Genomic DNA, 72,089 nt, shown 5'->3' with positions numbered 1-72,089 from the left:
TAAGATCAGTAGAAAATAACCCAGCATATCAATCTTGTCCCTGGAACCTAGAACTTCTTCTAGTTGGCTTGGATCTGTTTGCAGTCATTTTCTTCCTTTTTGGCTTGACAGGCTCATCACTTAGGGTTTGTAGAATTTCAGTAGCCATGGCAGCAATTGGTGTTAAAGGAACAAGAGCACTAGAAGCCAATCCAGTTGCTATTGGAACATTAGAAGGTGTTGCAGTATGCTGTTTACCAGATTTGGCCTTTATGCCAGATGGTTTACTAGTTTCTGCTTTATGTTTACTTTTTTGTTCCTTTCTAACTAATTTCTGTTTCTCTTTAATAGGTGTAGCAGGAGCAGAAGTGTGTGGTTCCTGTGCAACATTAGAATCAGATTCACTTATTGCATCTCCACTCCCTTCTTGGCTGCCACTTTAAGAACCATCATCATCATTGTCATTACCAGTCTTTTCTTCATTTGATTCTTCTTCTTTTTCAGTTTTAACTTTTTCCTTTTCTTCCTCATTCTCTTCCTCTTCTTCCTCTTTTTCTTTTTCTTCCTCTTCTTCTTTTTCTTCCTTTTCTTCTTTGTTTTCAGCCTTTTCTGTTTATTGTGTAGAACCAGTAATACCTGCCTTACTGGTTTCTCCAGCTTCCTTTATTGTAATGCCCAAATGAACTTTGATTTTTGTTAAATCATACACAATGTTATACATCATCAACAACAAACCATCAATTTTAGGGTTAAGAGAATTCATGAGAACGCCTTGGAATGAGCAAAATTGCTTTAACTTATCAAACTCTAATTCAAAAAATTGCCTTAAATTATTGATCTCCTTTTTCAAACCTCATTTTCCTGCCATCATCATCTTTTCTGCAGGCTTGTAATTGGGATCACATTAGTTTTGAGTTTTTCATTTTCTAGAGGAATCCCAAAGTCCTTAAATGAACCATTTAGGAAATGTGCATAGGGAAGTTTGTAAGGAGGTTTCCACTTTATGATTTGCTTCAACATGAAATAGGCAAGATTAAATTCAATCTCATTCACAATATGCCAAATTATGCAAAGGTTAAGAGTGCTCAAATAGTTGGGGCTACTAGTTCTAGGATTAAGCACATAGATGACAAAACTATGTAGGATTTTGATATGTTGGTGAGCATGGGTAACACTAGTTTTGTCCTTAACCTCTCCCTTGAACACCACTTCTTCAAAATCTCTTTTATTAAATCCTCCTACAAAAAATACTTCTTTTTGAGAACTAACTCTATTGCCACTATTTGGAATGCCTAAAGCATGGGCTAACCTTTCCACAGTTACTTCATGAACTTTCCCTTTCATTTTCACTTTAAAAAAATCATCATTTTTTGCATCTCCTACTTTCAAATTTCTAAAGAATTCTTAAACCAAATCAACATAAATTCCTTTAGTACTAGAGCACAACTTATCCCATTTTTGGTATTGAAACAGAGACTATAATGAAATTGAAGCTTCACTAAAAGTAGGCCAGTGTATATACCTTGGTTCTTGAAAAGCCCTTTCCATAAGTACAACAGGTGCTTTGGAGATTTTTCCCTTTTAGTACTCTTCTCTTTGACAGGTTCACTTGCCCTTTTCTTTAACTATGCTTTAGCTTTTCCTATAACTAGAGGTTTCTCTTTCTATGTTGGTGGAGGAGATGGAGGAACATAGTTACTGTCAGAATCTGAAGATAATGAATACTGGGTAACCTTTCCTTTCCTTTCCCTTTTGATTGAGCCATGACCAAACTAGGTACTCTTGGCAACAGGGAAGGATACTGCTAGGGTAAAAAAAAATCACACAATATAAGCACCCAACAAAGAAATGAATAAAATTTATATATAATATAGGTTAAAATCACATACCCATTTGAAAATAAAAAATATAACATGTATTCGTCAAATTGTCCAATGAATAAAGAAGATAATCAATGAAAATTTGGGTTTTTGAAAATCACCAACATATGTTTTTTAATATTTTGACATACAGCACAAGTAATCTTCATAAGATAAAATCCAAATAAAGAAACCCATAGAACATTACTTAGAAAGAATCGAAAAAAAAAATTATGCAAGTCAAGGGATTTATAAAATTTGCAACAATCACAAAAAAATTACTTGAAACTTTTGAACTAATATAAATAGGGAAGATGCGATGACGAACTTGAGAAATTTCACTTGGCAAAGAGAAATATCAAGACAGGTGAGAAATATTTAGGGATTTTTCGTTTGGTGAGATGCAAAAGAAAGAATTGTTGCAAAATGAGTGTTCTTTGGCACTTTTTAAGAAACCTGAAAAGTTGTGATGGTTAAGAGAGTCGTGAATGAAGAGTTATAGAAGAGAGAGAAAAATAAGGAACAAACTAGGGTTTGGATTTAGTACCTTTAAACAGTTTTCAGAAGAAGAAATGTCATTTTTTTTGAAAAATAATTTTGAAATTTAAACTTAAGAGACTAAAATGGAAGATTTGCAGAGAAACAGAATTTCGTGAGTCAATGGAGAAGGTAAAAAGATGATGGGTTTAAAAAAATTTTGAGTCCCATGCTAGAAATCTTGTCAAATCAAGTGAAAAATTATGATTATGCCCTTTAAAAAGAAATAAAGTATAGTTTTAAAAGGAAGAGCCATTTTTGTAATATGGTTCATAAAAACACAGTAGAGGCGCTTAAAAGGAAAAAAAAATTGAATTTTATATACAATCAGACCTGAGTACCAATTTGCTATCTAAAAAATTAAAAGCAATGGCAAAATACTTAGAAAACAGATTAGTATGCCACTATGATTAAATTCTGTAAAATACTATTCACAGCAGATCAAGTCTAGAATTTTTCAAAACACACCAGAAACTTCAGTACTCATCATTAATAACACAAATCAACATATATCACTCAATTTTGACACAAATACATGAAAATACATCAAATATCATGTAGGGACATCTATCATGCCAATTTCTCTTCTTATTCTACAAAAAAAACTTCCTCATTGAGTGGCTTTGTAAAAATATTAGCAAGCTAATTTTCTAAAGGAATAAATTCAATTTGAATGTCACCATTTTGGACATGATCCCTTATAAAGTGATGTCTCATCTCAATATGCTTGCTTCTAGACTGTTGGACAATATTTTTTTGTCAAATTTAGAGCCCTTGTGTTATCACATGTTATGGGAATGTGATCAAATTTAATTTCAAAATCTTCAAATTGTTGTTTCATCCACAAAATCTGTGCTACACAACTTTCAACTATGATATATTCAGCTTTTGCTATAGAAAGTGCAACAGAAGTTTATTTTTTACTATGCCATGAGACTAATGCATGACCAAGAAATTGACAAGTTCTAGAAGTGTTTTTTCTGTCCAATCTACTACCAACAAAATCAGAATTACTATAACCAACAAAATCAAATGATTCACGTTTTGGATACCATAAGCCAATGTTATGCGTGCCAATGAGGTATTTGAAAATTCTTTTAACAGTAATAAGATGAGATTCTTTTGCACATGATTGAAATCTTGCACATAAATACACACTAAAATGAATATCTGGTCTAGATGCAGTCAAGTAGAGTAGAGAACTAATCATACCTCTATAAAGCATTTGATCTACCTTTTTACCTTTTTCATCTTTTTCCAATATGATTGTTGAGCTCATGGGAGTTCCATTGCTTTCCATATCTTCCATTTTGAACTTCTTTAACATGTCTTTGATATATTTGGATTGATTTATAAAGATTCCATCTTTCATTTGCTTAATTTGCAATCCAAGGAAGAATGTGAGTTCACCCATCATGCTCATTTCAAATTCACTTCTCATCATGTTTTAAAATTTCTTGCAAAGAGAATGGTTAGTTGCACCAAAAATAATATCATCTACATAAATTTACACAATAAGCATGTCTTTTCCTTATTTCTTAATAAAAAGAGTGGTATCCACTTTTCCTCTTTTAAAATCATTTTCAAGCAAAAATTTGTTAAGTCTCTCATACCATGCTCTAAAAGCTTGCTTTAAACCATAGAGAGCTTTAGCAAGTTTATAAATATGATTTGGAAAATGTGGATCTTCAAAGCCGGGGGGTTGTATAACATAAACTTCTTCATTAATATATCTATGCACGAAGGCACTTTTAACATCCATTTGATAAAGCATAAAATTTTTAAAGCATGCAAATGCACATAACATTCTAATAGCTTCAATTCTAATAATCAGACCAAAGGTTTCATCAAAATCAATACCTTCCTCTTGGTTGTATCCTTGAGCTACTAGTCTAGCTTTGTTTCTAATTATATACCCTTTTTCATCCATTTTATTCCTAAATACCCATTTTGTTCCAATGATAGATTGCTTTTTAGGTTTAGGAACAAGTGTTTTTCATACTTTGTTTCTCTCAAATTGATTGAATTCTTTTTGTATAGCAAGAAGCCAACTCTCATCATTTTGAGCATCATCATATGTTTTGAGTTCAAATTGAGAGAGAAAAGCAACATTACTAAAATATCTTCTAAGTTGAGCTCTTGTTATCATCTTTTGTGATGGACTATCAAGGATGTCATCTTTGGAATGATTTCTATGGTATCTCCATTCTTGTGGAATATCTTGATGTTAAGGTTCCTCAATTTGTAGTTCTTCCACATTTGGTAGAAACTCTTCCTAAGTTTCATCATTTGTAGATAGTGGAAATTCTTCTCCTTTGTCATTTTGATCAACCTCTACTAATTATTTTAGATCATGCTCTTGTGGAATATCTTGATGTTAAGGTTTCTCAATTTGTAGTTCTTCCACATTTGGTAGAGACTCTTCCTAAATTTCAACATTTGTAGATAGTGGAAACTCTTCTCCTTTATCATTTTGATCAACCTCTACTAATTGTTTTGGATCATGCTCATCTTCATTTGAATTTTTGGCATAAAAAAGCTGCTCATTTTCATCATCACAAGAATATTTCCTTTGCAAATAAGGGTTAGTCTCATCAAAAAGTACATGCATTGACTCTTCCATGGTTAAGGTTTTTTATTAAAAATTTTATATGCTTTGCTATTTGTAGAATAACCAAGAAATATTCATTCACTGAATTTAGCATCAAATTTCTTGAGATTGCTATCTTTGTTATTCAAAATGTAACATTTGCAACCAAAAATATGAAATTATGCAATATTAGGTTTTCTTCCTTTCCAAAGCTCATAAAGAGTTTTCTTTAAAATTGCTCTTATGGAAACTCTGTTCAGAATATAGCAAGTTGTATTTACAGCTTTTGTCAAAAAAATATTTTGACAACTATTTTCATTTAGCATTGTTCTTGCCATTTCTTATAAAGATTAGTTTTTTCCTCTCTACAACTCCATTTTATTATCGAGTTCTAGGAGCTGAAAAAGTATGATAAACACCATTTTGAGAATAAAAATTTTCAAACAAATTATTTTCAAATTCCTTTCCATGACCACTTCTCAAAAAAGTAATACAATAACCTTTTTCATTTTGAATTCTTTTACAAAAAGATTCAAATACACTAAAATTTTCATCTTTATGAGCAAGAAAGAAAGTCCATGTAAATCTTGAAAAATCATAAACAATCACAAATGTATATGCTTTATCTCCTAAACTACTAGGTGTGATTGGACCAAAAAGATCAAGATGCATTAACTCCAATGGTCTAGTAGTGGTAACAACATTCTTAGATTTAAAAGATGATTTTGTATGCTTACTAAGTGCACATGCTTTGCATTGAATTTTTTTTCAAAATTTAACTTTGGAAGTCTTATAACAAGTTCTCTTCTATAAAGTTTAGCAAGTGTACTCATGCTAGTATGTCCTAACTTTCTATGCCATAACTATGCACTATTATCAAGAGTCATAAAACATTTTTACAATTTTCTTCAAGACTCTTTAAATCAAGTAGGTAAATATTGTATACTCTAGCACCAATAAACATAATATTATTTCTATGAATCTCACAATGTGTTAAAACCATTATCACAAAGTTGACTAACACTCAAAAGATTATATTTTAAACCTTGTACTAATGCAACTTTTTCAAAGCAAGGATTCTTACCAATAATTCCACATCCAATGATTTTAGCTTTATTTTTGTTACCAAATTTGATATATCCTTCGTCTTTCAAGGTGAGGGAGGAGAATTTGCTTTTGTTTCTAGTTATATGCCTAGAGTAGTAGCTATTTATGTACCAATGTTTTATTTTCAGCATACTCCTTAGGCAGACTTTAAATTAGCTAACTGATTTTAGGTACCCACGCAACTTTGGGTCCTTAGGTGTTAGTAGTATTAGGTATGCTTTCTTTAGGCACCCAAACTTTCTTTACCTTAGAGGTTCTTTTACTAATAGGACAAGCATTAACCATATAAACTTTATGGTTACAATAAAAACACGTAATGCTTGGTTGTGAAGAAGATGAAGCTTTAACAAAATAATTTTTGTATTTTCCATATTTCATAAAACCGTCATAACCAATTCCAAATTTTTCACTTGAAAGTCTTTGGTTTCCAAGAAGTACATCAAGTGTTTCTTTTCCTTTTGTAAATTTAGCTAACTCTTTTGTTAAAGATTCAACTTTTGCTTTAAGAGCTTTATTTTTCTCAAGAAGTTGCTCACAAAATTCTTTTGACCTTTTAAGCTCATCATTTACTTCGTTAAACAATTTCATTTGTAAAATTCATTTTCCTTTAAAACCACACGCAAAGAAATATTTTCCAATCTCAATTCACAATTTTCTTATCTTAAAATTTTGCATTTCTTTTTAAAAGATCTATATTTATCATATGTTTTCACAAATGCAAGTTCTAACTCATCAACATTAGAAGGTTCAAGATTTACCTCATTACCACTATCTTCAATGTGTGAGCTTTCGGCTTTTTCTTCAATTGCCACCATGCAAGTGTTTGCAATATCTTTGTCACTTATGTCATTGTCTGATGAAGAATCACTATCACTCCAGGTTGTTGCCATTGCCTTTTTGCTTTTATCTTTTCTAAACTTATTCTTCTTCAGAGTAAGACACTTTGGCTTGATGTGACCTGGTTTGTTATACTCATAACAAACAATTTCACTTGAATCCTTTGGATTTGGAGTCTTAGAGTGTACTTCTTCATGAACTTCTTGTACTTGCTTCCACTTTCTTACATGCTCTTTTGAATCTCTTCACTATCATAGCCATATCCTCATCATCATCACTTGAAGCACTATAGTCATCACTTGAACTAGCTTTAAAAGCAACACCTTTCTTTTTCTCTTCCACCTTTTTGGATTTGAAAGCTATGCCTTTCTTTTTTTTTTTATCACCTTCATTTTCATCATTCTTATAAATCATCTCATGTGCAATGAGAGAACCAATTAGCTCATTGTAGGTGTATCTTTGAAAATCCTTAGTGTTTTGAATCATTATAGTCTTTGCTTCCCATGATTTTGGCAATGATCTCAAGATTTTCTTCATGAGTTCTGGTTCTTCAAATTTCTTTCCAAGAGCTTTAAAAAGATTGACAAGATCCATAAATCTTGTACTCATTTCTGTTATAGTTTTACTAGATTTCATGTCAAAGAGCTCATAGTCACAGATGAGGAGGTTTGCCTTTGATTCTTTCACCACATTGATTCCTTCATATGTCACTTCTAGTTTTTCCCATATCTCTTTTGCAGTTTGACCACCTGAAATATGATTATATTCATTAATATCAAGAGCACAATGAAGAATATTAATAGCTTTGGCATTGATTGAAATTTTCTTCTAATCATTATCATCATACTCCACTTCAGCTTTAGGTAATTGCACATTTCCTTCACCACTTTTATGAGGAATGTAAGGACTATCTTTAATTATCCTCCAAGCATTAATATCAACAGATTGTATAAAATTTTTCGTTTTGATTTTCCAAAAAAAGTAGTTTGTGCCATTGAAAAGTGGTGGTCTATTAATAGAATACCCTTCCGCTGAGGGAGCAGGTATGCTAGTAGAATTATTGGATGAACCAGCAATGTGTGTGGATCACTCTTAGTGTTTAAACCTTAAGTAAGAGTGACAAGCTCTGATATCAAATTAATGTCCCAAATATGTCCAAGAGGGAGGGAGGGGGGGGGGGGGGTGGGGGTGTGTGAATTGGACTAATATAATTTTTTGGTTTTTGCTCAATACTTTCTAAAAATTGTGGCTTGGTTCAATAAAGTATTCTAATGTAGAGTGTGTGTGTGTGTGTGTGTGTGAAATAGCTCAAACAAATAGTTTATACAAATTTAACTTAAAGCATGCTCAGTATACTGTAGGGCTGAGCAGAATTCGGTTCAAACCGAAAAATCAAACCGAACCGAGTCAATTCGATTCAATCGGTTGGATTTTAAAATTCAATCGGTTCGGTTTAGTTTTACATTATAAAAATTTCGGTTATTTCAGTTTGGTTCAGTTTTGAAGAGAAAAAATCAGTTAAACCGAACCGAACCGAACCGAATAGTAATTTATATAGTCAAATCGAACTAAATCAAACCAAATCAATTTTTAAATTGATTTATTTTTATGAAAAATTTATGAATTATATTTAATTATATATATATATTAATTGTTTAATTTCATTAATTAATGGTTATTAGGTTCACACCAAAGTTAAAATTAGATTAAATAACTTGAAAATCAAGTTTAAATTAAAAAATCAATCAAAAATCAAACTGATCGGTTTAAACCGAATCGAACTGAAATAGAGCGGTTCGGTTCGATTCTATTTTTCATCCATTTCGGTTCTATTTGGTTTCTAAAATTTACGGTTCAGTTTTTATAATTTAATTCGGTTCTGTTCGATTCGGTTCGGTTGGAACCGAATGCTCACCCCTGGTATACTGTTCAATCAGAATATATCAGTACTCAGCAAATGAAGCAGTAAACTGATTCAAATCACAACTGAGCAAATAGAGCAGTAAACAGAATATATCAGTCCTTAGCAAATAGAGCAGTAAATTGATTCAATTCTCAGCACAGCAAAATTAACTTAACTAGAAAATAAAATGTAAAAAATTAAAGAATAAGGGTTAAGAAAATTGAATACGAAATTTTCATAGTGATTTGGCCTAACTAGCCTACATCCTCTCTCTCAAAGATACCACTTTAAGTCTTCACTCCATTATTCTTTTCGTTTAAAGGTAAGAGACAAAAGCCTTTTACAAATCTTTACACCAAAACTTTACAAAGTAGCTTCATACTTCTTACAAGTGTTATCCCAAATACTTTACACCATCAAGCTTTAATAGGTGCTTGAAAGACCTCTCATAAATGCTAATAAGATATTTAAAACTCACTCTCACTCATTACAATAGAATCTAGAAAGAAGAGATGAGTAGATATGCCAATGATGAACAATGAAAACAAGTGGAGCACTTTAAATGAAAGCTTTAAATGATTTCAAACAGTTAGGAACACTATAGCTACTTTTATTAAGTGCAAAATGGCCAAGAGTAAGTATATTTATTGTCCCAAACTATTTTTGACCATTTGAAAACTCATTTGAGCTTTATAAATGTAAATTTCAATAAAATAACCGTTATTTTATCGTTTTCTGTAATGTTGTGCAGAGTTGAGTTAGTTGGCATACTAGGAACAGTAACAAACCTGTAAAACTTTTCTGATCAACTTTGCAAAATTAAAACTTTGCACCAAAACTCAATAAAATACTTTTAGGCCATTCAAAACTTAAAAATAAGTTATAAAAACTTAGGATAAAAGTTTGAGGGATTAAAAGGTAATTTTATTGGCTTTACTCGTCAATTATTTTGACAAATAATCCTAAGAAACATAAACTAAGCTCTAAGCTATGTACCTTCATTTTGATTTTCAATGTAACTTGGAAGGTATCCTTTTCTTTCTTGTTTTCCTTGTCTTTCATTCATCTTGAGTTGCCTTAGGATATCATCTTTCTCTAAGGCACAATTTCACTAACTTCATGAATCTTCTTTAAATCCATTGGAAGATACATCACACCACTTAAAGAAAAGTTAGTTTGATTCTAGTTGAATTTTGCTATCATCAAAATTCATGTTTCTTTGAGCTCATGGGGTTAACAATATAATTAATTAAATAATTATTTATACACCAATGTCATAGCAGACCTCCAAGAATTTAATGAAAAAATAAGTAAATAAATAATACAATAAAAATTAGTAACTAAGTAGTACAACAACCTACAGAGGAAAATACAGGTCAAGCTCTGAAATAAACTTTTTCCTCTTACAACCTAGGAAAAAATGAAATTTAAATTTTTAAATTTTAAATTTTAGTAGTAGTTAGATGTAACCTTCTTAATTGTAGGAAGACTTGTTCTTTTGAAATTCTATAAGCTTTGCTTAAAGAAAAAAAGGCAGAACTTATCATTAATAAAATAAGCAGAATTTCCATGCAAAAATGTTCTTATGAGATCGGAAGTTCTCTCTCAACGAGGCTTCAATAAATTTTTCATAATAGGTTCCTCTAAGAAAGGCAGGAATGTGAAAAAGGAAAGTTCAAAGCACTTGAGGCAGATTTCCAAGTCCATTGTCCAGTGACAAGATCCTATTCAAGGGCACATAACACTAGCGTTATAAAATTGACAAATTAAATGTGTTTATATGTAATGTATTTTATAATATGCTGCTTATTCAAAGTCATGCTATTTTTTAATAATAAATACCAGTTTAACTCTGTATAAATTTAAATTTTTTGAAGAACTTAGATTAGAAACTAGACAACCTAAAATTTGTTTTTCCTTATTACTATCCATTTTTGTAAGAAACTACTAGAGGTTATTCATTTTTAGATAGCTGTGTAAATAAACCTTACACATAATATATCATATAAGAATTGTGCACTTAATGAGATGTAAAAACAATTTAAAGGGGAATTATACGTGAGATTTATATTTTATGGGGGGAAAAGAAACAAGAGGGAGGGGGATTACTCTTTTATCTCCTGCATCTTGAAGGGACCACCGAAGGAGCTTGGGCTTCTAAGGTGGTGCCATTTCTGATGCTTTGCTTGTTTAAATATTTTTGCTCACAAGTGGTTTTTTTTAATTATTTTATTATTAATTTTTTTTAATGTCAAACTTGAAATGCAGCTGCTGTTCATGACTGTAACATTGTTTAAATTGGAAGTTTCCTGTGAAATTGGTCATAAATTTAAAATTATCGAAATCTCCATAGCTTGCTTAGAATTGGACAGGGAAACATATTTCTCTATGTATTTACTCTAAGCCAATGGAGAATCCTGTTTTCTTCATGATTTATTCTACTGCATTCCAACCTTTCCTGTAAGATGTAAAATAAAAGAAAATGGCCAAAAAAAAAAAAGAGAGAGAAGCGTTTCACGTAAAGGATGCCAGGATTATTATATTCAGAGTTATAAGAGTTTAAGCTTTTTCTTCTCCCCTGCAAAATTTAAGCACTAAAGTCTAGAATCAAGGCAGTAACCCACAAATAAAATAAAATGATACGGGACCAGGAAAACTGAACATCCAGTGGCAGTAATACATCCTCATTGCATGTGTTGTATTTTAAAACAACTACTTAGATTAGACTCCAATATTATAACTTTTTCTCCACCTTTTGTGTTTTATCCATATGGTGTATGCTTTTGGGACACTACCTTCGAAGCCTCTAGTATCGGATGGAGCTGACAGAACTTCTATCCTTAACAAGCAAAGCGAAAGAAAATGATGCTTGTTGAGAATGGAGATGATCAAGTCGCTTGAAGGTATTCTAATTCAAACGCTTTCATCTGAAGTGGCCTGAAGTGAGAGAAAAAAAAAAAAAAACGGTGGTGTGCCTTTTGAGGTTCGGCTGTTCTCATCAATGCGCTAAAGCAAAAGGGCTCTAGAGTCTAGCACAAGGTACGGGCACAAAAATATGAAAAATTTATTAAAAATAAATTATATAATAAATTCATTAAAAATATGCACCATAAATTTAATTATTATATTAGTAATCATATAAAAATATATTAATCATCATTATTGTTAATTAAATTATATATATTATTGAAAATTATAATTAAAATTTTTTATATTAATTTTATTAATTAGATATAATATTAAAATAATTTTAACTTTTAATGCATTATAATTTTAATTTTAACTATGGGTTTAATTTATTAATATCTACCTAAACATAATGTAAAATAATCTAAACTGAATTTTATAACTATAATTTATATTTATTTCTAATTTATAAAAAATAAATTATTAAAAATTCCCTTATTTTCTTTCTTGTTTCTTGAGAAACAAACAACATAGTATGATCATGAAATTATCTTCAGTGAAAAAATTCACTCACAATCAAAGAATTCTCTTCCCACCATTATATGCCTCTTTATGTTACATAAATCGACCCAGAAGAATTATATTTAAAAGAAACCAGTACACCACCTCATTTCAACATTTAACTTCCATTGATTTAATGGTTATCCTTCTGTACATGTTCTTCATAAACCTTGAAATCCATATCATTTTCAAAATCGGCTATGGGTAAGAGTATGAATCGATGATCGACAATGGTTCTCGAAGTCTCAGATTTCATAGAATTTCATCCCTTTCCTCCCAAACCCCCCTTTTTTTTTCCCTCACAGAGCTTCTGTCTCTCACACCCATAAAATTTAATTGCATCAATGTCCTTCCAGCTTTGCAAATGCCATCAATCAAGCAACTATGGCTTTAAGCCACAAATTCGACTACTTTCAATTCTTGGAGGAGGCAAGGAAGCAAAAGCTTGAGACAATGAGGTCTATAGACTCTTTGCATTCCAGGCTCTAAAAACCCATCTCCAAAGATGACTCTAACAAAAAGACCCACAAGACCAAGAAGAAGCGGTGGAGGAGTAAAGTCTTCTTATTATGGAAGTGCATCTACAGCCACCATAATAATCTTGCCGATGAAGAAGATGTACATTAAGCTAGGGCTCAAGCTTTTTTATTTTCTTGGGTTTGGCCTTTTTTGTTTTTCCTGATTTTGCAAAATGCAAACTGCAAAACGTGTTCAATATTTTTGGAGTATGGTTGAATTGGATTATTGATTTATGCTTTCTCTATTCTTTGTCAGTGTAATAAGTTTGGAAGTTCAATTTATTTGTTGAAATTTTAAGTTTGGGAACAATAGGAAGAACGTTCGTCGTTTCTTGACCAGGCGTGCCAGGCTCAGCTCTTGTAGGTCGCTTGTCTTTGGGTGTCTTAAGCGAGGGATCCCTCGTTTAGTGCGCCTTGCACCTTAGAGGCGTGCCTTTAGGGGGGGGAGGGGCGCAAGCGCTCATGGCTGGGCTCTCTAGGGCGTGCCAGGCTAGGGGCGTGCAAACGGTTGATTCGGTTCTGAACTGAACCGAACCGATAAAATCAAAAATCAAAAATTAAAAATTTTAAAAATCGAATCAAACCGATTAATAAGAGAAAATTAAATCGAATCGATTTGATTTTAAATCGATCAAATCGAAATTTATAAAATTTCATATTTTAACATTAAATCTAAATAATAAAAACATAAAAACAAAAAAAATTAGAAATCAAAACTCAAAAATCTTAAGGTTCGGTTCGGTTTTCTTTGATTTCGGTTTGGTTCGATTCGATTCGATTCAATTCGGTTCGATTTTCTTTGATTTCCTATATATATTAATAATTTTGGTTCGGTTTGATTTTTTTAATTTTTTATGAAAATAACTGAACCGAACCGATTAACCGAAATTATCAAAATTATAAATCAAATCGAACGATTGAATTTTAAAACCAAATCAATTGAACCGAATTGAATCAATTTGGTTCGATTTTTGATTTAAATCGAAAACTGCTCTCTCCTATGCCAGGCTCACCTCTTGTAGGTCGCTCGTCTTTGGGTGTCTCAAGCGATGAGTCCCTCATCTAGTGCACCTTGCAATTTAGAGGCGTGCCTTTAATAACAATGTCTACATCAAGGAATGATCACATGAAAAAGGGAAGGTAAAAAAATATACCATCTTGTTTTTGTAAAATTTAGCTATAGTGTGAATTGATATGGAGGAAATTGTTATTTAAAATGACTTTTTAGGTTTATATGGTTTTATTTGTTTATTCTTTTATATATATATATATATATATATATATATATATATATATATATATATATATATATATTTTTTTTTTTTTTTTTTTTTTTTTTTTTTCTTGAGGTATGATAGAAATCATTGTTTAGTATTTCTGTTTTTTATGAGAATAAATTAGTTTTTGAAATATGTTTTTATTAACAAAATAGTTATTTTGTTAAAATTTATTATTAGAAAATTATAACAATTTAGTCTATCACATTTTACTTTTTTAATAATTTAGTCCTTGTAATTTTATCATTTATAACAATGTAATCTTTTGGTTTTGAATTGACTGTTTTAATTATGGCTAACTAATGATAAATTTTAACATAATATGATTTTGTAACATAAGGAATTTCAGGAATTATTTTTTTTTAATAAAAAATAAAGTAACGTAATTGTAATTTTTATCATATTTCAGGAATTAAATTGTAAAATATCTTTTTCCTTAACCGTTTTGTACTTTGTGAAATATATATGGCAAAGTCGTGTAAATTGCTAATGAAAAATGAAATTTTTGTGATGTGGTATCCAACTAAAAATTTGAAAATGATTTTTTATTTCGACTATTATTAATTATGAAATTAATTTATAAAGTTTGTTTCATATTGATTAATTTATTTTTGAAGCATTTCATATTGATTAATTGGACGCTGTATTATCACAAAATATTTATTAGTCTATATCATCTTGACAAGTTTCATCTTGTTTAGTTGGATGATATATTAGCAAGAAATGCAAAAAGTAAATTCAGTCTCAAAGCATATTAATCAACGTGATATCTCTAGTTTATTTATAAATTAACAGGATTTAGTTCATGTTAAATTCGATTATTTCTAATTTATAAAAAAATTTGATTAATTTTTTTAAATCTAAATTAATTTTTTTGTTCAAATTATAATCAAATTATCTAATAAACCACACTAGAATTTTAATTCAATTTCTTTTTCTTCCTCTCATTGCTTTAATAATCCTTCCCTCCAAAAAACTAACCCCGCTTCTCCCATAGCTCCGTTTGTTTGGCGTACACTTTGAACTCGAGGTGAAGAGGCACTTGGGACCCCGCTTCATTTGGCGCCAGAAGCTGTTCCCCATGACCAGGGCAGGATGCATAGAGCAGGTCCTTTTTTAATGAATAATTGGTAGTTTTGATATGAAATTTCACATTTCCAAAACTCAAACCATACTTCTATCCAATCTTTCAACAACTTCCAGAGCAATTGAAGTTGAAAACCTGCTTCTTTAACCTTGTCCATTCTCTCTCTTGCAAATCAGGCCCTCCTACCTTCGCTAGCCTGTCTACTTTCTCGCAAGGCCGGCAGGCCGCATTCTACATCCTCATCTCCTCCAAGATAACTTTATAGCAACTCGTCTCATTGGTCACTACCCATCTCATCTTTCTCTTCGTGTTTTTTATCAACTGCAGAGACCCAATTTGTTTCCGTTTAATTCCACTATCAGAGTCTTTGCACACGAGGGTCATTTCCTTGATGCTTTGTTTCTCTTCCGCAGATTAAAATGGCAATCCTCTCCCCTGATGACTTGACCGTTTCATTTATCTTGAAGGCATGTTTTGGTTCCAAAAATGTGGTTCATGTGAAACAAGTCCATGCCCATAACTTGAAAGTTGGTCTTATTACCGATCCTTTTGTTTGCAATGGTCTTGTAGCTGTTTAAGCGAAGTTCTTTAAATATTTGGCCACTTCCCGTTTGTTGTTTTATGAAATGCCTAACAAAGGTGTGGTTTGTTGTTGGACTTCTTTGATTTCAATCTGGTCGATATGGTGAAGTTTTCAGGCCATTCTGATTGATGGTTAAGGATAGTTTGAGGCCAGAGAATGATGCAATGGTCGGTGAGCATGTTCAAATCTTGAGATTGACCAAATTGAGAACGGGGTAACTGTTGTATCAGAATTGACTAAGGGTGTTGAACGTTGATACCAAGACTTCTAGTTATGATTCAGTCAACAATGTTCTTGTCTATTTGTATGGGAAATCAGGAAGGATTGAAAAGAGCAGGGAAAGATTTTATGATATTTCTCATAATGGGAAAAGAAGTGTGCTTCTTTGGAATTCTATGATAAATGCATATCTTCAAAATGGTTTCCCTTTGGACGCTTTGAGTCTTTTTGAGTTAATGGTGGAGGATCCTACTTGTAGACCCAACCATGTTACAATGGTTTGTGTGCTTTCTGCTTGTACTCAAATTGGTGATCTGGAGCCTGGAAGGTGGGTTCATGAGTACTTGAAATCTAAAGGATGCAAAGGTGTTCTAGAATCCAACACATTCCTATCAACTGCATTGATAGAATGTACTCTAAACATGGGAGTTTGGACAAAGCAAAGGAGATTGTCAACCAGATGGTTTCTAAAAATGTTGTCTCACTGCCATGATAATGGGTCTTGTAATAAATGTTGAAGCGATGGAAGCAGTTGAACTTTTCTCCACCATGCAAGAGTTTGTAAATGCTTTACATCCCAATGCTGGAACATTCTTTGGCTTTTTATGGGCTTGCAGCCACTCAGGATTATCAGATGAAGGACAAAAGATTTTCCAAGAAATGTACTCAAACTTTTATCCTACCTAAATTGGAACATTATGCTTGCTATATTGATCTTCTTGCAAGAGAGGGCCATTTGAAGAAGCAATTAATGTTGCTGGTTCCATGTCTTTCAAGCCTAACAATTTTATGTGGGAAGCATTGCTTGGTGGTTGCCTGCTCCACTCTAAAGTAGATTTGGCGAAACTTTTTTACAGGAGTTGGCTAATATATTTGCAGTTGATCAACGATGGAGTGATGTATCAGCACTAAGGTGGTTATGATGGAGTGATGTATCAGCAATTATTATTATTATTATTATTATTATTTTAAATTTCTGATCTCTGTTCAAAACGGTTTTTTTTTTTGTTTTAATTTTTATAAGCAAGATCATTTTATTAGAGAATGAGAGGAAAAACCATCAACAGAGAGCCCCAAGACCAACAGGTCCAGCCCCAATAGACCCAAACCTAAAAACTAAGTCTTTGTAGGCGATGAAAAGCCCCCTCCACACATTACATAAAAGATAAAAGTTGGACAAAATGAAGAGAAAGAACAACTAAAACATGAATTACATTAGCAAGCCAACCTAGAAAAGCAATTACAAAAGAACACAGTAGAACCAGAAAGAGCACGCAAACTAGCGGATCCAAAAGATGAAAAAGCCAACAAATGTAGCAGCAATCACACACGCAGCAGACCAACAACACCAAAATTGTAGCACAAGGACAATCAAAACACGGCAACAAAATTTTCACTGTGATTTAACCCCGCTTGGCCAACACATCGACGATAGACTTAGCTTCCCGTGGAATATGACTAACATAAACAGGGGGAAGGCCACTCAGACACTCACTAATGAAATTAGTTGGTGATGAAAATTGCCAAGGAGCAGAATCTAGGTGCAAAACCCAGGAAGATGCAATCTTAGAGTCTGATTCTATATAAATAGAGTGAGCAAAGCCACATAAATCAAGTATTGCCACAGATAACTCCAAAGTTTTCTTGATGGCTAATAGTTCAGCAACATTCGAATCTAAAATACCGTGGGGCAAGAAAAGATACAAATGAAGCTGCTTCTTGAATCCCTTAAAACACCACCTACAGCACTTCTACCAGGCTTACCCAGAGAGGAGCCATCGACGTTCCATTTGAAAAATAGCAGGGGAGGATCGGGAGGAGATTGCCAAAGCACATTTGGATGATGCTTTGGGGGATTCGATCAGGATCGGATAGTTGCTGATGTCAACAATAAATCTAAACCTGTAAAACGAAGGGAAGCATCTGGAGCCTTCATCCAAGAAGATAAGCAACGAAAGATAAGGGAGCATAGATCTGTAGTTGAGATGTCCTTGTCATTGAAAACTTTATCATTCCTAACCAACCAAATAGACCATATAATTGTGTGGAACAAATTTATCTAGAACCTTTTTTGAAATTTTCCTTGAATAAAAAATCCCCATTCAACAAAGAGAGCATGGATTGAATTTGGCAAACAAAAAGAGAACTCCCACCAATTGAGGAACCAACACCAGACACGCTAGGAATAAGTATGGTCTAGAAAAATATGAGACACAATCTCCTTTTCCCAACCACAGCTCAGACAAGTATTAAGGTCAACAAGGATGAGATTAATATGGCACAACCAATCCTTAGAACATAATCTCCCTTGAAACGCCAGCCACACCAAGACTTCTACCTTCAGAGGAAGACCTTTCCAGACAGATTGAAAATTAGAAGAGTGTTGGACTGAGGCACTGGTGAGGCTCTTATAAAGAGAATTAAGGGAAATTGACTGTACAATGGTAAGGAGGAAACAAAAATTATTAAAATTGGGTGTGATGTAAAAAATTTCGTTCCAATTTTATCAGATGTCCCCGGGTAAAGGAGGAGGGTTGCGGTAGGTGACAACCAGCGTAAAAATTTCGTCACACCCTATGATATGGATTCAAATGATATAAACGTTGGGGCGTCCTCTACTAACGACGCGCTACATCGGAGCCCGGGTGTAGTGATAAATATGCAAGGGTGTAGGGCGTTCACCGAAAGCGACGCGCCATGCCGGCGCCCGGGTGTGGTGTTAAGTGAGCAAGGGTTCCCACATCATTGACGGGTGTGGGTAAAGAAGTTAGTCCATAGGACAGATAATAGAATAAATAGTGGAACAGAACACAAGATAGACATAGAAAATAATAGAAGATATCATAGAAGGAGACCAATTAGGAAGGAGCAGGATAGGAGGAGGATCAGGGTTGGTACTTGGAATGTTGGATCACTTACAGGAAAATTAATGGAGCTTGTGGATACCTTGGAAAGGAGAAGGGTGAATATTGCTTGCATTCAGGAGACTAAATGGATAGGAAAGAAAAGTAAGGAAGTGGGTAATTCAGGGTACAAATTGTGGTTTACCGGAAAGGAGAGAAACAAGAACGGAGTGGGTATAATCATAGACAGGACATTGAAAGACGCAGTAGTAGCTGTGAAAAGAGTAGGAGATAGTATTTTACTAGTAAAGCTAGTTCTAGTCGGAGAAACAAGATCTATTGTTAGTGCTTATGCCCCACAAATAGGACTAGACAAAGGAGAGTAAACAAAGGTTTTGGGAAGATATGGATGATTTAATGCAAAACATACCGAATGAAGAGAATGTTTTCATTGGTGGAGATTTGAATGGACATGTAGGAAGTGATAGGCAAGGTTATGAGAATGTTCATGGAGGTTTTGGTTTTGGCAGTCGAAATGAGGAGGGAAAAAACATCCTGGATTTTGCTATGGCATACGACCTAATACTAGCAAATACCTACTTTATAAAAAGAGAGTCACATTTAGTGACTTTCAAAAGTGGGCAACATAGAAGTCAAATCGACTTCCTCTTAACCAGGAAGACAAATAGAGCTCTATGCAAGGATTGCAAGGTCATTCCAGGAGAGGCTTTAACAAGTCAACATAGGTTGGTGGTCTTGGATGTCAAGTTTAGGAACAATTCAAGTAAGGTCAGAAGAAATAGTGTAGCTCGAACAAAGTGGTGGGAGTTCAAAGGAGTAAAGCAAGTGAAGTTCAAAAATGAGCTTCTTGAGTCCGAAGTATGGAAGCTAGATATGGAGGCCAATGATATGTGGATACAGATGGCATCAAAGATTAGAGAAGTAGCTAGAAAAATACTTGGGGAGTCTAAAGGACATGGACCACCCTCAAAAGAGAGATGGTGGTGGAATGAGGAAGTACAAAAGGCAGTGAAGAGAAAAAGGGAATGGTATAAGAAATTACCTAAATGTGATAATAATGAGGCATATGAACAGTACAAGATAGCAAAGAAAGAGGCAAAAAAAGCAGTTAGCCAAGCAAGAGCACAGGCCTTTGAAAAGTTATATGAGAAACTTGGAACTAAAGAAGGGGAGAAAGATATTTATAGATTAGCAAGGAGTAGAGAAAGGAAATGTCAAGATCTCAATCAAGTTAGGTGCATTAAGGATAAAGAAGGAAAAGTGTTGGTGAAAGATGAGGACATTAAAGAAAGATGGAGAAATTATTTTAATGATCTCTTTAATAATAGTCAAAATGGAAATAGCGTGAATATAGATTATAGAACAATAGAAAAGAATGTAAATTATACTAGAAGGATTAGATCTTTAGAAGTAAAGGAAGCACTTAAGAGAATGAAAGTAGGTAAAGCCTGTGGACCCGATGAAATACCAATTGAAGTGTGGAAGTATTTGGGAGATATGGGAGTGGCATGGTTAACTAAATTATTTAATAAGATTCTAAACTCAAAGAAAATACCTGATGAATGGAGGAAGAGTATTTTAGTACCTATTTTTAAAAATAAGGGAGACATACAGAGTTGCTCAAACTATAGGGGAATTAAACTCATGAGCCATACTATGAAGTTGTGGGAGAGAGTTGTGGAGCATCGACTACGTCATGATACTTCTATCTCTCTCAATCAATTTGGTTTCATGCCTGGTCGTTCAACTATGGAAGCGATCTTTCTCATTAGAAGCTTGATGGAGAAATATAGAGATGGGAAGAAAGATCTACACATGGTTTTTATTGATTTGGAGAAGGCTTATGATAGTGTTCCAAGAGATGTCTTATGGAATGCGTTAGAACAAAAGAGGGTATCTATTAGGTACATACAAGTATTGAAAGATATGTATGAATGAGCAACTACTATTGTGCGACAAAGGGGAGGGGACACAAGAGATTTTCCGATCTCAATTGGATTACACCAAGGATCAGCCATAAGCCCTTACCTTTTTACATTAGTTTTAGATGAACTGACGAAACATATACAAGAGAGTATTCCTTGGTGCATGATGTTTGCGGATGATATTGTTCTGATAGATGAGACACAAGAAGGAGTCAATAGGAAGCTAGAACTTTGGAGAAGTACTCTAGAGTCAAAGGGTTTTAAGTTAAGTAGAACGAAGACAGAATACATGCATTGCAAGTTCCGTGAATGCCAAACTGGGGATAGGGAAGGAGTTAGTTTTAATGGAGTTGCACTGTAACAAAGTAATCACTTTAAATATCTAGGCTCGATCCTTCAAGTAGATGGGGATGTGAGGAGGATGTTAGTCATAGGATTAAAGCGGATGGTTGAAGTGGAGACGTGCCACGGGAGTTTTATGTGATCGTAAGATTCCCAATAAATTAAAAGGAAAATTTTACCGCATGACCATACGACTGGCTATGCTATATGGTAGTGAGTGTTGGGCCTTTGAAAGAGTCGTATTCATCTAAGATAAGAGTTGCAGATATGAGAATGTTAAGGTGGATGAGTGGCCATACTAGACTAGATAAAATCCGTAATGAAAGTATTAGAGAAAAGGTAGGAGTGGTGCCAATTGAAGATAAGTTGAGAGAAGGGAGATTGAGGTGGTTTGGTCATGTGAAGTGTAGACATACGGAGGCTCCAGTTAGACAAGTAGAGCACATTAGGCTAGAGGATAGAAAGAAAAAAAGGGGTAGACCTAAATTGACTTGGAGGAGAGTAGTACAGCATGACTTAGAAGCATTACACATTTCTGAGGATTTAACCCAAAATCGTTCAGAGTGGAAAAAGCGAATCCATATAGCCGACCCCAAATTTTTGGGATAAAGGCTTAGTTGAGTTGAGTTGAGTTGAGTTGTGATGTAAAAAATTTATCTGATCGGGAAGAGAGAAGTCAGAAGCGTAAAAATACTAGTACTAGTAGCTTTTTAATGTCTAAAACGCTATTAACAATAGCGTTCAAAAAAATAGTAAAAAACGGAAGCCATCACTTTGTTTTAATTTTTTTAATATTTTAAATAAAATATAAATATTATTTTAATAAATAATATTATAATAATTAATATTATATATTATAATATTTTTATTATAAAAAATTATTTTTTAATTTAAAATTAAATTTTAATTAAATAAAAAATTAAAATATAAAATATTATTATAATAAAAAAATTAAAAAAATTCAATAAAAACATGAACGCTACTATAAGTAGCGTTCAGCTTCTTATTTAATTTTTTAATTATTTTATTTTTATATTTTAAATAAAAATAAAAATATTATTTTAATAAATAATAGTATAATAATAAAAAATTTGTAATTTAATTTAATTTTAATTTTTAATTTAATTTAATTTTTAATTGAAAAATAATTTTAATTTTTTATTTAATTAAAATTTAATTTAATTTTAAATTGAAAAATAATTTTTATAATAAAAAATTATAATATATAATTTTAATTATTATGCTATTATTTATTAAAATAATATTTTTATTTTTATTTAAAATATAAAATAAAATAATTAAAAAATTAAAAATAAAATCTGGACGCTGTTATATAGCGTCTAGATTTTTTATTTTAATTTTTAATTATTTTATTATAATAATATTTTATATTTTAATTTTTTATTTAATTAAAATTTAAATTAAAAAATACTTTTTTATAATAAAAATATTATAATATATAATATTAATTATTATAATATTATTTATTAAATAATATTTATATTTTATTTAAAATATAAAAATAAAATAATTACAAAAATTAAATAAAAAGTTGGTAGCGTCCAGATTTTCATTTTAATTTTTTAATTTTTTTATTATAATAATATTTTAAATTTTAATTTTTTATTTAATTAAAATTTAATTTCAAATTAAAAATAATTTTTTATAAAAAAAAATATTATAATATATAATATTAATTATTATAATATTATTTATTGAAATAATATTTATCTTTTATTTAAAGTATTAAAAAATATTAAAACAAAGGCTGGACGCTACTATAAGTAGCGTCCAGCTTTCTTTTTTTTTCTTGTGTGTCCCAACTAAAAATGTTATTTTGAATTGCGTCTGTATTTTCAACTCACACTGTTTTTATAATTTTTAAATTTTTAACCCTTTTTTTATATTTTCTTTCCCATGACACCCTTGCACGATAATTAACTCTAGAACATGCCAAGTAGAGGTACAAGTTATTTATTTTTTTAATTATTTATTTTTTAATTTAATTTTTTATTTTATTAAATTTTAATTTAATTTTAAATTAAAATTTAATATTTATAATAAAAATATTATAATATATATTATTAAATATTATAATTTTATTTATTAAAATAATATTTATATTTTATTTAAAATATAAAATAAAATAATTAAAAATTAAAAAAAAAGGTTGGACGCTACTATAAAATATTTATATTTTATTAAAATAAGTAGCGTCCAACCTTTAAATTTTTTTATAATTAATTTTTTATTATTTAATAGAAAGCTGAACGCTATTTTGAATAGCGTCCAGCTTTCCTTTCAAATTTTTTATCCGGACGTTATTATGAATAGCGTCCGGACTTTAAAAACGTTATTATAGTTAGCGTCTTGCACTAAACCCGTCCAGCTCAGTACAATTCACACATTTTTAGTAATTAATTTCAAACTCACCTGTTTTTATAAAATTTTATTTTTGATTACCCCTTTTTGGTAATTAACCCGAGAATTAAGAGAGAAAACACCATCGGTGTTACAAATCAACCTATCAGAGTGTGACCTACATAGATGGACTGGCTGAAGAATTGCAAGCAGTTGAGCCAAAAGTTCAACTTCCCATCGAAATAAATTCCTCCTCCATGATAGGTTCCAGGTCCAAGAAAAATTAGCCCAATAACCTGCCTTGAACCGTTCAAAGCAGTTTTGGACTTCTTGTTTTGTTGATTTGACAGATCTGTGTAGTGAAATTTTAAACTCAAAGATGGAGCAATAATGATACATCTACTTAATATTTTGGTTCCACTTTCGTCATTCAATTTGATTAAGAACAGTAATTATGGAAGATCAAAAATGAAAATAATGATTGAAAAAAATGAAAACACCAGGTTCAGAAGTAGGTTATTGATATAACTCTCCAAAATATATATAAATATATATATACTTAACTCAGTAATTCAAAATTTCAAATAGCTAATGAGCCCATGAAATTCATTTATCCAGTTTAACTAATATAAGACTCACTCAATAAAAGGAAATCATCTTAATTAAAGATGAGCAATCTTAGTGAGATTGTTAAATATAACAAATGTCTAATTATGCACTATAAATATAAATATAATCATATAATTATACTTATTAATAATATCTATATAATTATATAATTAATTTATCCTAACGAATCATTGTCTATATTCAATCATTATAGAGGTGTGTTCTTCTCCCCAGTTAATCTAATATATTACGCTCTTATAGACCTCTAACCCTGTTTTGTAGGTACTTTACCTACAAGAAATTTCCATGAACCACGTCAGTTATTAATTCAAATGTCATGATGAAAAAAAAGTAGATTAAAATATCTCCAATTTCACTGATGGGGGTAGCTTGGATTGCAGATTCCGAGCACGATTTCTTGAAACCTCTGAGCACTGATAGGGATCAATAATGATCTTCTCCAGCAAGGCAGCATACTCAGCCAAGTGCATGACAAGTTCGTCATGATTATCATCCTCTCTAAACCCGACTATTTCCACCACTTTAAGGCATTGATGTTTTGGGCGACTAGTGAATTCCAGACTCTTCGTATACGTCAGCTTCTGAACACTACACGATCCCAACTTCAGTGATGATCTATGCAACGAAGGGGAAGCCCCCATCAAGCAGAAGAAGATGCGAAAGCCTTCATCGGTTTGTTTAGACAATGAGAGCTGCATATGCTTGAGATTTTCCAGAGTAGGGAAATGTGGGAAATACTCAGGCAAAGTTGGTTTGGCTGGGAGGAGCAATTCAAGTGACTTCAGCTGAGCAAACAAACTTGAATGACGAAGCAGATTTTGTGCTATAAGTGAATCACCGTAACATCCGCCAAAAGATGCGTGGCTAAGGCGAGGAACATCTTTAAAAACCAATGATGTCTTTTCCCCATGGGTACGAAACCGGAACGATTCAAGATTTGGTGCAGATATTTCAAGAAATCCGATTTCATTATGCCTTAAATCAAGGTGTTTTAGCGTCAGTGATGAAGCACAAACCTTAAGATGCCCCGGCTCGCGGCGTGTCCATTCGACGCACAACACCTCAAGAAGTGGAGAATTCGATAAGAAGAAGTTAATCAACTGGGAAGATACTCGTGCGCGGATCAAGTGGAGAGACACGAGAGAGGTGAAGCTGACAGAGCCAAGTGAGTCAAATTGCCCTGAAGGATATAAGTGGGGGTTTATGAAATCTAACACAAGCTTTTTAACTCTTTTTTCAATGGCAACATTTATCCAAACATGGATTTTGCATGGAGAATAATGATAATAGACATTGCCCCATCCTGGGAAACGAATGCTGAGTTCTTCTATAGTTGGAGCTCGATGTGATGTCAAGAAATAATACACTGAATCCAGAAGTGACCTAACATCTGAAGCATCAAATTCAAGAATACCCTGACTGAAAGTCCACAGGTATCTCCATCTCTTGGAGAGGACGCTGGTTCTTACTGCTTCTCTTAGCTTCAAATGAGATAGTATGGCGATAAGGATATCATCTGGTAACTCACTAATACAATCCTTTACACTAAGGCAATCCTTCTCTAGAGGCAGCTTCTTGATCTTGCGATCGTTTTTCCTGTCAGAAATCCCAGAAACTGGCTGAAAATCAGATTTCCCTACGACGTGCTTAAGCTTACATAGCGATGATCGCTTCTTCTGAACTGGGATTGTGAATGAAATCTGTTTCCACTTCCATGGGGTGCACTGCGTAGATTCAGAGGTAAGAACCATTACAAGGCAAGTTTAGGGATTTTTCTTTTAGCGGCTGGTGGAGTGAAGTTATTTCCGTAAGAGATTTATATATGGGACAGGCTATTCAGATTCATATTTCCAATCGCTGAAGGATTCCAAAATAACGATCGGAGATATATATATACATATATATAATTTTAATGTTAGTTTAATTAATTATATAAATAAAAATAATTGATTTAGGAATTAATATATAATTAATTAGATTATATTTTTATGAAAAGTTATATGCATGTTATAGTACCAATATATAATATTAATTTAATTATGAATTTAAATATAGTAAAATAAAAATATATATGGTAAGTTTTTTAAAATATATGAATAGATGAAGATGTTAAAAAGTTAAAAGGATTAAATGCTAATTAGTTCAATATAGTATTAAATTTTTAAAATCTGTTCTTTTTTAAAAATAAAAATATTTTTTTATTATATAAAAGAGGATTATTTATAAAATTGAATAAATAATATAAAAGATATATCAATCAAATAAAAACTATAAATTTATGGAAATAGGAAAAGAAGTTACATTTATTATAAAATTTTATAATTAAAATAAAATTTCATATTTTTTATTTTTTTTACAAATACATAAATTATCATTTTTTATTTCAGCAGTTCATATATTCTCTTGTATAAATTTATCGATAGATTTAATATTTTTATTATCAACAGCTTATATATATCTATATGGTAAAGTAATGGATAAATATTCTTTTTTAGGGTATGGATAAATACTTTTAGATAAATAAGCAATATTTAAAATAAATTTTTATGGAGTGAATAAGTTTTTTAATTACTTACATTAACAATTTAACATTACTTTAAACACAAATTAAAAAGTTGATCTCCTTATAAAATACTTCATAGTTAGTCAACTCACCTTTTTTCCTTATTCTAAATTAAACATATTTCTGTAAAAGATCAAATTTTTATTATAAGATCTCATTGTTTGTCGGTGAAGAATTTGATGAGGCAAAATATCAATTTCGCCCCTATATAGTATTAATATATATACAATTGATAGTAAGAAAATAAAACTTACAAAAATTATGGTAAAACATTTCTTTTTCACACATGAATGATTTGATGAAAAAAAAATAAAAAAAAAAAAGATTTCACCGTAATTCATGGAGGGAAAGATGTAATTTGCATAGAAGTTGGTAGCTTTATTGGTATAGTTATAATCAAATAAGATTATGTGTAAAATAAAATGTTCTAGTCATATTCAAATAGGAATAAATCAATTTTGGAATATGAATCATAATGGGATTGTAATTTAATTTATTGTTAATAATTGTTTTAAATATATAAAAATTATAATATAATAGAAATTATATTTAAAAAAAAAAAAAGATTTTTTTGTCAATGCATAAATTTGCTCTCTCAATCCTATTCACACACACACACACAAGGAATTTGAGCTTGACCCTATTTTAGAAATAGTAAAAATTTTAGAATATAACTATTATATGTGTAATAGTTTTATTATAACAATGAATCATGATAAATTTTATGTGAGTTCCATTATTTTTTTTTTAAGATTAGGGTCCAAATCCAAATCAAGATTATCAACAACTAAATGATTTGAAGGATTTGAAACCCATTCTAAGTCAAAATAAAAAAACAAATATTAAATGTTAGTAAGCTCATAGTATTAAATTTTTAAAAAAGCTATTCTTTTGTTTCTTTTAAATAAAAATTATTTTATTATAACATAAAAGAAGAATCATTTATAGAATTAGGAAATATAATATTTTTAAGAATATATTATGTGATTTAGTAGATTATCAATTAATGGCTAATTGATACTTTAAAATTTTTCGACGTCACATTATTTATGTAAGTTAATGAAAATAAGAATTTATCAATTAAATACAAAATTATAAATATATGAGAATAGAAAAAAAATGAGACTTCCTGTAAAAAATTTATAATTAAAATATAATTTTATAATTTTTAGATTTTTTACAAATACATAAATTTAATTTTTTTTAGCAATTCATATAATCTCCTAAATAATTTTATTGGTAATTTAATATTATTTTATATATATATAAAGTATTTTTAACATTGTTATATATGAAGTATATAATTCGTAAATATAGTATTACTGTAAATAATTAATATTATTTTTTCATTTGAATTTCTATTTGGGTATCAAAAAGCAATCCCTTAACTTCTTTTTCATAAAAATTTTATGAAAAAAAAAGTAACTATTTTCTTAAATTATTTGCTAATGTAAATTAATAATGAAATTAAATCAATTTTATTAAAAATTTTATGTATTTTAAGAATGTTTAGGGATAAGTGTTTTGCTTGTCTAGCCAAGACGTACCTAACTTGCCTTATTTAATAGTGGAAGGTATAAACTTCTGAGTATTATGAAATTTTGATCCTCCCTATTTCAACCTAACCACAGTTGATTATACCATAATATAATTTATATATGTTTAATATTGAAAATATAGTTAACATATATAATCTTAAATTAAAGAATCATCATAATTAGATGTGATTAAAGGAATAAAATAATAAGATAAAATAATAATAAATATTTAATCTAACGATTATTAAGTTCATTCTCATATGAGCTCGATATTATATAATATATTCCCTTAAATTATCCATGCTACTAAATTATTCTTAAAACTAATCATTGAATAGAAGCATATTAGTAAATTAATAAATAAATTTCGGCTAAAAAATAGAAAATAAATATATTTTTATGGGACAAATAAAAAAAATAGTAAACATATTTTTATGGGAGAGGGAGTATTCTTATTATGGTTGGACCCATGATATTTAAACTATGATAATTAATTATGAGAGAGAGTTTCATTTATTAAGATAGTTTAACATGACATTAAATTATTAAGTTAATCTATTGCTTACATGATAGACACTGCCTACTTAAGAATTTCTCTTGATATTTCAATATAATGAAGCTAGGTTCCTCTTTATAATTTGTTATATTCATACACAGGCTTGCGTATCAAGATATTAAACGAGGCACATGAAGGTTTCACTAAAAGTTATATATATATTTTTTAATATAGAGACTAATTAATTATAATTTTATTGAAATAGAGTGATTAAATAATAATTTAATTAATATTAAAATTTATTAACTAATAAAATATTTGATAGATGGACTAAAGATTTTAACAAAGGTAAAATACAAAACTAAATAATTTATTTTTAAAAATATAAGAACCAAATTTTTTATTTAATTAAAATGTATGGATTCAATAATAGTTTTTTTTTTATTGCATTTAATGAAATCGGTTTTGAGCACCAAACTAGATATGTGCACACGTCTTGCCTCCATTATGTTGAATTAATTGAAGGTTTTTTTTAAGCAGAATTAATTGAATAGTTAAGCATATTTAAAATTTTTGGTTTTCCTCCCTTAATGGTAAATCCATATGCATTAAGGGTTTAAATAAAAAAATAAAAATCTTCGGGCAAGATGAGTTAATCAATACTCCCTTCCTCCCTTCACAAACTTTAGTTTACTTTCTTTTGTATCTATTCCAAATTACAGGGTACCTTCTTTTTTTTAAAAAATAATAATTTATTTATTAGTTTACCAATATATTTCCATTAAATGAAGTGCATATTAAAAAAAAAGTTTAAATAAAATTTATTATTTTAATTTTATTATAATATTAATTATATTTTCTTAATTCATGTGAAAAAGGAAATAATACTATTTGTGGGACGGTGAGAGTATAAATTAATAATATTATAATTATTTTTTATTTTGTTTGGGAATTTATTATGTTTAGAACATACGATTTTTTGAGTAGGGGGAGTTGAGAACATACGATTAAGCTAATATATTACAATATATTTTGTTAAAAAATAAATAAAAATATAAATTATGAAATTTTAGTTTGGTTAGAACTCTCTTCTTGCCCTTGAAAAACCCTAAAAAAAACTATCAATAAAACCTCTGTTTGCAGCAATCACAACTACTTTTTCTCTCCCTCTCTATCATCTTTTGAGCTATCACAGAAAGATATGACAGGGATAAACCCAAATATATATATATATATATATATTAGTTCCCAATCCCTAAGCATCAGCCACTAAACCCTCGAAAAACCTCCATATTTTCTCTCTCTCTCTCTCTCACCAAACTTTCTCTCTTGTTTGATTTTTCAACATGGAGAGGATCCACCGTGATCGTCTATGGTCGTTGATGGCCGACAACTCGGTCCTCCACCACAACACATGGGACGACCACCTCCCTCAAAACCCTATCTCCTCACAAAACTTTGTTTATCAAAACCTTGTTTATCAAAACCCAGACCCACCTTTGCAAACCCACTCTTATCAGATGAATATCGGTTCTTTAGAATCTGGGTTGCAACTAAACCCTAGTTTCGCCGAGCCCTTGCAGAACTTCCAAAGTCTGGAAAGTGCCTTGAGTCGAATGAACATATCGGCTCCACCACCACACCAGTCTCACTTTCTAGAGAACAATTATCTGACGAATAGGGGATTCGCCCATCTATCGTATCCTCAACAACAGCCCCTTAATAGGATGAGAAGCATCTCTGCTGGTCTTGGTCTGCGTCGGGCGAATTCAACTTGGGTTCACGATCGCCCATATCAGAATATGGCCTCTTTGAATCAATCCTTCTCCAACTTTAGCATCAACAACAGCAGAAGCAATTTGGAGCGGCGCAGCCCTTGTTATGATAGTTTAAATTATCGGTATTCAGCAAGTCCCTATGCAAATCATCGTGGGATCAGACTTGATTCTGATTCTCAATTTAGTAGGGGTCGATCCGTTTATGGGTTAGAATCATCAAATTCAAATATATTACTTTCTTCGTTGTATTATCGCCAACTTGCCCAATCAGGAAGGCGTGCAAATTACACCTCGTTGGAACAAGTTAAAGGAAGGGTGGCTTTGATTTCAAGGGATCAAGAAGGGTGTCGTTTCTTGCAGAGGAAAATCGATGAACGAAAACCTGAGCAAACTGAGATGATTTTCTTGGAACTGAAAGATCATTTGTGTGATCTAGTTGTTGATCAGTTTGCCAATTATGTCGTTCAGAAGCTTTTTGGAGCATGCAATGAAGAACAGATGAGCCAACTTCTGCTGTGTTTGATAAAAAATGAGCAGAAATTGCTAGATATATGCATCCATCCACATGGGTATAATCCTATAATCCTTGTTCATTTAGTAAATATAAATTTTGTGTTCTGTTGATGCAAAGATGCTGCTTTATTGACTCTTTAATTTGTGAACCGCAGAACTCGTGCAATGCAAAAAATGATAGAGCATATGAGAACCCCAGAGCAAAGATCCTTGCTTATCTCTGCTATGAAGTGTATTGCTCTCTCCTTGTGCAAGAACCATAATGGCCATCATGTAATTCAACAATGCTTTAAATACTTCATGGTTGATGATACTAAGGTAATATATCATTATATATGCCTCAATTTTTGATTTTCTGATATTGTATTGCTAAACAATTTTTATAAGGAAAGTGCCTATTTGTAAACTTATTTATAAAATGGTCTGGTTCATAAACTAGGTGTAGAGTAGAATTTCTTATTTATGTAAATTTTATATGTAACTTTTTATTTATTATATTATTTCTTAGATTATGATTGGTTAGTATATATGTATGGGTCCATACACCAGTGTGGAGTATACTTTTCTTATCTGATTTGTGTTTGTACCTTCTATATTTGAAAAAAGTTGTACAGGGGTTGTTAGTTGAATAATAAATGGAAGTCTTTCTTTTTTGGGTAAGAACTCAGACTTGAGAATTCATTATAAATTATTGGTCTTTTATTATTATTGCTAATTCTAACATGCTGTTTTATTTACTTTTGTTCATCGAACTCTTTGTTTAGTTGGATATATTAATTAATTGTCAAATTATTAACTTCATTAATCATTATTAACCTTTTGAATTCAATAAGAATGATTGAATTAGCTTGCAATGAGTAATATAGCAATGCATTGTAAACATGCTTCATCAATCAAACCAGTTCATTTGGCTTACATAAGCTCTCATATATCATGTCTCTTATGATACAAATTGCATGGAATTGCTAAAAGTTGTCTTGGCCTTTGTTAATACATGATGTCATTGCGCTGTAATTAACATAGTCTTTGTTCATTTTAGTTTACATTAATTTTGCATTATGATGTATTATACTTAATCTAAAAGTTGTAATGGCCATATGTTTATAATGTTACATCTTTTAATCTAAAATTTTTGATGTTGAACTGATTCGGGGAAAACATGATCTAAAGATTAAGGTTAAGGATTCTATTAATCATGAATTAAGGTTAAGGATTCTATTAATCATGAATTAAGGTTTCTAAACAACCTGACAGATCTGATTTTCTCAAGAAAAAAAAAAAAGAAAAATTAAACAAAGTACTTAGGATTTAATAAACATGCTCGTGCTTCATTATGATCTAATAAAAACTACATAGTAGTTCATTATGATATAATTATGATCTAATTAAATATTCAGTAGTTCATTCATCTCACATAAGTTCTTTTTATGATGCAGCATCTTTTGGATGAAATATTGAAAAGTTGTCTCGATATTGCAATGGATAAGAGTGGATGTTGTGTACTGCAAAAATCTGTGACTGAAGCTCAGGGGGAACTTAGAGAGCGACTTGTGGCTGAAATAACAGCTAATGCATTAGTCTTATCAGAAAATCCTTTTGGGTTTGTCTAGTTACTCTTACCTTTGCAATTGCAATTGCCATTCAAGATGACTTGGAAGATCTAAAAGCAATCTTTTTCAATCTTATTTACAATTGATTTCCAAAATTCCAATGCTTTCTGGGTTGATATATGTTTTAAATATTCTTTTTTATTTTTTCCATCTAGGAATTATGTTGTGCAATATGTACTTGAAATGAAAATACCACATGCTGAAGCTAATATACTGGAGAATCTCAAAGGCAATTATGTGACCCTTTCTATGAACAAGTATGGAAGCAATGTGGTGGAGAGATGTTTGAGAGGGTGCAATGAGAAGAATGCTTCGGAAATCATTGAGGAGCTTATGTATAGTTCTGAATTCTTGGATGTTCTTCAGGACCCTTTTGGCAACTATGTTGTTCAGTCTGCATTGCTGGTATCAAAGGTTAGATCTTCCATATCATCCAAACAGTACCTTTAGATTTAATGTTGACCCTTTTGAAATTTAATCTGACTGCAAATTAAATCATGGATTTTAATTTGAAATTGTAAATTATTTTTCACTTTTTTTTTCTTTTTCTTGTTGTGCCAAACCAGGGAGATCTCCACCATACTCTTGTCGAATTGATTAACATTTATTCTCCACATCTACACAGCCATCTTCATGGGAAGAAGGTGCTTGCTCGAACTCAGAGGAAAACTCCCAGGCGTTACCGTGCGCGAATGCGCATTTAGACTACAACTTGTGTGGTTGTCCCTTTTATTGTTGTCATTAGTCAGTGACTATTAAATTATGTGAGTTCTTTAGGATATATGCTGTGTGTTTAATGTGTGTATTCAGTAACCCTGATAAGGGTTGTGCTACAAAATTATTCCCACGGGTACTTGATATCTGTGGATTTATCAGTGTGTTATGTGTTTAGTTCATATTAATGATCCATTTTTCTAGCAGATGACTTTGTCCTTTGACAAAGAATAGGTCAATTACAATTATGGAAATAATGGATATTTTGTTATGGATTGATTGATAAAGCTTTCTTTCGAGTTTTGTTGGAAATTGAATATGATTGATGCCTTTCTTAATTTTTCTTTTTCATTTTGTCTTCTGCAAGCCAGACATGCATAGAAAGGTGGAAAAAACTTCATATTAGGGGAAAAAAAAAAAGAAAGAAAACAATAGATAATAGTACAATTCCAATCCCTTCAAGGCATGGGCTTTTGGTTCTCTAGGGACTCAACAAAGAAATGGGTTAATATGTTAGTGTCAGTGTAAATCATAGGACTTGAGAGGATTTGAGAGTTTTTCATATACACACACACACACTACTCAATAAACAAGAGCACTTATATCTTAATTGGGCTTTTGCTTCTCTAGGGACTCAACAAAGAAATGGGTTAATATGTTAGTGTCAGTGTAAATCATAGGACTTGAGAGGATTTGAGAGTTTTTCATATACACACACACACTACTCAATAAACAAGAGCACTTATACCTTAATTGGGCTTTTGCTTCTCTTGGGACTCAACAAAGAAATGGGTTAATATGTTAGTGTCTGTAAATCATAGGACTTGAGAGGATTTGAGAGTTTTTCTTATACACACACGCACTACTCAATAATCAAGAGCACTCATATCTTAATAGAGTCAAGCTATTTCATGACCACATAATTATGTGACATTCCTTTGCCAAAAAGTCATCATCATTGATTATAGTGTTCAAAATCTACACTTGCTCTTTATATACATATTTCGTTGATGTTAGAATATAGAAATTTAGGCATATATGCATGATGTATCATATATTTAGAAAATAACAATTAGAATTTATTTAATTTAACCGTTGAATACAATTGATAGTTGATAATTAATAAAGCCAATAGTTTATTATAGCTGATATATGTTAAGCATTTAATAAAATTATTTCTAATTATTATTGTTGATATATAAAATAATTAATAAAAGTATATCATCATACTATTTATTTTATTATTGAAATAATATAATTATTAATTTATTATTCAACATATATGAATTAAAAATAAATTTTTTAAAAACTATAATTGTTTTATATATATATATATATATATATATATATATATATATATATATATATATATATATATATACATACATATTTTTGTTGTCATGCGAGAATGAATATTATACCTAGTATAATTATTATTTATAATATTTTTATATTTATCTATTATTTTCTATAATTAAAATTAGTTTATTGAGATAAAAATTAATTAATCTGGAGACAAAAAAAGTTTGTAGTTAATAAATTCTAAAAAGGTAATTAATATAATTTAAATAAAAATTAAAATCAAATCAATTACTTATTGATAAGAAAAAGCTTCTATTTTAGAAGTGATTCAAACTACAATTAATAAATAGTTTATCTGACTATAATTTTTATAGGTTTATCAAATAGGTTAATTTAATTATTTTGAATATTTACTCACTGTTACTTATGTCTAATAGCTGAACTAAACACTTTTTAATAACGACTAATTACAATTTTTAAAAAAAGCTACTTTGAAGACGAGTTGATTAAAGAAAAATCAAAGGGATGGAGGATATGTCTTTGTTGATTAAAAATATAATTAATTGGATAGTTTTCGTTGACTAACTTGATTAATATTGACAATGATATAGGTTTATCAACATAATATAACTGTTGCAATACTGCTTAAGCAGTTATCATTCAGGAATATTCTGAATCATTTATTGGAGTTCTTCGAAGATTGAGGAAAATGATGAAAATTTAGGTTTTATCAATTTCACGTAAAATATTTTTTGAAAAATATTTTTTTATATTTTTTAGTATTTAGGGTATTTAGAAAAATTGATGAATGAAAAATATTTTTTTAATTAAAAGAAAATTAAGTCATTTTTAAGAAAAATAATTTTCATTTTTTAAAAGAGAAAATTATTTTTATTTTTTGAATTTTAATGATCTTATTAAAATATTAATATGCTTATACATACATAAAATTAACACATTATTAATTTAATATTATAATTAAATAATAAAAAATATTTTTTTAAAAAATATTTTCATATATAAATTATTTTCGTGATAAGCAGAGCCTTAGATGAAGTTTTTATTCCCTCTTTTTCTTTTTATAAAAAAAAAAAAAAGTACCGTTCCAATCAATGAGGAACAATAAGTGTATTGGTCAGTACAAAAGGTAGAACAACGGAAGGAACATTCTCCATAATCACAGTCTTATCCTCTGTCAAAAAGCTCACTTAGTTTGTTAATGAGCTACTTTATCTTTTTTTATATATGAAAAAAAAATTATTAAAAAAATTATTATTTAGCTCTTTTTATTTTAACAAAATTGAGTATTGATTCTCTTTTTTGAAAAATACATTTATTAGTTTCTATATTTTTGAGATATATTTTTTTTTAATCTCCTGTAAAGCTTAAATCAATTTTTCTGTCATTCAAAGAAAAGGGAAATTATCATTACTGAGATTAAATACTCCATTGCTTAAAAAATAAATAGACTATAAATATTTATATTTTTTTAATATATAGGGACCGAATAAAATTTAAATTAACATCTAAAATAACTAAAGAGACTAAAGTTTAAACAAAACAAAATTATAAGAACTAACTAATATATTTTTTAAAATAGATAACAAAGTATTCAATTTTGTTAAAATATAGGGACCAAATCAAATTTTTCATTATTTAAAGGAAAGAGAAATTACCATCGTAGAGATTAAAAAGTTCATTGTTTAGAAATTAGGACTATATATTTGTAATTTTTAAATTATATGGATTGAATAAAATTCAAACTAACACTAAAATGATTGGAAGGACTAAAATTTAAACAAAACAAAATTATAAGAAGTAATTAACGTATTTATGCCTTCTTAGAATTAAATGTTAATATCCAGAGCTTAAATTAATAATTATCTCTTTCAAAAGTTAAAAATTAAAACCTATAAGGTAATATTTAACTCTTAATTTTTTTTAATTTTTTACCAAACACATTCTAAATCTTAAAATTCTCAGAGTTAATGCTTAGCTATTATATAACTCGTTCAATGTAAGAACTCTGTCGACAACACATACAACATAAATCTTACAATAACAACAAAACAAAATAATCATATAACATTGCCACCCCCAATATAACATGTGACGCCCCTAACCCATCTACTGCATAACCGAGTAAGAAGTGCCACATTCGGTGCCGGAGCACCCTATCTTGTTTTATCATATCTATTGTAAACTTTTGATGTCATTTAAAACATATATTCTATGTGTAGAAATTTTTTGTTTTGTTATATCTTATTTCTGTGGAGACCCGGAAAGAGCCTCCCCTGTTTTATTAGTATCTGGTGGGTTTCCACTAATCACCTGTTAACATGTCCATATTCATTTCACACATTTCCATATCATATTCTCTTTTATCATATCATTCACAACTATTTATGAGATCTAAAAATGAGGTATCATCTATTGCATTCATATAGAAATTCATAGATAATAAATTACAAGTTTTTATTTCAATCTCAAGTTTAATTACAAGTCCAAAATGAAATACATCATTACTAGACATAATGAACCAAAATACTAGTCTATACATGGGCCCTATCAAAATACAAAAGACTAGTGAGGTAACTCTGGACAGTGGCAGATATGGTCGAAACTATGTCCGAACACTACTATGGCGGCTGCTGCTGTGGTGGCTGCTGATCTCCAGTACCTACGCGATGGAAAACCAACACGCTAAGCATAACGCTTAGTGGTGCATAATTTATAATAACAATAATTTAACAATTTAAATAATAATGGTAAATTTATAATTTCTGTGTCTTTTACATTTTTATTACACTTTGGGAACAATTTAATTTATCATAATTTTTTCTGTTTACTTATTGTATATTCAATCTTAATTAATCATTTTCAATGCCCAAGAAACCTATAACAAATTATAAAAGCTGGATGCACAGGTATTTACTGGTTAGACAGCCATATGTCCGCCCAAAGATATCGTCTGTCAGCACGAGGCCGCTTGTCCGCACGAGACATTATCGCCAGCTTGTAAAGCCAGAAATAAAGTAGGCACAATGGTCAGTAAGTAGGCATATAGCCTGTAGAATAATCATACCAGACATATATTGTCAGTTCATGATTTTCTCGGTAGGCAGTACTGCTATCTGTAGTCCCTAATTGGTATAACAATTTATCCAAACTAAATAAATAAGTCTAGGTATACTATGGGCAATTAAATATTTTTAATTATTTTAGCACTATTTACTGTTACTATTTTCTGGTACTGTTCATTGGTACCATTAATTTCATATTAATAGGACATTAGTCCCAATTTACATATTCATATCATTTTTAATATTTAATTATCCTTATGAGTATTTTAATTCTCATATATAGCATTTTTCCCATGAACCTTTCTTTAGGTTCATTTTAATGTATTATTTTTATCTAGAAATTTGACTAGGTTAAGATGTTTATTTGATCACACTTCCTTCATAATAAATGCTCCTTGATGTTTAAACTTGAATTTCAATTTTTGAATCACTGAATTTGGGGTTATAGAACTTAAGTTATGGTCAAAATACCATAATTGGTCCCTTTGCCTCAAAGCTGTCCAGAATTTATAATTCCTGGTCAATAAAATTTGACCAGTCATTTGATCATTTTATGGTCATTTTTATACTTAGGTTCCTTCACAAGACATGTTCCTCTATGTCTTAGGGACTCCCAAGTACAATTTCATAATCTTTCAAGCTTGGTATAGTAAGTTATAGTCAATGTATTTACCTGGACTCTCAATCCTATAAAGGCAATAACCAAACTTCAGGGCAGTATGTTTGACCCTCTTTTTACGGTCCTTCCATTTAGAATTTGACAAAGGTGTCTAAATCAATGTTGTAGCCCTAAGTATCATGTTTTCAGATCATATTGGCACATCTCAAATAGAATTTCCTAGTAAGAGTTATGGCCAAATGAACACACAGGTATCAAATGGCATTCTGGGTTCAACTTAACATTTTTTATATTTCAATTCCTAATTTTGGCTAATATTTTCCCTAGGATGCAATGGTTTCTAGAGCTTGGTCAAAACATAAAAATTGTTGTGCTATATCTTATAAAACTTTTGGCACTAATTTCACTCAATTTGAAGCTTTGGAGACCAAGTTATGGCATTTTTTCCAAAACTGGTCAAGCATACCAAAGGAACAGTATTTTAGACAATTTTTGGGTTGGGAGATTTAGTGACCCAACTTGTGCTAACAATTTGAATTGGTTAAAGGAAAGACAGGGTCAAGTGATCTTCATGAAAAGTGTAGCCCTATATCTAAGATTTCCATTGATGTAAATTTTAGGTCATTTGGACCAGTATAGAGAGAGTTATGTTCATTTGTTCATTTTCTGGGTTGGCAGTTTTAGTGACCCGATTTGTGCTAATAATTTGAATTAGTTAAAGGCAAAACTGGGTCAAGTGGCCTTCATGAAAAGTGTAGCCCTATGTCTAAGCTTTCAATTGATGTAAATTTTAGGTCATTTAGACCAGTATAGAGAGAGTTATGACATTTGGTCATTTTCTGGGTTGGCAGTTTTAGTGGCCCAACTTGTGCTAACAATTTGAATTCATTTGGTCATTTTCTGGGTTGGCAGTTTTAGTAACCCAACTTGTGCTAGCAATTTGAATTCGTTAAAAACAAAACTGGGTTAAGTGACCTTTATGAAAAGTGTAGCCCTATGTCTAAGCTTTCCATTGATGTAAATTTTAGGTCATTTGGACTAGTATAGAGAGAGTTATGACCAAATGAACAATATTCATTTGGTCATTTTCTAGGTTAGCAGTGTTTGGTCATTCGAGTTTGGGCAAAGAATTAGTCATGATTTTGGCAAAATTTGAGCATGGTGTCTACATGAAAAATGGGCTATTTTGAGTCTATTTTCATCTCCAATTGGCCTCATACCAATTGAAGTCACACATTTTCAATTATGGGTCAATAAACCCACTGGACTCATTGAGTCCAAACCTGCAGAAAATTGAACACTCCCAATATCTCAATTCCTTCAACTTCCTTACTTCAATTTGCATGCAATACACTTCTATAAGCAACAATCTCAACTCAATAGGTCAATTTCAACATTTACACCAAGTCCTCAAGCATTTACACAAACTTCAGTTTTCAAAGTTTTAAATTTTCACGAACACTACACAATCAAACACTCAAATATTTCAACTCATCACACATTCTCATGGAACTATTTTTCATCACTTAAAAGTAACAAACTTCAAGTTCCATGGCTGCAAAAAATTCAAGGGTTCTTTTCTCAAGATTTTCTTTTTGTTTTAATGATATTTATGCTTGGCTAAACATGCTTTTCATGTTTAATAAAGAGAAGAAGAGGGATTAGTACACTAACCTTACTTGAGCTTCCCAAACCTTAACTTTCTTGCTTCTTATGGGTATCTATGGCTTCCTTATCGAGTGAGGAGTATTTTTTTGTGAAGGGTGCTAAAGGTTTTGATGGGTAGAAGCTTAGGAAATCAAGCTTGAAAGCTTGAATATCAATGGAGGAAATGGGGGACAAGGGTGCTAGAGGAAGAGAGAGAGAAAGAGTGGAGAAGAAGATGGAGTTGGTGGCTTTTGTCTTCTAATGGATATATATATTCTATTGTGTACTTTAAATTTTAAAATTTCCATAAGCCTTTTTTTTTCCTTTTCTTTTCCTTTCTTTTCTTTTCTTTTCTTTTCTCTTCTCATTTTCCAAATTTAAATTCATAAATTTAATTTATGTTAATTATTTTATTTCCTAATTTTAATTTGATATTTAGGTCAAAATTCACCTCTAGGGGTGAAATGACCAAAATGCCCTTCATATTGCTCATCGAGTTATTTTTATTATTTTATACCAATTAATAAATTCTCTAAATTTTATTTTATTTTCTGAAAATTTTTCCTATATTTTTTTAATATTTATTTTTATTAATTTATGCCCCTCACTATAATTTAAGTGTAGTTCCAGACATCTTGACTGTTCGAACAGATATTAGTCATCGGAACAGTAAAATGTATGGATTACTTACGGTAAGGTGTTACATAACAGGTGAAACTTCAATACTTTCTAGCATCAAATTTAGCGGCTACATATCTTTCAATACTGAACAATCTATCGATAACAGTCATTGGCATCAGGCACAACAGATTTCAGTCTGAATCTAATGAGTCATGGCTTTCACTTTGCCTAACACTCCTCCTGGTTTGTGTGCTAGATCTCGATGGATTTAGAGATGATTCACCCTCAAAAAAGATGACATGAGCTTTAGCAAACCTCTTCTCTAAATCCTCTGTGCTAAACTCATCTGTTCCACCAAGTTCATCAAACCCCACCTAAACACATTACAAGGACATTTCAACATTCAGACAGTTAAGGGACAGAAAGTAAATTAAGCCAACAACACATATCCATCCATAAAACATACCACATAATCATCCACTTTAGCATTCTTTATAAGGGCAAACATTGGAAGAATAATAATCTTGAGTCTCTCAGCCAAAAATGGACTTTTATCAGCATGAATTTTCACAAAACGTGTTTCTATGTGTCGCTTTGCCAGTATACTCAAGTGCTTGTCTATCAGCTGCAAATGAACTGTAAACATGGTTTGCATCTACTAAATTTCCAAGTACTTAATGGTGGTACAAATATCTTTTTTTCAATGTAATATATTTTATTGCATTTTTCACATAGCTAGACAGTTCTTAGGCATAACCTGCTTCCCTACATTCCCAAGGGTACACTACAATTGAGAATATTGCATGTACAAAGCTCATTAAGGTTACGACAGAATGGTTTGTAAGAGAGGCTAGAGTTGCCTTCCATTTGTGTAGCGTTGTAGCTTAAGTAATAAATTATAGGAAAAAAAAACAGAGAAATTAAAAAAAAATCCCAATTTCTTAAGAGGTTAGCATTTGATGTATAACCATGATTTCAAATTAACATAACAGCTGTTGCATTAAATAAAGTTTTATGGAGGTATCACTACCGATGTCCAGTATGACTAATATTGGGCATTCAAATTTAAGACTAATAACAACAGTTACATACCGTTAACAAAATGAGTTTTGATGATGTCTGTCTAGTTATTTTTGTTTTAAATTAATTAATGCTAATAATGTTTAAGAATAATGAATTTAATTTCTTTATTTAATGTATTTATACTTAATATTTGGTTATCTATCTTAGTTTTAATTATATTTTTTAATATCTATTTATTTTATGAATTTTGTAATTTTTCAAAAAAATTTATCATAGCAATAGGCCATTACCATTATGTTATGGCTTATGTAGACTTGTTTCCATTACCTATTACCATGATTTAAATCTTTATGTACAACATATGATTAGTGTCCAAATAGCTCAATGCCCTCTAAGAAATTAAAAAAGCAAAAGGCTATTTCCATAGTCTTGTTAACAAGAAGATATAGAGTTGACAAATTCACTCCAATTAGACATACATAACTAAAATAACCCAACTAGACCTATCGAGATCAATCAAGTTGATAAGGATGAGAACCACATTTCTTTATCAACCAAGATTTAACTTTGCTGGAGAGCACTCCAGAAATATTTAAAAATCCTGAATGCATCAAGGCTATAAAGGGAAGTGCATCCTTAAGATCACTTAAGGAGGAGACTTACTCTTAGTATGTGTAAGCTAGCCCAAGAACAGCTCTGACTGTGAGTACCAAAAAAAATAATAAAATAATCCCAACTAAAAAAGAGGAGGCATGGGATTGGGGGAATCACAACAACTCTTCCATTCAATCTTGACATCCATAAACTGAAGTCTATCTCTAAGCCAGTAATTAGAACTCCAATTCTAATTGTAGGTCTCCAATTTCCCTCTTATTGGCTACTTTGGATTCCTTCAAGTGTCATAATTTCATAAGAAGTCTTCTTACTTGAAGCTCTAAGTAGCAATAGAACTAAAAGAGGGCTGAAGAGAGGAAGATTCTTTGGTAGAGGAAGAAAAAGTGGAGAAATCATAAGACAGTCTTTTGGGAATGAGAACAGAATCTTTGATAGTCATCACAAAAGCTATCATTTTTGGAATGGGGATATATTTCTATTTTTTTTTTCCTTAAAAGAATATTAGGGGAAAAGACAATTTCTCAAATTTCATCTTGTCATGTCATGCTTTTAATCTTTAGTTATATATGAAATTGTTAACTCAATATATTCACGTTAATTGAGTTATGAAACAATTAATTCATGTTAGTTTTGCACTTCTAACTCATAATCAATGTTTTAAAAGCGAAGATGCATTTACATTTCAACAACTTAAAACTTGTTTACTGAAATATAATTGTCCATAATGGAATACAATCAAATAAAAATTGAATAGAAGCATAACTTAAAAATTCACTCCACTATATTCCATTATGCTCTCACAGTCCACCAAACATGCTCTTAGAGTATGTCTATGTGAAGAAGTTGAAACAAATGCTATAACATGGGAATGCAATTTAACAATGAATATGAAATTCTTTCCTTATTTCCATTACATTTTGGTATGCTTAATTACTATTTGACATTATGTGTTGAGAGACCATAATAGAATGTAAAGCATTCATGATATTAGTGGTCATGCAATCCAAGAATAAAATTGTGAAAAAAGTTCAATTACCTAGAATCTAATACAGAGAAAATCCCTCCTGGGCTAAATGCAAAACTATGAAGTAGTAAGAGCTTCATCATTTTGTTTCTCTTTACTTAGAAAACCATTTAAAACCAACCTAATGACAATTTCACTCTGCTCCTTTTACTTAGAGAAGGGAAAAAATTGTGGTGATGGCAATTATCTTATAGGCCCAATTCTTGCTATAGAAATGACAAACAACATGGTCACTGGCTTTAACAATGAAGAAGAAGTCTTTCTCAGAGGGGATCTCAGAGTACTTGCCATGGCTAAGGGAGATCCAGTGATTGCGCTTCTCCGCCATTTTCTTCATTTGTTTTATGCACCTCTCTCTTAGTGCTTCCAGATCATTGACATCAAGACGCTCAAGTGCGATGATCTCTTAATCTAGCTTATCCTCCGTGGCCTTTGCTACCATAAGCACTTGTTTCTCTATAATCTGGCAAAACACAAAGATTGAATTCGATAAAATGGAGTGTCGACACCATATTTTGGCCGATTCCCCGAAATCAATAAACTTTGAAGCCGATCCCCAACACATAGTCTCCCTTTGCCAGCCAATCACATTTTCGATCTCTCTTCAGAAGGAATCGAATCAATACTAAGTCCTCATATCATCTAAAGCCTTACTGATCTCTCAAACTAATTGTCAAATCCCCTGACCAGCCAATTACATTCCCGATCTCTCTTGTCAAAACACTAGATCTTTATGTCACCAGTTTTATTGCCGATCTCCCTTTTAAAAGTTTAGGAATAATCAAGTTAAGGTTCCAATCCGGTTTAATGATGATTCTGATCTTAAGTGTCCAAATTAAATTTCCAATTTTAATCGAGTCCCGTTTAGTGTTTGTTCTCATCCGATCTCATGCTTATAGTGTTTTCCGACCTCTTACACTTAGATTAATAATTACTTTTAGTTGTTGTGATATGATCAGACAAGTGCTTAGGCAACCAGGATACTTTCTGATCCCATCCAATCATTGAACAAAAAGGAATTTCATTTCATTTCAAATTGAAATATATACAAGTCATTCGGCTAGAGGATCACCTCCAGCCTGTTCTACATTTTGCTCATCCCCTCTCTCACCCTCGGCCTCCTCCTCACTATCCTCTTCGTCCTGGGGAGCCAGGTCCACCATCCAGGAGAAGTCCTCCTCGGGATAACGCTTCCTGAGCTCGGCCAAAAGGTCCCTATGGGCGTTCACATAAGCGCTTTCCTCCCTTGTCATCACCTTTTCTTCTTTCGCTTTAAGTTCATCAGTGAGGTGGGCGACGTCGGCTCGGAGTGCTCGAGCCTCTTCAAGAACATGTGCTTGCTCGGCCAGCTTGTCCTCGTAGAATTTCATCTGCCCCTCAATTTTAGATATGTAGTTTTGGGCGGACAAAAGTTGAGATAGGAGGGAAGCCGCTTCCTAACCCACCTTCTCGACATCCTGCCTCAAGCGGTGAGCCTTCTCCCGGATAATATGTTGGTTCACCAAACTCTCCACGCTCAGGCTCATAGTTTGTGTCAGGATATCGTCGAGGCTATTCGGGGTTAGCCTATCCTGATCCTCCCGAAGGCAGATGGAAGACCCCAAGACCTTAGCAAAACTCAGGTTCTCTCGAACCTTGCGGTTCTTCTCCAGCGAGTGGATCAGGATTTGGGCGCCGCGGGAAAGGGTCCTCACAGGTGGTTGGGAAGGACCCCCTTCCGAACTCGGAGCGACTAGAGGAGGTGGAGGCGGCTCTTCTTGACGAGGAGGAGACCGAACCACTTCTATGTCGGGGATCGGCTGCCCCGAGGGTTGAGACAAGCCTCCTTGCATTTCCCTGGGCTCATGCCTGGGTGTCTGCAGAGCCTCAGCCCGCTTCATCTCCCGTACCTTCCGGGAGATCTCTCTCTTCCGCTTCCGGCTCTCCTTGGAAGCCTCGCCGCTTGCCATACCTGCACAAAAAAGAGGTCAGTGAGATCGCTAAGGCCCAAAGATCAGAGATATAGAAAGTACCGGGGCCGAGGTCAGAGAGCTGAAGCTCGCGTTCTTGGCCGGTGATCAGTTGCATCGTCCAATGATGCAGTTAGGCAGTCACTGCATCCAAACAAGAGAACTTCTCTTTGGACGCCTGATCCTTTAGTTCCATTACTATTAGGCCTTCTTCCCTATTTAGGGTCATGCGCTTCGGAAGTAAAGGGCCCTGGTGCAGCCAGCTGCGAGGGAAACCCTCAAAGCCGTTCAGAATTTTGCTCCTTAGGATAAAGAAGCGATTCTTCCAATTCTTCAGGGAGGAAGGCAGATCGGTAAAAAGCCCACAATGGGGTTTCACCTGGAAGAACCAATACTCATCGTCCTTTCGACGAGTCAGCCTATGTAGTTCGGCGAACACCTTAGCTGTAGGACTAATTCCTTTGGCTTGGCAAAGGCCTCTGAAGGCCACTAGGATCCGCTATGAGTTCGGGTGAACTTGGGCTATGCTCACTTGGTGAAATTTGAGGACTTCCTTGAAGAAGTCATCGAGAGGGAATCGCAGCCCGGCTTTTAATTGCTCTTCGTATACCATGATCATATCGTTCTCTTCGAAGAAGTGATCGGCTCGAAGATCGCCGTGACACTTAATGAGTTCGTATGAATCGGGCCGAATGTTATATTCCTGGCTGAACGACTGCAGGTCGGTTTCTTGAAGGATTGATGGCAGCTCATCCATGGGGAGGTTGTCTCTCCCTGAAGAATGTACATGCCTTGAGGGTGCTGCTTGACCCCGAGCTGGAACAGAGGTCCTAGGAGGTTCAGGTCGCACGCTTGGTCCGACCACCTCCACTTCATCAGACGACCACGAGATCTGAATGGAAGGGGGGCTTGCCGCTTTCTGTTCCTCGACGCCGCTCATTTTCAGAGAAAGGAGGAAATTTAAACTAAAGGAAAGATCGAAACCCTTACCGGAGTATTATCGGTGTCAGGAGAACTTGAGAAAACGAGAGAGTTTTTGAAATTGCTCGCGAAAAGGCTGAAAATGACATAAGGGAGCAACTGGCTAACCCTTCCCCTATTTATACCTGTCCGAGCATTTAATGCTCACGGAGTCCCAAGCGGCGCATCGGTTAACAAGATCTACCAGCCTTTTCTGACACGTCTCACGAACATTCCAGAAATTCCATGAAGAGATCGACCAGTTAGAGAGCGGCAGATTAAGGTGTTTTGAATTACAGATCAGATAAGGGTCATTCAAATTAAGAGTCGGATCGGGTAAATATTTCAGAGATCGGAAAATAGCCAATGCATCAATAATAAAATAGTAATTGACAGAATAAAATTTTATTTCCAAAAGATCGGATTACATCATTTGGGCGATCTCTAGGGATCGGATTTCATTAAAGGTCGGATTACATCATTTGGGCGATCTCTAGGGATCGGATTACATTAAAGGTCGGATTACATCATTTGGGCGATCCCTAGAGATCGGATTACATTAAAGGTCTGATTACATCATAAGGGCGATCTTTAGAGACCGGTGGAACATCCTATCTAAAAGGCCTATGTCAAAGCCTAGTCTCGTGGCTGAGTCAAAAGATGTGTTTGACCAGGAGATCGGCCATAGACAACGGATAGATGTACAGCTCAGACGGGGTGATTATGACTCTCATTAGTCATCGACCAGAACCGAGTTGTAGTCGGGACGCCCAATGTGGTGAGGAGCCAAATGAACTTCAAGGGGCAGTCACCGATGTTAAGAGGAATATTAGCAGTCTTCTCGCCCGAAATTAGTTCGCCGATTATATCGGTCGAACGACTCGAGATCGACACGATTGAGGTCCTTTATCCAGATCGGTTAATTAGTCCGGTTCTCTCACTGTCATCAGATAGGATTATCATGATTCTCTGATCACCGGGATCATAAACTTTCAGACGAGGGACAAAAAGGACAATCGAGAAAAGATCAAAAGTGGCCATCATGGCCGTAATTGTTGCCGGAGCAACTAAAACAAGAAAAGTGAGAAGGAAAGAGGAGATCAAATGAGGAAGGGTTTCCTGTTGAAGGTATATATAGAGGATGGTCCGAGCATTTATTGCTAAGAAGAAAACGAAGCAGATACCTCAGAAATCGAAGGAAATAAATGCTTTGACTGAGCCAGACCAAATACAGGAGAAAACTGGAGCAGGAGAGATCGGGAAGAGGGCCTGGCACAAGAGATCGAAAAAGGGATTGTATTGGAAAGATCGGAAAGGAGGGGAGATAGGAAAGCAAGGAGAATAAGACAACTTCCAATAGCTATCGTCATAATCAGAGCCGAGGTAGTTAAAGCGTTGCAGACGAGATCTCCACCGCACGCCTGAGAATTGCCCACATTACTGACAGGTGCCAGAGTATGTCATGACAGTCCTGTACATCCCAATCTCCGCCGTTGATTTTACTTGTAAGGACGAGCACGGAGCCCTTGGATCAAAAGGAAGACGACAAGACTGGCGCCATTTATTCCTAGCCCTCGGATCGCCCCGGACAAGAAAATTTGGGACCGTCAGATTAGAAGAGGAAAGGGACAAATATTCTGAAAAGGATCTCAGCCGTTCATTTTGATTCTCTTTAATTCTCCAGCATCCGATCATGTCCTTTAAAATCCAAACCCTCCATCTTCCTCAAGAAAAATCCTGACCCTTCATGGGAAGCGCCCGGTCCCTATAAATACTTGCATGAAAACTGTTGAAGAGGACGAAAAAAGAAAGGTGGTGAATATAGTGGAAAGGCTCTGAAAATTGATTCAGCTTTGCTACTCTGATATTTTTAAGCTTTCGAAATAGGAATACTTCAGAAACCAGTTTTCTAAAGTATTTTCTTTGAAGGAGTGTTGGACACTGAAACTCTTTATTTTCAGTTCGTTCATTGCTCTGCGACACTCTCTCTTAGTTTCAGTTCTGATTCCATCACCTTTATATCCACACTTATTTTGTGAAATAGATCTCATTCAAACCCGGGTATTTTCATTTCGTTTCAACTTGGTACTCTTCATCACAAGGCAAAAATTAGTCCCCAGACTGTTAGCGCGCAGCCCTACTATATTCGTGGCTCCATAGTTAGTTCAGTAGATTTAACTCCTTACAGGTAAGTGTTTAGATCATTGCTTTATCAAGTACATCGTTTTCTTTATATTTATTTTCTTTATTTTTCATGCTCGTAATTTTCGTCAAGTTCATGTTATGTTGAAAACCCCACGAAGGTGGTTATCCTCTTGAGTGTACTTTTGTCCATTCGCTCATGTCGTTTATCTTTTTAGCCTTAATTACCTTCAAATGTAGGTGTTTAGGTCCCAAGTAACGTGTAGGAAGCTGTTAAGAAAGTTTCTTGAAAATAATAAAAGTTTGGATGATAAATCAGAAGAAAATTATTAAGTCAAACCACTAGACTAGCTTAGGAGATGACTGGGCATAGCGGGGAATCGAAGTAAGGTCGGATCCAGGACTAGCAACCAAAAAATCAAATATTGCATGTCGAGAAGTACTGGTAAGGTGATCATTTAGGAGATCGGTAAAATTTCGTCTAGTATCCTTCCCTTAGTTATAAGGTGCCAATAGGATAAGAAAAAGCCTTGTTCGGGTCCCCGGCGTCTTTGAGTGCCAGGACCCTTAGTCTAAGGATCTTACAATACGTAGCTGTAATCAAATTTTAAGAGGTCGGAAAAGTCCTTATTCGACCGCCATGCAAACAGAAAGAGATCGTAAGAGAATTCTTATCTGATTCTCAATCTAAAATTTTAATAAATATTTAAGGGAGATCGGAGGAGAGTTCTTATCCGAGACCCTTCATTGAAATTCTCAAATTGCATTTTTAAAAGGAGATCAGAGGAGAGTTCTTATCCGATTCTCAATCTAAAATTTTAATAAATATTTAAGGGAGATCGGAGGAGAGTTCTTATCCGAGACCCTTCATCGAAATTCTTAAATTATATTTAAAAAAGAGATCAGAATAGAGTTCTTATCCGATTCTCGATCTAAAATTTTAATAAATATTTAAGGGAGATCGGAGGAGAGTTCTTATCCGAGACCCTTCATCGAAATTCTCAAATTATATTTAAAAAGGAGATCGGAGGAGAGTTCTTATCCGATTTTCAATCTAAAATTTTAATAAATATTTAAAAAAGAGATCGGAGGAGAGTTCTTATCCGATTCTCAATCTAAAATTTTAATAAATATATATAGGGATCGGAGGAGAGTTCTTATTCGATCCTCAAAATCAACTTTTAACAAATATGCAAAGTAATCCCTTAAATGAAAACCGCTACACGACATCAATTCACTAAGGTTGTCTCATTTACTTATGTATCTGGGTAATCCGAATTAGTGAAAAATCAAATATTCCTTTTTATCAAAAGGATTAACATCTCCACTCGAAACCCCCCCTAACTATCTATTCTAGTTTATAAAGAACGTAAGATTAAATCTGCTCACCCTCATTGAGGGACGAGGTGGGGTGCCTAACACCTTCCCTGCCCGTATACGAACCCCGAACCTAGAATCTCTGTTTTCGAAGTGGTTTTATTTAAATTTGTTTTCATAAATGGTTTCCTTTAATTTCCCTCAAAATTAAAGTGGCGACTCCTCACTCTTTCCCACTTCGGTGAGTGTTCGTCCAAGCGACCGCAAAACCTTTTGCGACAGCTTGGCGACTCCGCTGGGGACAAATTTTTCTTTAACCCCGGTCTAGAGGTCCAAAGGCAGGTTTAATTTTACGATCCAAACATAGTTAGGTAGGTTCAGTTTGCAAAATTCCTTGTGTTAATTATTGTTATTTTTGCTAACCGTTTTGCTTGTTTTATTCCTTACAGCATTCTTCGCCTAAAAAGAAAAAAATAAAATTCCCCCTATGCTGGGAAGAGGTAAAAGGTGTCCCTTCACACACTGAACACTCACACGATGTCCTCACACACTGCAGCCCTATACCTGGGCCTTCTTACCCTTTTAGGAAAATAGGAGGGAGTCATATAGCGGTACCCATGGGTTTTACCCCGTTAGTATCCGTGAAGGCTTCTGCTCAGATTGAAACTCGTTTTATTTACTGTGATATCCGTGGAACTTTCCCGACAATATCATGGGGATAGAATGGGGCTCTACTGTTTACAGTAGAGGTAATTTGGGAACCTATGGCTTTTAGAAAATTAGACCTTGAGCTAAACTATCACGATAGCTGGAAGCCATAGCAAGCTACCTTATAAGATAGAACTATCCAATTAGGTAGCACCTAGCCGGTACTAGGACTCCCCTTATTTTAGGACAAAAGGGGCATGCTTACTCTTACCCTACTCTGCTTGTGTTTTATTTTGTTTTGAGGGTAATCTTGAATCATACTGTTAAGAAAACCTACACACTTTCCTACTTTGATAAATGTGTAGGTGTAACTCTGTCAACAGTATAATTCAAAATTACATGAATTTATCGTGCTAACAAGTTTTTCCCGCAGGCATCACCAAATTAAGGTCTGTAAAAGGATAAGCATCAGTTTAACATGGCATCCTCGAGTCAGTCGGCAGAAGATATTCCTAAACCGGAATAGCATGCTAAATCGTGGCCCGAGCCGCCTCATGGTTCAGTGCCCCCACAAAGTGATACTAGCTTATTACCTCCATTGGATCTGAGCAAAGTTGAGGTCAAAATGAACTGTCTCGAGGGTCTATGTAATGGTTGGAGTTCATTTCCCGATCAGGTCAAGGCACGATTTGAGGAGAAATTTGGGAGGATTGCAACCTTGATACGAGTCAAAGTCCAAGTCCCAGCATTAAAGGTCATGCTGTCGGTTTGGAATCCTAAGTATGGGGTGTTCTCTTTCAACGATATTGATATTGCTCCCATTATGGAAGAATATCAGGCATTACTAGAGATTCCTTACTCGACGCAGAATCGGATCTACCTACACCTCGAGCATAGGCAGACCTGGAAACGATTGGCACATATGTTGGGTATTCCCCCGGAGGAAGCAAAGGCAAAAGAAACTGTCAAAGGGAACACGCATGGATGGTATTGGACCTATCTCAAGATGTGGTTGGATCAATGCATCCAAGATGAACAGTGGGATCAAGCTTCATTGATGCTCACTTTAGCAATCTACGGCCTGATCTTGTTCCCTGGACCTTCCGGAATCATAACCGGTGGCGTTGTGGAAATGTTCTGGGCAGTAGAGAAACAGAAGGTCAATCTAGTACCGGAAATTCTTGCCGAGACTTTCTTAACCCTTACTTACTGCAGACAACAAGGCAAGGGATCCATTAAATGCTATTCTCAATTGTTGCACCTCTAGATCATCAGTCATATGTGTCCTGTGGAGACGAAGGGATTAACTTGGTACCTTGACCAGTTTCTCATCGAGAAGATGACCAGATTAGTAAGCAGCCCAAAGGATGAGCCGCAGTGGCAAAAACGGATTTTGAGCTTCAACAGCCATGACTACTGCTGGAGGAAATTATGGACGTCGGGTCAATCAATTTTGGTCGGCACAGGGGGTAATCAATCAGTATCCCTAATCGGAGTGACTGGATACACAAGTTACACTCCAGCATTAGTAATGAGACAGTTCGGCTCAACACAGTTCAGAATCAACGTTGAAGAATAACACCAAGGTCATTTCTACCGAAAGCTCAAGGAAGAGGAAGGGTTGAAAGTAGCTCGCAGATCTTGGGAAAACATCACTCTGATGGAGAGGTCACCTAAAGGCCCAAGTGCCACGGGCGATTATCTTAAATGGAGGGCTGACAGGGATCAAGAACACTTGACTGCAGATCCAATAAAATTCGAAGACAGCAATCCTCGCCGAAACGTCCTTTCAGAAGAAGATGGTGATCGTTTAGCCGACTCCCTACAAAAGGCAAACACCGAAAACTCGCAACTGCAAGAACAAATAAAATAGTTGGAGGACCAACAGCAAATCCTCAAGAGAAAAGTAAGGAGGCTCAGAGAAGAGGCAAGGACCGAAAAGATGGGGTTCGAAGAACAAGAGACACAGTGGGAAAAGGAAAGAAGCTCCCTCCAAGCTGTCATAAAAGAAGCAGAAGTACAGAATAGCAAGCTTCAGGAGAAAATGAAATATCAAGATATACTCATAGAGGAGTATAAACAAGAAAACAAAAAGAAGAAGCTTGAACTGAAGGAACAGGCATAGCTTATCAATGACATTCTGAAGGAATGTGCCAAAGAAAGGAAGGAAAAAGAAAGACAAGCCGCTCTTTATCAAGAGCTAAAAGAAAATGTTCACCAGCTGGAGAGAATGGTAGCACAGGAGAAACAAGAGCTCCTACCTGAATCTGAGTATGCCCTGAAGATGTTCAACCCTGCTAGACAAGAAGAAAGGCTGTATGAGTATCTCAGGAAATGTCATTACATCATAAAGAACCTTCCTGAGCCTAGGCCAATGTAAAGAATGCCATGTATGAACTATTCAATTAATGGAATAACTTTGGGCCATTGTTTAGCAAAATTGTGAATGAATAGCATGACTCCCGTAGGAAACCCCTCGCTAGGGTTATGCGAAAAATTGGATGAGCCATATGGACAAGTATCATAGACGCGCATTCAATCCAGTCATTCACCGTCGGACTATCGAACGATGCCATGATAAAAGTGATGCAATTATCCTTCTACAGATTTCATTTCTGGCTCTCAGATGCCTCCGTATCCTTTGTCCACATCAGGACCCTTCTAATTTTTAATCAAAATTCACTAAAATTTTCCTTTTTTTCAACTTCCTACAGAAAATCAATATTGCTTCGAACAGAGCAAGCCTGACCAGACACGCAGTTCAACCCAAACGAGTGTACTTAACAAGATCACGAACAAGAAGGCTAATGGAAGACCAGGAATAAGTACAGAACCTACAAGGGCAAGTTTCCGAACTGAAAGAGCAAGTCTCAGAACTCATGAGACTAATGAGAGAGATGTTCCAAAATAAACCTGCTTCAGAACCCAACTTACCACTACCTCCCCCACCACCTACAACAATTGATCCTCATCAGGCTTCAACCTCTTTTACCTTTCAGTCACCTATCCTGGATCCGACAATCAATGTCAATCCGGCTACCATAAATAATGACCTACCTTTCTCCCATTACCCAGTCGTCTCAAATGCCGACCCATACCCTTCAATACTAATCCCTCCAGTTCACTCCACCCCTCATCTCCCAACTGGGGGAGCATTTCATGCAGTAGGAGGAGAAAATAAGACCAGGGAAAATGAGAAGCTGTCTGCTCTAGAGGAGAGATTGAGAGCAATGAGGGGCTAAACATGTATGGTTCAGTCGACATTGTGTCACTGAGATTGGTGCCAGACGTGGTGGTGCCGCCCAAGTTCAAAATCCTGGACTTCGACAAGTACACCGGGAACTCAGACCCCTGCATTCACCTGGCAACTTATATTGCCAAAATGTCTGCCTTGACAGAAAATGATAGACTTCTCGTCCACTTCTTTCACGAGAGCCTCTCCGGAGCAGCCCTGAGATGGTGTATTCAGTTGGACAGGAGCAAACTGTGCTCCTGGAAGGATTTAGCTGATGCCTTCTTGAAGCAGTATAAATTTAACTGCGATGTGGCCTCCACAAGGAGGGACCTCCAAAACCTGGTGCAGAGAGATAGGGAAAGTTTCAAGGAATATACCCAGAGATAGAGAGAGAAGGCGGCAGAAGTATATCCTCCGGTGACCGACAATGAACTACGCTCCCTATTCATCGAGACATTGAAGGCTCCTTACTTCAATTTGATGATTGGAAACACTTCCAACAGCTTCTCGGATATTATCCAAGCTGGTGAGAGGATAGAAGCTAATCTAAGGATGGGACGACTGCAGGAGGTGACTGAGAATCCTGCGAAGAAAACTGCCAGTTTTGGCAAAAAGAAGGAGGGTGATGTGCATTCCATCACCCGGCAGAACAATTACTCCCCACTTCCTCAAAATAACTACCGGCCATATCCTCCCCCTCATGGCCAAACCATTGCAAACATTCCACCCCATTTTCCAAATTATCCACACTCGCGCCCACAGTATCCACCACCTACAAATTACCAACCCAGACCGCCTCCTCCACCTACCCAACCCAGACCACCTCAAAAAAACCCAAGACCACTAAGAAATACTGATCCACCCCTTCCCCTCCCACTCAGCGAAATATACTGATACCTCATCGGTATAAACCAGATAGTACCGGTTCCCCTTGACCCAATTCAGCCACCATACCCCAGGTGGTATGATGCCACTGCCCGGTGTGAGTATCATGGAGGGGCACAAGGGCATTCAACCGATAACTACGGGGCACTCAGGGGAAGGGTGCATGCCCTAATCAGGAATGGGTGGTTGAAGATTGAAGGGAACGGTTCTCTCCCCAATGTTACCTCAAACCCATTGCCCAATCATGGTGCGGGCAATAGTGCAAATATGATAGAGTTGGAAGTAGAAGGGTCAACCTTAGAGGTGGATCAACTAATTCCTCACTTTGAGGAAATTTTCACAATGGCAGTAAGGGAAGGTTACCTCCACCCCCAAATAACAGAATCTGAAAATAAGGCAGGATGCCCCTATCATGGAAATGCAGCTAATCACGAGCTGCAAAATTGTGAAGAGTTCGAACAAGAAGTTCAAAACTTACTGTCCCTCAAAGTTTTGAGATGCCTGGCAAAGTCAAAAATGGAGGGCGGAGTAAATACAGCCCGACTCGGCCAAAATACCTCCACTAAACACAAAATCACCTTCTCACCCCCGGCATCATCACCCCCAGTGACAATTATCCGAAGCCCACCTCAGCTCCCTGTCACAAACACCCATGCCATACCTTGGAACTATAATTTCCAGGTCTTCACCCAAGGAGCATCAGGCAGTACACCGGCTCTTGATCTCGCCTTACCTTCAGTACCTCCTAAACCATGCTTCGCTCCTCACGAGCACTTCAAGATGACCTATAAGGGACCTTCTGATAATACTACTCCCCAATTTAAACCTTAGCTAGTCACCACCCCAAAGTTCTCCCCACCTGAGTAAGAAGTCGAGTTTATAACCCGAAGTGGGAGGTGTTATGGGAATGAAGAAAGGGAAAAGAAGAGAGGGAAAGCAAAAATGGGAGAGCCACGAGAAAATACGGAAGGAGAGGCTGAGAAAATGGAGAAGGAAGAACCTACTGGTCTAAAAGAAGAGGAGGAGCTACTGCTTCAAATAATGAAGCAGAGTGAGTACGATGTTGTTGAGCAGTTGAGGAAGACACCTGCGCGAATTTCACTGTTGTCACTGATTCTGAGCTCAGAGGTGCACCGCCAAGCCTTGCAAAAGATCCTGGACAAGGCCTTCGTAAGCCCCGACATCACACCGAGGCAGTTCGAGAAGATAGTGGGACAAATTCAGGCATCCAGCTTTGTTACTTTCTCAGAGGAAGAGATAGACCCTGCAGGCCTAGCACACACTAAGGCTTTGCATGTGACAGTGAAGTGCAAAGGTTGCATAGTAGCCAAGGTCCTTATTGATAATGGATCTGCGCTCAATGTACTGCCTAATGCCACTTTGGCCAGGCTGCCAGTCAACCGGTCCAACATGCGTCAAAGTGTTATGGTGGTAAGGGCTTTTGACGGCACAAGAAGGGAGGTGCTGGGAGACATTGACTTACCACTCCAAATCAGTGCATGTACTTTCAACGTCACATTCCAGGTAATGAACATTGAGCCTGCATACACTATGTTGCTGGGAAGGCCTTGGATCCATTCAGCAAATGCCGTTCCTTCGAATTTGCACCAGAAGATCAAATACATTATGGACGGCAAAATCATAACTGTGAAAGGGGAAGAAGCCATGCTGGTCACCAAGCCACAATCACTTCCTTATGTGGAAGCAGCTGAGGAGTCATTGGAAAGCTCTTTCCAGACTCTTGAATTATAAGAAACCATCTCAACGAATGGAGGGGCTACGGCTATGGTGGCAAAGGTAATGCTGAAGAGCGGTTATGAGCAGGGCAAAGGGTTAGGCGCCACATTGCAAGGGATTGTCGAGCCTATACCGGCTATCCAGAAAGTTGGCCATTGCGGTTTGGGCTACGAGGAAGATGCCCTGATGGATGGGCAGTTCTGGATGAGAAGTATGCTTCGGGATCAGAGATTTGATCAGAAAATCGAGAAAACAAAGGTAATCCTGAAAATCACAGAGATCTTCACCAAGCCGGTTGTTGAAACTCCGGCAGAAATTGAAGAATCACCCGATGAACCATCCATTGGTGTCATCCATCTTGATTCCTTGTATGAAGCTTTAGTCTCGCCAATGGCTGAAGGGCAAGAACTGGACAACTGGACGGTAGAGGACATCCCTGTACTCAATTTCGAGTAAAGTGCTTTTGGTTATCTACACTTGTTCATTTTGTCCATGATGACAAGTGTAATACCGTAAATGGACCCTTCTCTTATGTCATAAATGTCAATGAATTAATAGCGCATTTTATATCCAATTCTCTTTTTTTTTCTTCCTTTCTGAAATCCATTTTTATAATACATTCCATTTTCGTTTCTTCAGGACCATTCATCAATTAACACCTAATAATTCGATAGATTCAGAAATTCCACTGGTTAATTTTAAAATCCTCATAACTACCATTACTTCAAGTGATTCTGGGGAGAAGCTCGCAGAAGAAAGGGATGAAAGAGAGGAACCTTCCCTAGTGCCTTGTGGGGACGAAACGCACACCATAAACTTAGGCACGGAAGAAGTAAAAAGGGAAATTAAGGTTGTGGAGAGTGAAGAATTAGAAGATATGATCAGTCTGCTCAAGGAATTCCTAGACGTGTTTTCATGGAGCTATGACGATATGGTTGGCTTGGACCCCCATATAGTGACGCACAAAATTCCCCTAATTCCGGGGACAATCCCGGTAAAGCAGAAACTAAGAAGAATGAACCCTGACACGCTACTTAAAGTTAGGGATGAAGTCAAGAAGCAATATGATGTTGGGTTTCTGAAAGTGGTCAAACATCCACAATGGATAGCTAACGTTGTCCCGGTAATGAAGAAGGATGGGAGAGTCAGGGTGTGCGTTGATTACAGGGATCTAAATAAGGCCAGCTTAAAAGATGATTTCCCTCTCCCGCACATAGATGTGTTAGTAGACAATGCTGCAGGACTGGGCAGATGTTCGTGTATTGATGGGGCATTTGGGTACAACCAAATCCCAATGGATGAGGAAGACAAGGAAAAAACTGCTTTTATCACTCTATAGGGAGTATTTTGCTATCGGGTCATGCCTTTGGGGTTGAAAAATGCTGGCGCCACCTACCAACGTGCTATGGTCACATTATTCCACGATATGATGCATAAGGAAGTGGAGGTGTACATGGATGATATGATCATCAAGTCCAGGGGAGGAGAAAGCCATGTGCAAGTGCCGAGGAAAGTGTTCGAGAGGCTCAGAAAATATCAGCTGAAACTGAACCCTGCCAAATGCATATTCGGGGCTAAATCTGGGAAGTTGTTGGGATTCATAGTGAGTGAGAAGGGAATAGAAGTAGATCCAGATAAAGTTCGAGCTATTCAAGAAATGCCATCTCTAAAAACAGAAAGGGAGGTACGCAGTTTCCTGGGGAAGTTGAACTACATATCGAGATTCATTTCCAACCTCACTGCTAAAGTTGAGCCTATTTTTAGATTACTCCGAAAGAACAATACCACTCAATGGGATTCAGTTTGTCAAGAGGCTTTCGAGAAAATCAAGCAGTACCTGTCAAACCCACCAGTATTGGTTCCTCCGGTGGAAGGAAGGCCGTTGATCTTATATATGGCAGTCCAACAGAGCTCGATGGGATGTGTCTTGGGACAACACGATGATACAGGTCGAAAGGAGAGAGCCATTTATTACCTGAGTAAGAAGTTCAACGATTGTGAGTCAAGATACTCTTCCCTGGAGAAAACTTGTTGCGCATTGGCCTGGACGGCAAATCGGCTTAAACACTACAAGTTGAATCATAAGACATGGCTCATCTCTAGGATGGATCCTATTAAGTATGTATTCGAAAGCCCGTTTGTGCCAGGAAGAATAGCAAAATGGTAGGTCATACTCTCCCAATATGATATTGTCTACATGACCCGGAAGGCAGTGACAGGTAGCATAATTGCTGATCTCCTGGCAGAGAATCCCATCCAAGATTATGAAGCCTTGGATTTTGAATTTCCTGATGAGCATGTTAATGAAGTGGAAAGCGAGGAAAAAGAATCCGCTGATGTATGGGAAATGTATTTTGACGGAGCTGTCAATTTGTCCGATAATGGGATTGGAGCTGTGTTGGTATCCCCTGAGGGGAAACACTTCCCGATAGCTATCAAGTTGAGATTTGACTGTACCAACAACGTCGCAGAATACGAAGCTTGTGTGATGGGTTTACAGGCTACTATCGAAATGAAAGTCAGGAAGTTAGAAGTATATGGAGATTCAGCCCTGATCATTTATCAAGTCAAGGGAGAATGGCAAACTAAGGATCCGAATTTAATCCCATATCAGAAGTACTTGCTGGAGTTGATCAAGAAATTCAAAGAAATCTCTTTCACTCACCTTAGTCGCGACAAGAATCAATTTGCAGATGCCTTAGCCACCCTGGCTGTTATGGCTCAAATGGAAGAAGGGCAGACAACTCAGGTATTAAAGGTTAGAACAAGGAGTGAGCCAGCATACTGCTTCATGATCGAGGAAGAACCTGATGTAAACCCTGGTATCATGACATCTTGGTCTACATCCGAACCAGAGAATTCCCTCCAGGGGCAAGCAGAAACGAAAGGAGGATGATCCAGAGATTAGCGTTGGGATACTTCCCCAGTGGAGAAATTCTATACAAAAGGAGCTCCAATGGCGAATTGTTGAGATGCGTGGATGCAAAAGAAGTAAAGAGGATCCTTTTTGAGACTCATGAAGGAAATTGTGCAACCCATGCCAATGGGCATATGATGGCTAAGCAAATCATGTGACGGGGATATTTTTGGACTACTATGGAAAAGGATTGCATCGAATACTTTCGAAAGTGCTATAAGTGTCAGATCTATGCGGATCCGATAAATGTTCCGCCTCACCAATTGTTCAACCTCGTCTCACCATGGCCTTTCACAATGTGGGGCATCGATGTGATTGGTCCCGTCAACCCTAAGGCATCCAATGGGCATAGATTTATCCTGGTGGCTATCGATTACTTTTCTAAATGGGTCGAAGCAACATCATATGCTCACATCACACAGAACACATTCCTCAAGTTTCTCAGAAACAATGTCATCTGCCGACATGGTCTCCCCAGCGAGATTGTCACTGACAACGCCAAGAATTTGAATGGTCCCAAGATCCAGAGGTTATGTGATCAATACAGGATTCGACATCTCAATTCCTCCCCGTACCGTCCCCAGATGAATGGAGTAGTGGAAGCCGCAAACAAGAATCTCAAGAGAATAATCCAGAAAATGACGGTCACTTATAGGGATTGGCATGATATGCTCCCCTACGCCCTTCACGCTTACCAAACTTTTGTAAGGACATCAACTTGGGCAACCCCATACTCACTGGTTTACGGGATAGAAGCAGTACTGCCTATTAAAGTTGAAATTCCTTCCCTAAGGATTCTGAAGGAATCAGGAATTGACGAGTCGGAGTGGATCCAGTCAAGGTTGGACCAATTAAATTTGCTAGACAAGAAAAGGCTAGCGACAGCATATCATGGGCAATTATATCAGAGAAGGATGGCCAGGGCATTTGACAAAGGTGTTCGCTCACTTGAATTTCAACTCGGGGACTTAATCCTGAAGAAAGTACTCCCGAATCAAAATGATCCCCGGGGTAAATGGTCGCCGACCTATGAAGGACCCTATGTGGTCAAGAAAGCATTTTCTGGTGGAGCCCTGGTCCTGACCCACATGGACGGTGAAGAACTTCCAAGACCCGTGAATGCCGACGTCATCAAAAGATACTATGCCTAAAAAAAAAAAAAGTGTGAAAGAAGGCGAAAACCCGCAAGGGCGCTTTCGGCAAAATGAGTGGGAGGTGAAAACCCGAAAGGGTGCCCTAAAAAGCGAGCAAAATAAATAAAAATGAAAATCTAAAGGTGAAAACCTAAAAGGGCACCTTTAGAACCAGAAAATGGAGAAATAAGGAAGGAAATATGGGACAAGGGCAGGAAATAAACCATCACGATATGATCCTCCGTCAGTGGAATACTTGAAATGATGGCAGTTAAGGGACTTCAAAGCTAACTACCAGGAATCTGTGAGATATGTCCCTATACCTTTGAAACTGTAACTTTATTTTCCCAAACCATAATAAAGTCATTTTTGGTATACTTTCTTCACATTTGTCTGTTCGCTTTTATCTTTCCCGTATACTCACTCTTTAATATTGTCCTTTTTAACCTCCTTATCCAATGCGCTATTAATTTGTTAAAATTTTGCTATAAGATTAGGATTTGAATATTGATAACCTCATGTACTTTGCTATGAGATTTGCAGGGAACGCCAAAAAAAAAAAAAAAAAAAAAAAAACAAGAGGTGAAAACCCGGAAGGGCGCTTCTAGTCACAAGGGCAAAAGGGAAGGTGAAAACCCACAAGGGCGCTCGTCGCAAAATAAGAAGAAATTCGAGAACAAAAAGGGACATCCGAGGAAGTGAATGAAGGAAAGGGATTTGTAGGTCAAGTCTTGTAACTCGTCCTCCATTAATCGTTGACCCTTGGGATCCTGTTAAGTACATTTCGTCGCGGAAGAACTTCTCGTGTCAGGTTAGGTTTACTTTGTAAGCATTTAAATTTCCCGTTATCAACCTCTGGGTCCTTGATCTAAGTTGATTTTAATTTCCAGCATTTAAATTTCCTGTTATCAACCTCTGGTTCCTTGATCTAAGTTGATTTTAATTTTCAGCATTTTAAATTTCCTGTTAATCAACCTCTGGTTCCTTGATCTAAGTTGATTTTAATTTTTAAGTATTTTAAATTCCTGTTAATCAACCTCTTGTTCCTTGATCTAAGTTGATTTTAATTTTCAGCATTTTAAATTTCCTGTTAATCAACCTCTGGTTCCTTGATCTAAGTTGATTTTAATTTTCAGCATTTTAAATTTCCTGTTAATCAACCTCTAGTTCCTTGATCAAAGTTGATTTTAATTTTCAGCATTTTAAATTTCCTGTTATCAACCTCTGGTTCCTTGATTAAAGTTGATTTTAAATTTTCCTGCATTTTAAATTCCTGTCAATCAACCTCTGGTTCCTTGATCTAAGTTGATTTTAATTTTCAGCATTTTAAATTTCCTGTTAATCAACCTCTGGTTCCTTGATCTAAGTTGATTTTAATTTTCAGCATTTTAAATTTCCTGTTAATCAACCTCTGGTTCCTTGATCTAAGTTGATTTTAATTTTCAAGCATTTTAAATTCCTGTTTATCAATCTCTGGTTCCTTGATCTAAGTTGATTTTAATTTTCAGCATTTTAAATTTCCTGTTAATCAACCTCTGGTTCCTTGATCTAAGTTGATTTTAATTTTCCTGCATTTTAAATTCCTTGTTAATCAGCCTCTGGTTCCTTGATCCAAGTTGACTTTAATTTTTCAGCATTTAAATTCCTATTACCAACCTCAACATTTCAATGCTCAATCGTCCAAAATATGGGTCTGAATCTTTACATAACCCCTACACGGATAATTCTTTCCAGTAGGAATTATGTAAAGAGGGGCAGCTGTCGACACCATATTTTGGCCGATCCCCCGAAATCAATAAACTTTGAAGCCGATCCCCAACACATAGTCTCCCTTTGCCAGCCAATCACATTTCCGATCTCTCTTCAGAAGGAATCGAATCAATACTAAGTCCCCATATCATCTAAAGCCTCACCGATCTCTCAAACTAATTGTCAAATCCCCTGACCAGCCAATTACATTCCCGATCTCTCTTGTCAAAACACTAGATCTTTATGTCACCAGTTTTATTGCCGATCTCCCTTTTAAAAGTTTAGGAATAATCAAGTTAAGGTTCCAGTCCGGTTTAATGATGATTCCGATCTTAAGTGTCCAAATTAAATTTCCAATTTTAATCGAGTCCCGTTTAGTGTTTGTTCTCAGCCGATCTCATGCTTATATTGTTTTCCGAACTCTTACACTTAGATTAATAATCACTTTTAGTTGTTGTGATATGATCAGACAAGTGCTTAGGCAACCAAGATACTTTTCGATTCCATCCAATCATTGAACAAAAAGGAATTTCATTTCATTTCAAATTAAAATATATATAAGTCATTCGGCTGGAGGATCACCTCCAGCCTGTTCTACATTTTGCTTATCCCCTCTCTCAACCTTGGCCTCCTCCTCGCTATCCTCTTCGTCCTGGGGAGCCAGGTCCACCATCCAGGAGAAGTCCTCCTCGGGATAATGCTTCCTGAGCTAGGCTAAAAGGTCCCTACGGCGTTCACATAAGCGCCGGCCTCCCTTGTCATCACCTCTTCTTCTTTCGCTTTAAGTTTGTCAGTGAGGTGGACGACGTTGGTTCGGAGTGCTCGAGCCTCTTCAAGAACATGTGCTTGCTCGGCCAGCTTGTCCTCGTAGAATTTCATCCGCCCCTCAATTTCAGATATGTAGTTTGGGCGGACGAAAGTTGAGATCGGAGGGAAGCCGCTTCCTGATCCACCTTCTTGACATCCTGCCTCAAGCGGTGAGCCTTCTCCCGGATAATATGTTGGTTCACCAGACTCTCCACGCTCAGGCTCATAGTTTGTGTCAGGATATCGTCGAGGCTGTTCGGGGTTAGCCTATCCCGATCCTCCCGAAGGCAGATGGAAGACCCCAAGACCTTGGCAAAACTCGGGTTCTCTTGAACCGTGCGGTTCTTTTCCAGCGAGTGGATCAGGATTTGGGCGCCGCGGGAAAGGGTCCTCACAGGTGGTTGGGAAGGACCCCCTTCCGAACTCGGAGCGACTGGAGGAGGTGGAGGCGGTTCTTCTTGACGAGGAAGAGACCGAACCACTTCTATGTCTGGGATCGGCTGCCCCGAGGGTTGAGACGAGCCTCCTTGCATTTCCCCGAGCTCATGCCTGGGTGTCTGCAGAGCCTTAGCCCGCTTCATCTCCCGTACCTTCCGAAAGATCTCTCTCTTCCGCTTCCGGCTCTCCTTGGAAGCCTCACCGCTTACCATACCTGCACAAAAAAGAGGTCAGTGAGATCGCTAAGGCCCAAAGATCAGAGATATAGAAAGTACCGGGGCCGAGGTCAGAGAGCTGAAGCCCGCGTTCTTGGCCGGTGATCAGTTGCATTGTCCAATGATGCAGTTCGGCAGTCACTGCATCCAAACAAGAGAACTTCTCTCTGGACGCCTGATCCTTCAGTTCCATTACTATTAGGCCTCCTTCCCTATTTAGGGTGATGCGCTTCAGAAGTAAAGGGCCCTAGTGCAGCCAGCTGCGAGGGAAACCCTCAAAGTCGTTCGGAATTTTGCTCCTTAGGATAAAGAAGCGATTCTTCCAATTCTTCAGGGAGGAAGGCAGATCGGTAAAAAGCCCACAATGGGGTTTCGCCTGGAAGAACCAATACTCGTCGTCCTTTCGACGAGTCAGCCTATGTAGTTCGGCGAACACCTTAGCTGTAGGACTAATTCCTTTAGCTCGGCAAAGGCCTCTGAAGGCCACTAGGATCCGCCATGAGTTCGGGTGAACTTGGGCTATGCTCACTTGGTGAAATTTGAGGACTTCCTTGAAGAAGTCATCGAGAGGGAACCGCAGCCCGGCTTTTAATTGCTCTTCGTATACTATGATCATATCGCTCTCTTTGAAGAAGTGATCAGCTCGAAGATCGCCGTGACACTTAATGAGTTCGTATGAATCGGGCCGAATGTTATATTCCTGGCTGAACGACTGCAGGTCGGTTTCTTGAAGGATTGATGGCAGCTCGTCCATGGGGAGGTTTTCTCTCCCTGAAGAATGTACATGCCTTGAGGGTGCTGCTTGACCCCGAGCTGGAACAGAGGTCCTAGGAGGTTCAGGTCGCACGCTTGGTCTGACCACCTCCACTTCATCAGACGACCATGAGATCTGAAAGGAAGGGGGGCTTGCCGCTCTCTGTCCCTCGGCGCCGCTCATTTTCAGAGAAAGGAGGAAATTTAAACTAAAGAAAAGATCAAAACCCCTTACCGGAGTATAATCGATGTCGAGAGAACTTGAGAAAATGAGAGAGTTTTTGAAATTGATCGCGAGAAGGCTGAAAATGACATAAGGGAGCAACTGGCTAACCCTTCCCCTATTTATACCCGTCCGAGCATTTAATGCTCACGGAGTCCCAAGCGGCGCATCGGTTAACGAGATCTGCCAGCCTTTTCTGACACGTCTCACGAACATTCCAGAAATTCCATGAAGAGATCGGCCAGTTAGAGAGCAGCAGATTAAGGTGTTTTGAATTACAGATCGGATAAGGGTCATTCAAATTAAGAGTCGGATCGGGTAAATATTTCAGAGATCGGAAAATAACCAATGCATCAATAATAAAATAATAATTGACAGAATAAAATTTTATTTCCAAAAGATCGGATTACATCATTTGGGCGATTTCTAGGGATCGGATTACATTAAAGGTCGGATTACATCATTTGGGCGATCCCTAGAGATCGGATTACATTAAAGGTCTGATTACATCATAGGGGCGATCTTTAGAGACCGGTGGAACATCCTATCTAAAAGGCCTATGTCAAAGCCTAGTCTCGTGGCTGAGTCAAAAGATGTGTTTGACCAGGAGACCGGCCATAGACAATGGATAGATGTACAGCTCAGACGAGGTGATTATGACTCTCATGAGTCATCGACCAGAACCGAGCTGTAGTCGGGACGCCCAATGTGGTGAGGAGCCAAATGAACTTCAAGGGGCAGTCACCTATGTTAAGACGAATATTAGCAGTCTTCTCGCCCGAAATCAGTTCGCCGATTATATCGGTCGAACGACTCGAGATCGACACGATCGAGGTCCTCGATCCAGATCGGTTAATTAGTCCGGTTCTCTCACTGTCATCAGATAGGATCATCATGATTCTCTGATCACCGGGATCGTAAACTTTCAGATGAGGGACAAAAAGGACAATCGGGAAAAGATCAAAAGTGGCCATCATGGCCGGAATTGTTGCCGGAGCAGCTAGAACAAGAAAAGTGAGAAGGAAAGAGGAGAAAATCAAATGAGGAAGGGTTTCCTGTTGAAGGTATATATAGAGGATGGTCCGAGCATTTATTGCTAAGCAGAAAACGAAGCGGATACCTCGAAAATCGAAGGAAATAAATGCTTTGACTGAGCCAGACCAAATACAGGAGAAAACTGGAGCAGGAGAGATCGGGAAGAGGGCCTGGCACGAGAGATCAGAAAAGGGATTGTATTGGAAAGATCAGAAAGGAGGGGAGATCGAAAAGTAAGGAGAATAAGACAACTTCCAATAACTGTCGTCATAATCAGAGCCGAGGTAGTTAAAGCGTTGCAGAGGAGATCCCCACCGCACGCCTGAGAATCGCCCACATTACTGACAGGTGCCAGAGTATGTCATGACAGTCCTGTACATCCCAATCTCCGCCGTTGATTTTACTTGTAAGGACGAGCCCGGAGCCCTTGGATCAAAGAGGAAGACAACAAGACCGGCGCCATTTATTCCCAGCCCTCGGATCGCCCCGGACAAGAAAATTTGGGACCGTCAGATTAGAAGAGGAAAAGGACAAATATTCTGAAAAGGATCTCAGCCGTTCATTTTGATTCTCTTTAATTCTCCAGCATTCGATCATGTCCTTTAAAATCCAAACCCTCCATCTTCCTCAAGGAAAATCCTGACCCTTCATGGGAAGCGCCCGGTCCCTATAAATACCTGCATGAAAACTATTGAAGAGGACGAAAAAAGAAAGGTGGTGAATATAGTGGAAAGGCTCTGAAAATTGATTCAGCTTTGCTACTCTGATATTTTTAAGCTTTCGAAATAGGAATACTTCAGAAACCAGTTTTCTAAAGTATTTTCTTTGAGGGAGTGTTGGACACTGAAACTCTTTATTTTCAGTTCGTTCATTACTCTGCGACACTCTCTCCTAGTTTCAGTTCTGATTCCATCACCTTTATATCCACACTTATTTTGCGAAATCGATCTCATTCAAACCCGGGTATTTTCATTTCGTTTCAACTTGGTACTCTTCATCACAAGGCAAAAATTAGTCCCCAGTCTGTTAGCGTGCAGCCCTACTATATTCGTGACTCCATAGTTAGTTCAGTAGATTTAACTCCTTACAGGTAAGTGTTTAGATCATTGCTTTATCAAGTACATCATTTTCTTTATATTTATTTTCTTTATTTTTCATGCTCGTAATTTTCGTCAAGTTCATGTTATGTTGAAAACCCCACGAAGGTGGTTATCCTCTTGAGTTTACTTTTGTCCATCCGCTCATGTCGTTTATCTTTTTAGCCTTAATTACCTTCAAATGTAGGTGTTTAGGTCCCAAGTAACATGTAGGAAGCTGTTAAGAAAGTTTCTTGAAAATAATAAAAGTTTGGATGATAAATCAGAAGAAAATTATTAAGTCAAACCACTAGACTAGCTTAGGAGATGACTGGGCATAGCGGGGAATCGAAGTAAGGTCGGATCCAGGACTAGCAAACAAAAAATCAAATATTGCGTGTCGAGGAGTACTGGTAAGGTGATCATTTAGGAGATCGGTAAAATTTCATCTAGTATCCTTCCCTTAGTTATAAGGTGCCAATAGGATAAGAAAAAGCCTTGTTCGGGTCCCCGGCATCTTTGAGTGCCAGGACCCTTAGTCTAAGGATCTTACAATACGTAGCTGTAATCAAATTTTAAGAGGTCGGAAAAGTCCTTATTCGACCCCCATGCAAACAGAAAGAGATCGGAAGAGAATTCTTATCCGATTCTCAATCTAAAATTGTAATAAATATTTAAAGGAGATCGGAGGAGAGTTCTTATCCGAGACCCTTCATTGAAATTCTCAAATTGCATTTTTAAAAGGAGATCGGAGAAGAGTTCTTATCCGATTCTCAATCTAAAATTTCAATAAATATTTAAGGGAGATCGGAGGAGAGTTCTTATCCGAGACCCTTCATCGAAATTCTCAAATTATATTTAAAAAAGAGATCGGAAGAGAGTTCTTATCCGATTCTCGATCTAAAATTTTAATAAATATTTAAGGGAGATCGGAGGAGAGTTCTTATCCGAGACCCTTAATCGAAATTCTCAAATTATATTTAAAAATGAGATCGGAGGAGAATTCTTATCCGATTTTCAATCTAAAATTTTAATAAATATTTAAAAAAGAGATCGGAGGAGAGTTCTTATCCGATTCTCAATCTAAAATTTTAATAAATATATATAGGGATCGGAGGAGAGTTCTTATCCGATCCTCAAAATCAACTTTTAACAAATATGCAAAGTAATCCCTTAAATGAAAACCGCTACACGACATTAATTCACTAAGGTTGTCTCATTTACTTATGTATCTGGGTAATCCGAATTAGTGAAAAATCAAATATTCCTTTTTATCAAAAGGGTTAACATCTCCACTCGAAACCCCCCCTAACAATCTATTCCAGTTTATAAAGAACGTAAGATTATGTCACGACCCAACCTATGGGCCGGACCGGCACTAGGACCTGGGCCAGCCTAAAGCCCCCGAGGCCCGTAGTAAGCCTAACTGTTCATTAACCCAACTCTAAGGCCCATTTAGGCCCAATTTCAAGAAACCAAACGGACAGAGCCCGGCCATAAAATGGACTTTCCAACGGGGAGTTTTCGACTCACCCGACCTGTAAACATAATAAATACTCAATTGGGGAGCTCAGCTCACCCTCCACATACTCATATCCTCATAAAAATAAATGGGAGCTCAGCTCCCTCATCCAATCCATCAAACATACATATCATTATATGTTTGCAGGTCCAACATGATAATAATATTACAGACCATAATCAAATAAATACTTCTAACACATGCGGAAATTCTAGGAGTAAATAAAATTACACAAATATTGATAAACAACCTGCGAAGGAGAAAAGCAGGTTAACCAAAAATAAAATCCTCTGTAGCTAAAAAAATATTGAACAGAGTGAGCGTCGACTCGAGAGAGTAAAATATCAATTTTAACCATAATCTCTATAACTATCTATAACTAATGCACCCTGTAGAGTGAAATGAAACATCAACATCATTTTCACAGCATAACATCAAGAAGTTAATTTGGAGCACTAACGCACTCGTAGCATCAATCATAACATATGGGAGCCGATCCTATACACTCTCTTAAATCCAACTTGGTGCCGTGAAGAACTCAAGCCGGACTTTCGCTTAATAAACCAAATCGAGGGTCCCAAATGAAGAACTCAAGCCGTGACTACCCCTCGAAGGATCGGGTCCCAGCGAAGAACTCAAGCCGTGACTACCCGTCCTATCCATAGTCCACACCACATCACACGCACGCCAACGCACGCACACTGCTCCAAATTACCACAACAACATCCATGGCACGCTAACAGTTATGAATGCAACATAAATCGTGCCTAGAGTTTAACTACATAAATATATGCATATAAGTGATGCATGGGCATGCTGAACATATAATAATATCGAAATTACAATTAAAATTAATATTTTACTCACAGACTTGACGGTGGCCACTGAGGCGGCTGGGCGGAGGAAGAAGGCTGTCCCGGCTCACCTGACAATACAAATGACTCAATACAAATCAAGAAAAGACCCAATACGTCCTAAGTCATGCCGAAAATCCGGCAGAGTCTCCCCTATACCTAGGACCTACCCAACCTGTAAAAGGGCTCAAAACACACTTCTATATCCACAATCCATATATCCACAACTCAATCACATCACACAGCCCCTCCTGGGCCCATCAAATCAATCATCCATCACAATATGTAAAATTTCAATTTAGTCCTTATAATTGATCATTTTTGCAAAAACTGCTCAAATAAGCTCTAAAAATTATAAAACTCTGCCCCGCGGTCCTTAGAAATATTACTAAGCTATTGCAAAAAGAATCGTAATTTTCTAAGCTACCACGAATATTTTATGGATTTTTAATCCTATTTAAGCACTAGAAAATTACGAAAAAGCAAGGTTCGTGTTTACCTTTGCCGATTCCGACTTCGGGAACGTGCTCGGGATGCCTAACAATGGTGGGGTAGCCAAAATCTCGATCCAATTCGGAGACTTTTCCAGTGGTCTGTTCGGCCGAAATTCACAGATCCGGACAACTGTCGAATTTCCGTGAATTGAGGATACCTACACGAAGCCCAATAATAATATATAAAAAAATCAGGGGTGTTACAGATTAAATCTGCTCACCATCATTGAGGGACGAGGTGGGGTGCCTAACACCTTCCCCGCCCATGTACGGACCCCGAACCTAGAATCTCTGTTTTCGAAGTGGTTTTATTTAAATTTGTTTTCATAAATGGTTTCCTTTAATTTCCCTCAAAATTAAAGTGGCGACTCCTCACTCTTTCCCACTTCGGTGAGTGTTCATCCAGGCGACCGCAAAACCCCTTGCGACATGGAGGATAAAATCTACATTAAATTTGAAGTGTATACACAAATGGTGGTTACCTCCTGAACCTTAGGGTTTTCCATGGCTGGAGTAGGAAATATCTTACTCTCCCTCTCTTAGCAGTTCAAAGGAAATTGAAAATGGAGAGAGATATTTGATTAGACGAAGTGATGCAGAGGGAGATGACAAAAACAATGCCATTTTGTTGTGTTGTGATTTTTTGGTTTTTGTCTTGCAAATGTAGACTGTGAGACAGGTTAGCTCTATTTCTATGGATCATTGATTAGGTATTCGAAGCCATGGTCAAACTGGGTCATTGCGGACTTTTGGTTTGGGCTATTTTGAGAGCCCACTCTTTATATTTTCTTTCTCTCCTCCAAAGTCAATAAGCTCTATCCCTCTGAGTCTGGGTTGCTCTATCTCTCTCTTGTAGCATAGAAGCATTAGCTAATTTTATTGGTATTGAGCCAAAAAGACCATTTAGGTAAATATAGAAGTACTTTTCTCCTTTACTTGCTTCCTTTGAGTGTAACTAGGTTAGACTCAAATTCATAAGTCTAGTTATCACTTGACATTGTATAGGATTACTATTTACTTGGGATTGGCATTTTTTCTGGCTCTGTCTACAAGGGTTTTCTTGATTAGGTTGGATGTTGCATGCAAGCCGTAAGTCTTGAGAATGAAGATATATGCTATATTTGGTTTGCTATTTGTGTTCGAACTTTGAAGTTGTTGTGTTAAGCTAGGGGCATGAGTATCTTTCTCCTCTGCTCGTTGGTGATTGGGCAAGTAGAGCACGAGTGGGATGCTTGACGATTGAAGTTATCATTGCCTTTCAATTGTTAATGTTGCAAAATGTTTCTATTGGGATTCTGCAATTGGCTTTTCATCTCCTTGACCATTGCCCACCCATGGGTTCTTGTCTTTACTAGTTGTTATGGATCCAAGCTTGCTTATGTATTCACTATGGATGGTTTGTTTGGGTCTCTCTAGCTAGCTTCAGTCTGCATAGATCAGGTCTTCCCCTGGTTTTCAAGTTTCACGGTGATGGCTTGTGGAAAATAATGCAGCGGCAACACAGAGGAGCCATTTTCTTTTGTTGTTGGTTTTGCCCTAGCGAGGGTTAGAGATGGGTTACGAAGTTGGGTCCTTATTATTTTTTGGATCTTTAAGTGGGTTTTTACTATGGGCTTCAGCCACCCATGTAATGTTTATATTTAACAAGCTAGATTGAGCTTTGTATATGGAATTTGATCAATTTTTTTCTAATTAGTCTTTAAAGCACGTGCATTGCACGTGTATCAAATTAAAGAAACAAAATATAATATTAGAGTGTTTATAGTTTATTATTAATAATGTACTATATATTACATATTTAATTACATATAAATATATAATTATATTAAAATTATATATTATATTAGAAAATATACAAAATATATATATATAAAAAAAATTAATTTTTGTTTCATTTTTTTATTTGATACTATTTGATAAAGTTTTCATTTTAATTATTAATAAAAAGATAAAACTATATTAAAATTATAAAATGAGTTCAGATTGATATGGTTCAGCTTTTACCATATCAATTTTTATAGTTCTTATTAATTGGTTTAATTAAAGATAAAAGAAAAACTAATAACTCTGCAGTAGTAATTTTTAATAAATTGTAGTAAATAAAATAATTATCTTTTTTAGTAAAATTATATATATATATATATATATATATATATATATATATATATATATATAATTAAATTTAGGCATACTTGTCATCAACTATTTTTGTTATTATTAATTTTTATTAAAATCAAATAAAATTCTTCTTTAAATTTTACTTTGGTTATTTGTTAAAATTAGGATTCGTCTTTATTGCTTTATTATTGATTTTGTTCTTTTATATTCATAATCATAAAATAAAAAGTTAAAAGGTTTAATTTTATTTATTCATAATTTATTATTATTATTATTATTATTATTATTATTATTATTATTATTATTATTATTATTATTATTATTATTATTATTATTATTATTATTCAATTTAATTTATTTTTTATTATATTTTATTACTTTTTAAATTTTTTATGATATTTGATTGAAGCATTGCTGATGATATAAATTTTTTATTTAATGAATTACAAGAGATTAATGAGTATATAAAATGAAATAAAACTTTTAATCATAATACACTTATATACCAATATCATCTCAATAAATAATTTATTTTGTCAAAATAAATATACGATTTACTGTATTATAAAATTTTTATATCTAAATATATTAAATAATGTTAGAATTTTATTAATTAGTATTATAATATGATTATAAAAAAAAAATTAAAA

The 72,089-nt window shown here is 35.2% G+C and overlaps 4 protein-coding genes and 1 pseudogene across 4 annotated transcripts; 2 read left to right on the top strand and 3 right to left on the bottom strand.

Annotated features, from left to right (window-relative positions):
* Positions 1-28: 28 nt before the first annotated feature.
* LOC131182095 (uncharacterized) lies at positions 29-7,395 on the bottom strand. The gene is made up of 3 exons (XM_058150739.1): positions 7,209-7,395; positions 6,831-7,030; positions 29-358 (listed from the first exon to the last, which is right to left on the bottom strand). Exons 1-3 carry the CDS (start codon positions 7,393-7,395, stop codon positions 29-31), a joined length of 717 nt encoding a protein of 238 aa, XP_058006722.1.
* A 7,662-nt stretch (positions 7,396-15,057) lies between these two features.
* LOC110667018 (pentatricopeptide repeat-containing protein At2g29760, chloroplastic-like) lies at positions 15,058-16,886 on the top strand (annotated as a pseudogene).
* Positions 16,887-24,421: 7,535 nt separating this feature from the next.
* LOC110667017 (F-box/LRR-repeat protein At1g55660-like) lies at positions 24,422-25,837 on the bottom strand. The gene has a single exon (XM_021827721.2). It carries the CDS (start codon positions 25,835-25,837, stop codon positions 24,422-24,424), a length of 1,416 nt encoding a protein of 471 aa, XP_021683413.2.
* Positions 25,838-29,982: 4,145 nt separating this feature from the next.
* LOC110667016 (pumilio homolog 12-like) lies at positions 29,983-33,524 on the top strand. Its single transcript, XM_021827720.2, has 5 exons — positions 29,983-31,030; positions 31,130-31,292; positions 32,411-32,574; positions 32,740-32,998; positions 33,151-33,524. Exons 1-5 carry the CDS (start codon positions 30,030-30,032, stop codon positions 33,286-33,288), a joined length of 1,725 nt encoding a protein of 574 aa, XP_021683412.2. The 5' UTR covers positions 29,983-30,029; the 3' UTR covers positions 33,289-33,524.
* Positions 33,525-40,761: 7,237 nt separating this feature from the next.
* Positions 40,762-69,943, bottom strand: LOC110667035 (thioredoxin domain-containing protein 9 homolog). The gene is made up of 4 exons (XM_058152055.1): positions 69,804-69,943; positions 43,414-43,695; positions 41,037-41,195; positions 40,762-40,944 (listed from the first exon to the last, which is right to left on the bottom strand). The coding sequence occupies exons 2-4, from the start codon at positions 43,567-43,569 to the stop codon at positions 40,762-40,764; spliced, it is 498 nt and encodes a 165-aa protein (XP_058008038.1). The 5' UTR covers positions 43,570-43,695; positions 69,804-69,943.
* Positions 69,944-72,089: the final 2,146 nt, after the last annotated feature.

The sequence above is a fragment of the Hevea brasiliensis genome, chromosome 8 (genome assembly GCF_030052815.1).
Source record: "Hevea brasiliensis isolate MT/VB/25A 57/8 chromosome 8, ASM3005281v1, whole genome shotgun sequence".
Taxonomy (NCBI): domain Eukaryota; kingdom Viridiplantae; phylum Streptophyta; class Magnoliopsida; order Malpighiales; family Euphorbiaceae; genus Hevea; species Hevea brasiliensis.
Note: the sequence above shows the minus strand (reverse complement) of the source record. Positions and strands in the feature narration are given on the sequence as shown.

Bases quoted from the DNA above. Each gene is read 5' to 3' on its own strand.
- LOC110667035 (XM_058152055.1), bottom strand. From the start codon at position 43,569: ATGAAGAAAATGGCGGAGAAGCGCAATCACTGGATCTCCCTTAGCCAT. The intron at 41,196-43,413 runs GCCATCACCACA...GTTCATTTGCAG, and splicing joins ATTGGGCCTATAAGATAATT to CTGATAGACAAGCACTTGAG. The intron at 40,945-41,036 runs GTATGTTTTATG...TAATGTGTTTAG, and splicing joins CTAAAGTGGATGATTATGTG to GTGGGGTTTGATGAACTTGG.
- LOC110667016 (XM_021827720.2), top strand. From the start codon at position 30,030: ATGGAGAGGATCCACCGTGATCGTCTATGGTCGTTGATGGCCGACAAC. The intron at 31,031-31,129 runs GTATAATCCTAT...TGTGAACCGCAG, and splicing joins ATATGCATCCATCCACATGG to AACTCGTGCAATGCAAAAAA. The intron at 32,999-33,150 runs GTTAGATCTTCC...GTGCCAAACCAG, and splicing joins CTGCATTGCTGGTATCAAAG to GGAGATCTCCACCATACTCT.
- LOC110667017 (XM_021827721.2), bottom strand. From the start codon at position 25,837: ATGGTTCTTACCTCTGAATCTACGCAGTGCACCCCATGGAAGTGGAAA.
- LOC131182095 (XM_058150739.1), bottom strand. From the start codon at position 7,395: ATGATTCAAAACACTAAGGATTTTCAAAGATACACCTACAATGAGCTA. The intron at 7,031-7,208 runs GTGATGACTATA...ATAACAAACCAG, and splicing joins TGCTTTTAAAGCTAGTTCAA to GTCACATCAAGCCAAAGTGT. The intron at 359-6,830 runs GTAAATCTTGAA...AATGTTGCACAG, and splicing joins TTGAAGATAGTGGTAATGAG to GAACCACACACTTCTGCTCC.